Source organism: Oncorhynchus mykiss, chromosome 28, assembly GCF_057628025.1.
Source record: "Oncorhynchus mykiss isolate SJ-2025 chromosome 28, ASM5762802v1, whole genome shotgun sequence".
Classification (NCBI taxonomy): Eukaryota; Metazoa; Chordata; class Actinopteri; order Salmoniformes; family Salmonidae; genus Oncorhynchus; species Oncorhynchus mykiss.
This window is the reverse complement of record NC_143049.1, coordinates 7,868,445-7,922,830: the sequence shown is the minus strand read 5'-3', so window position 1 is coordinate 7,922,830 and position 54,386 is coordinate 7,868,445. Positions and strand designations below refer to the sequence as shown.

Here is a 54,386-nt window from a genome sequence, read left to right as displayed (position 1 = left end):
AAAAGAAATGGTTTCGCTATGATTACCAGAGACAGTGAGGGTTAAAGGTAGCGTCTCACGCTGAATCCTGGGGAGAGGACTACCATCCAAGGCGAACAAGGCCGTGGGCTCCCTTAACTGTCTGAGAGGAATGTCATGTTCCCGAGCCCAGGTCTCGTCCATAAAACAGCCCTCCGCCCCAGAGTCTATCAAGGCACTGCAGGAAGCTGACGAACCGGTCCAGCGTAGATGGACCGACAAGGTAGTGCAGGATCTTGAAGGAGAGACAGGAGTAGTAGCGCTCACCAGTAGCCCTCCGCTTACTGATGAGCTCTGGCTTTTACTGGACATGAAGTGGCAAAATGACCAGCGGAACCGCAATAGAGACAGAGGCGGTTGGTGATTCTCCGTTCCCTCTCTTTAGTCGAGATGCGGATACCTCCCAGCTGCATAGGCTCAGCACCCGAGCCGGCAGAGGAAGATGGTAGTGATGCGGAGAGGGGGGCAACGGAGAACGCGAGCTCCTTTCCACGAGCTCGGTGACGAAGATCAACCCGTCGCTCAATGCGAATAGCGAGTTCAATCAAGGAATCCACGCTGGAAGGAACCTCCCGGGAGAGAATCTCATCCTTTACCTCTGCGCGGAGACCCTCCAGAAAACGAGCGAGCAAAGCCGGCTCGTTCCAGCCACTGGAGGCAGCAAGAGTGCGAAACTCAATAGAGTAGTCTGTTATGGATCGATTACCTTGACATAGGGAAGACAGGACCCTGGAAGCCTCCTCCCCAAAAACAGATCGATCAAAAACCCGTATCATCTCCTCCTTAAAGTCCTGATACTGGTTAGTACACTCAGCCCTTGCCTCCCAGATTGCCGTGCCCCACTCACGAGCCCGTCCAGTAAGGAGAGATATGACGTAGGCGATACGAGCAGTGCTCCTGGAGTAAGTGTTGGGCTGGAGAGAAAACACAATATCACACTGGGTGAGGAACGAGCGGCATTCAGTGGGCTCCCCAGAGTAACACGGCGGGTTATTGATTCTGGGCTCCGGAGATTCGAAAGCCCTGGAAGTGGCCGGTGGATCGAGGCGGAGATGGTGAACCTGTTCTGTGAGGTTGGAGACTTGGGTGGCCAGGGTCTCAACGGCATGTCGAGCAGCAGACAATTCCTGCTCGTGTCTGCCTAGCATCGCTCCCTGGATCTCGACGGCTGAGTGGAGAGGATCCGAAGTCGCTGGGTCCATTCTTGGTCGGATTCTTCTGTCAGGTGCGTGAATGAGGACCCAAAAGCGAATTAACAAAACAGAGTTTCTTTAATGACGAAACACACGTAGGCTCAGATGGACAGGCAGATTCCGACAGGACAGGACAAGGTTAGCTGAACAGGCAGATTCCGACAGGACAGGACAAGGTTGCAGCAAACACGACGATAGTCTGGTTCAGGCATGAGTAACACAAACGAGAATCCGACAAAGACAGAAGCAGAAACAGAGAGAGATATAGGGACCTAATCAGAGGGAAAAAGGGAACAGGTGGGAAAAGGGGTGAACGAGGTAGTTAGAGAAGACAAGGAACAGCTGGGGGAAAGAGGGGAAGAAAAGGTAACCTAATACGACCAGCAGAGGGAGACAGGGTGAAGAGAAAGAACAGGAACAGGACACAACATGACAATACATGACAGTAAGTGATTGCAAAAACTGTAATCAGTTACATTACCAACAAAAATATTATAATCAGATTAGATACTTTTGAAAAATGTGATTATTACTTCAAGGATTACTTTTAAATTCAGAAAGGATGCTTGTGAAAAAAACATCTTTGACACTTCTCTGTTTTCTCAATGACATTCAAACAGCTTTGAAAAATAGAGCAAGTTTAAATTTGTTCAACATGAGCGAGTCTGACAATAAGTCAGAGACCACAATGATGACATACCAAATGTGTTTGATGGATCTAGGGAAAAGTGCAGGAATAGTCTTTTGTAGGCTACGGTCCAAACTATGTCTTCCAATGGTGTGACTGCTGGTGGCATCCAAAGATTATCCAACTTGAATAAACGCTTGGAGGTAAGGATGACAGCAGTGGTGTGGTCAATGGCGATCATTATTGAAATCTACTTAGCGCATTGATAGGAAAAGGGTTAGGCTTAGCTAAAATGAATAGAAGGTTAGGATAAATAACTTGGCAGGTTAGAAGAATTAAAGATAATTAATTTAAGATTAGGAAAGGGGTTGGGTTTAGGTTTAGGTAGAATGGGCAGCAGGTTAGGAGAATGAGGCTAGGAAAAGTGTTGGGGTTAGGTTTAACTAAAAGCAAAACTGTCTTGAGTGGCAACAAATCTGCCCAATTAGCTAATTCCCTTTCTTTACACCTACTTATGTTGATCCTCCCACTTCTGTTGACACACCCACTTTCAGACACACCCAATCATGTATGCAGTTACCCATGACTCGTCAGAATCACTTCTGCCTGTCTGTTCCCTTGACAACGCAAAATGTGTGATTCGAAAAAAGTGACGTAACCGCGTTTTTCCCATGTTCCTTTGCGAATCCCGGTCAAGCATTTGTTGGTGAAAACATTCATCTCTTTCTGGGCTGGAGAATAAAGAATATGTATTTTTTCTCCACATAAATCTCGCCAGACAAACAATAATCTCCGATTCAGTGCATAACTGAGAGTCTTTCACGCTGCACGGTAGGTCCATTTGAAAAATGTTTGTGTGAGAAACAAGTTCGAACGTTTGGAGATTGATAGGTTGCTAACGTTAGCGCGGTACTAACGTTACTGGTCAGCGAAAGGAACAGTTGTGATTTATGACTAGCATTGCTTTATCGTGGTAATTGTAGTTAGCTTTCTACAATCAGTGGCTTTAGTGTCGTCGAATAATTGTATTTTTGGACGGTGTTTGAAAGTGGCTTTCATATTGGCTCAACTATAATATGGCGAGCTAGTTCCGGCATTCTTGAACTAGAGATCTAACATTAGTTTTCTGCCAATTAAAATTGTAACAGACCATCGGGCTTAGTTTAGAGAGAACAACATCAGTAAACTATGCCAACAGTTTTCTGATTATGCACGACAGAAGCAGTTGCATCTAGCTCTATGATGAAACTGGCTCGTGAGGACCACCACAGGAAAGGAATACCTAAAGTTACCCCTGCTGCAGAGGATAAGTTAATTACAGCCAGCGAGATTAGTGCGCCAGCTATTCAAGTCTCCACACAAAACAACCCGAATAGCTAGGTACAATTTACAGAAAACAAAACAGTGCTTTGGAACTAAAGTATTGAATTAATCTACATCATTGAGGCAAAGCCCAGTATCACATAGGAGATGCATAATATGCAGCTGACAAGTACACTATATATACAAAAGTATGTGGACACTCCTTCAAATTTGAGTATTTGGCTATTTCTGCCTCACCTGTTGCTGACAGGTGTATACAGTGCCTTGCGAAAGTATTCGGCCCCGTTTAACTTTGCGACCTTTTGCCACATTTCAGGCTTCAAACATAAAGATATAAAACTGTATTTTTTTGTGAAGAATCAACAAGTGGGACACAATCATGAAGTGGAACGACATTTATTGGATATTTCAAACTTTTTTAACAAATCAAAAACTGAAAAATTGGGCGTGCAAAATTATTCAGCCCCCTTAAGTTAATACTTTGTAGCGCCACCTTTTGCTGCGATTACAGCTGTAAGTCGCTTGGGTATGTCTCTATCAGTTTTGCACATCGAGAGACTGAATTTTTTTCCCATTCCTCCTTGCAAAACAGCTCGAGCTCAGTGAGGTTGGATGGAGAGCATTTGTGAACAGCAGTTTTCAGTTCTTTCCACAGATTCTCGATTGGATTCAGGTCTGGACTTTGACTTGGCCATTCTAACACCTGGATGTGTTTATTTTTTAACCATTCGATTGTAGATTTTGCTTTATGTTTTGGATCATTGTCTTGTTGGAAGACAAATCTCCGTCCCAGTCTCAGGTCTTTTGCAGACTCCATCAGGTTTTCTTCCAGAATGGTCCTGTATTTGGCTCCATCCATCTTCCCATCAATTTTAACCATCTTCCCTGTCCCTGCTGAAGAAAAGCAGGCCCAAACCATGATGCTGCCACCACCATGTTTGACAGTGGGGATGGTGTGTTCAAGGTGATGAGCTGTGTTGCTTTTACGCCAAACATAACATCTTGCATTGTTGCCAAAAAGTTCAATTTTGGTTTCATCTGACCAGAGCACCTTCTTCCACATGTTTGGTGTGTCTCCCAGGTGGCTTGTGGCAAACCTTAAACAACACTTTTTATGGATATCTCTAAGAAATGGCTTTCTTCTTGCCACTCTTCCATAACGGCCAGATGTGTGCAATATACGACTGATTGTTGTCCTATGGACAGAGTCTCCCACCTCAGCTGTAGATCTCTGCAGTTCATCCAGAGTGATCATGGGCCTCTTGGCTGCATCTCTGATCAGTCTTCTCCTTGTATGAGCTGAAAGTTTAGAGGGACGGCCAGGTCTTGGTAGATTTGCAGTGGTCTGATACTCCTTCCATTTCAATATTATCGCTTGCACAGTGCTCCTTGGGATGTTTAAAGCTTGGGAAATCTTTTTGTATCCAAATCCGACTTTAAACTTCTTCACAACAGTATCTCGGACCTGCCTGGTGTGTTCCTTGTTCTTCATGATGCTCTCTGCGCTTTTAACAGACCTCTGAGACTATCACAGTGCAGGTGCATTTATACGGAGACTTGATTACACACAGGTGGATTGTATTTATCATCATTAGTAATTTAGGTCAACATTGGATCATTCAGAGATCCTCACTGAACTTCTGGAGAGAGTTTGCTGCACTGAAAGTAAAGGGGCTGAATAATTTTGCACGCCCAATTTTTCAGTTTTTGATTTGTTAAAAAAGTTTGAAATATCCAATAAATGTTGTTCCACTTCATGATTGTGTCCCACTTGTTGTTGATTCTTCACAAAAAAATACAGTTTTATATCTTTATGTTTGAAGCCTGAAATGTGGCAAAAGGTTGCAAAGTTCAAGGGGGCCGAATACTTTCGCAAGGCACTGTACAATCGAGCACACTGTCATGCAATCTCCATGGACGAACATTGGCAGAAGAATGGTCTTACTGAAGATATTTGTGACTTTCAACATGGCACCTTTCCAACAAGTCAGTTTGTCAAATTTCTGCCCTGCTAGAGCTGCTCCGGTCAACTGTACGTGCTGTTGTGAAGTGGAAAGGTCTAGGAGCAACAACGGACAGCCGTGAAGTGGTAGGACACACAAGCTCACAGAACAGGACTGCCCAGGGCTGTAGCGTTTAAAAAATCGTCTGTCCTCGGTTTCAACACTCACTACCGAGTTCCAAAACTGCCTCTGGAAGAAGAACTGTTTGTCGGGAGCTTCATGATGTGGGTTTCCATGGTAGAACATCTGCACACTAGCCATAAGATCACCATGCGCAATGCAAAGTGTCGGCTGGAGTGGGGATGTATGGCCCTATGAAATCCATTTAATTTTTTTCCAAATTCCATTTTTTCTCCGTACATTTTTCAAAATTCTGTGTTCTACGGTTTACTCTAATTTCATCATCAGAAAGAGTCTATTAATGTGAATGAATAAAAGGTCAACAATTTAACAAGATATACATTTGTAATGCAACACATCGTACAATTTTTTTTAAATCAAGGCAAGTGCTTCAAAACTGAGTTCTACTAAGAGTTTCATTATAAATGGAAAAAAGTAATGTAAGAATCTAGGCAACAATGCATCAACCTTCTCCTGTTTCCAGCTGGAGGATGTTTGTGACTGCCTGGGATGATGACTTTTGTGCCAACAAAAACTCTGTACAGGTGAACATGCTCTGCATGGTACTTCACTGCCTCAAACCAGCTATTCCATCTGGAGCTCTCTGCTTCAGGAGCCTTGGCCAGCACAAACTCCTTCATAATGAGGAAGCTCACCCTTCTTCTCTTTCTGGCAGGCTTCTTGAAGAAGACAGCTCTCATCCATGTCACAAGTGATGCAACTTCAGAGAACTATTTGTAGTGCTGCCAGGTCTCACCCACCAGATTGATGACATGGCAGAGACAGGTAACATGGACACTGTTGGGCATCACTCCTTTCAGAACCTCCTTGTATGCCTTCGGGCAGTAGGAGGCATTATCTGTGACCACTGCCCAGGCATCGTTCAGATCGTTGCTGTGGAGGGAGGCTAGTATAGCTTGGGAAAATGTTGAGTAGTTGCATCTTTCCATGAAAATGACATCCACCAGAACGTACTGGTTTTCAACACCTGGAATGAAGGATAAGGAAAAACTAGAATTATGTTTGAACCTAAAATAATAATGTGACAACTTTTCTCTCAACGTGATCAAGACAAAAGAGAGGATTGTGGACCACAGGAAAAGGAGGACCGAGCACGCCCCCCTTATCATCGACAGGGCTGTAGTGGAGCAGGTTGAGAGCTTCACGTTTCTTGGCGCCCACATCAACAACAAACTAACATGGTCCAAGCACACCAAGACAGTCGTGAAGAGGGCGCGACAAAACCTTATTCCCCCTCAGGAGACTAAAAAGATTTGGCATTGGTTCCTCAGATCCTCAAAAGGTTTTACAGCTGCACCATCGAGAGCATCCTGGTTGCAGGGGGTACCGGTTGTAGTGGTTGCATCACTGCCTGGTATGGCAACTGCTCGGCCTACGACCGCATGTCACTACAGAGTTTAAGCTTCCTGCCATCCATGACCTCTATACCAGGTGGTGTCAGCAGAAGGCCCTCAATTGTCAGACTCCAGCCACCCTTGGTGTGGAATGTCCTCTCTGCTACTGTACGGCAAGCGGTACCGGAGTTTCAAGTCTAGGTCCCAGAGGCTTCTTAACAGCTTTTACCCCCAAGCCATAAGACTCCTGAACAGCTAGTCAAATTGCTACCCAGACAATTTGCATTGTTCCCCCCACCCTCTTCTAAGATGCTGCTACTCTGTTATTATCTATGCATAGCCACTTTAATTACTGTACCTACATGAACACATTACCTCGACACTGGTGCCCACGCACATTGACTCTGTACCGGTACCCCCTGTGTATATCGCCCCGCTATTGTTATTTACTGCTGCTCTTTAATTATTTATTATTCTTATTTCTCAATTTTTTAAATATATATAGGTATTTTCTTAGCTGCATTGTTGGTTAAGGGCTTGTAGTAAGTAAGCATTTCACCTGTTGTGTTCGGCGCGTCTGACAAAGAGAATTTGATTTGATTTTAAGCTCTTAGCTGTTGGACTCTGGAGTGATGCATCGTGCGTCGGACTGCCAGATGGTGAAGCGCGAGTCTGGATTTGGCGGATGCCTGGAGAACGCTACCTGCCTCAATGCATAGTGCCAATTGTTAAGTTTGGCGGAGGAGGAATACTTGTCTGGGGCTGTTTTTCATGGTTCGGGCTAGGCCCCTTAGTTCCAGTGAAGGGAAATCTTAACGATACAGTATACAATGAAATTCTAGACTATTTTCTGCTTCCAACTTTGTGGCCCTTTCCTGTTTCAGCAAGACAATGGCCCCATGCACAAATCGAGGTCCATACAGAAATGGTGTGGAAGAACTTGACAGGCCTGCACAGAACCCTGACCTCAACCCCATCAAACACCTTTGGGATGAATTGGAATGCTCTTGTGGCTGATTGGAAGCAAGTACCTGCAGCAATGTTCCAATATCTAGTGGCAACCCTTCCCAGAAGAGTGGTAGCTGTTATGACAGCAAAGGGGTGACCAACTCCATATTAATGCCCATGATTTTGGAATGAGGTGTTCAAGCAGGTGTCCACATACTTTTGGTCAGTAGTGTAGCTATGATATTTTTGAATGTAAATCAATGCTATATCATTTCTTATTCCTTTACAGCTATGGACCAGGACTATGAGTGTCGGCTGCTCAGGCAGATCAACATTCAGAACGAGAATGCCAGCCCTATTGTAAGTGGATTGACTTTTTAAAAGGTATTGTCTGTACTGTTTTATTATTCTGTATTGGCTTGTGTTGTCCAATATCATGTATTGAGATGGTATGATGTTCCCTTGTTTACTTCTTGCAAATATCTTAGAATTCAAACCTCAAGATGGTGTCTAAATGTATTCATGTATGAATTGCTTGGCACACACTTAGCTGACCACAGAATGTTCAGGGATTTGGAGAGTGAGTTTTAGTTCAATTGATGGGACATGGGGTGAAGGTAATCTATCCAGAGATACTGGTGATGTTAACGCTTCAGTGTACAGGTTAATTTGCATAATTTGGTGGAATTAAATTGGCGCGTGTGTGTATTTTCGTTAGTTGTCATGTATCTCATTTATCACACAGCCTAGTTTGTGGAGCGGAATAGCCTATCACCTGTCAAACAGAGCGAGAGCAGCTCATCAGAAATGTGCTACTGGAGTGAAACGTGCTTTTGTAAGCCCAGTCATTGCGCCACCAATAATTCTAAATGCAAATATTTCTAAATCGCGCCTCCTATTCGAGTGCATAGGCTTTACCAACGGTAGACAGGCTATCAGCGCGTAACTAGAGAGTATAACTGCATCCAAAATAACACCGTCGACTGCAGTTAATGCACTTTTACTGCAGTTTCAAAACTATCTTTTTTTTGTAAGGGTAGCCAAAATCCAACGATAGAAATGTGGAGGAAATGATTTTATAAAGGCCGTTAAACAGAATTTTTCTCCTTCTGTTTTATTGGTTTTCATAAACTTTATTTAGTTGTCCAGAAGCCGAAGGTACAATCCTAGTCATATTAGCAACCCATGCTAGTTTTTGCTGTTAGATTCGCCCTCTTCTCTAAGTTTCTAACACAGATTTTCATGGAACTGCTCGCCATCAGTTGCGCTGTTTAGAACTGTGTTTTCCAACTAATTGCATTTTGGAAAATGTTAAATGGTGTTTTAATTGGCTGCGTCATTTACAGGAGTTGCTTGTTCAATAATAGGTTATACAGTGGGGCAAAAAAGTATTTAGTCAGCCACCAATTGTGCAAGTTCTCCCACTTAAAAAGATGAGAGGCCTGTAATTTTCATCATAGGTACACTTCAACTATGACAGACAAAATGAGAAAAACAAATCCAGAAAATCACATTGTATGATTTGTAATAAATTTATTTGCAAATTATGGTGGAAAATAAGTATTTTGTCAATAACAAAAGTTTATCTCAATACTTTGTTATATACCCTTTGTTGGCAATTACAGAGGTCAAATGTTTTCTGTAAGCCTTCAGAAGGTTTTCACACACTGTTGCTGGTATTTTGGCCCATTCCTCCATGCAGATCTCCTCTAGAGCAGTGATGTTTTGGGGCTGTTGCTGGGCAACACAGACTTTCAACTCCCTCCAAAGATTTTCTATGGGGTTGAGATCTGGAGACTGGCTAGGCCACTCCAGGACCTTGAAATGCTTCTTACGAAGCCACTCCTTCGTTGCCTGGGCGGTGTGTTTTGGGATCATTGTCATGCTGAAAGACCCAGCCACGTTTCACATTCAATGCCCTTGCTGATGGAAGGAGGTTTTCACTCAAAATCTCACGATACATGGCCCCATTCATTCTTTCCTTTACACGGATCAGTCGTCCTGGTCCCTTTTGCAGAAAAACAGCCCCAAAGCATGATGTTTCCACCTCCATGCTTCACAGTAAGTATTGTGTTCTTTGGATGCAACTCAGCATTCTTTGTCCTCCAAACACGACGAGTTGAGTTTTTACCAAAAAGTTATATTTTGGTTTCATCTGACGATATGACTTTCTCCCAATCTTCTTCTGGATCATCCAAATGCTCTCTAGCAAACTTCAGACGGGCCTGGACATGTACTGGCTTAAGCAGGGGGACACGTCTGGCACTGCAGGATTTGAGTCGCCGGCGGGGTAGTGTGTTACTAATGGTAGGCTTTGTTACTTTGGTCCTAGCTCTCTGCAGGTCATTCACTAGGTCCCGCCGTGTGGTTCTGGGATTTTTGCTCACTGTTCTTGTGATAATTTTGACCCCACGGGGTGAGATCTTGCGTGGAGCCCCAGATCGAGGGAGATTATCAGTGGTCTTGTATGTCTTCCATTTCCTAATAATTGCTCCCACAGTTGATTTCTTCAAACCAAGCTGCTTACCTATTGCAGATTCAGTCTTCCCAGCCTGGTGCAGGTCTACAATTTTGTTTCTGGTATCCTTTGACAGCTCTTTGGTCTTGGCCATAGTGGAGTTTGGAGTGTGACTGTTTGAGGTTGTGGACAGGTGTCTTTTATACTGATAACAATATCAAACAGGTGCCATTAATACAGGTAACGAGTGGAGGACAGAGGAGCCTCTTAAAGAAGGTCTGTGAGAGCCAGCAATCTTGCTTGTTTGTAGGTGACCAAATACATATTTTCCACCATAATTTGCAAATAAATTCATTACAAATCCTACAATGTGATTTTCTGGATTTTTTTCCCTAATTTTGTCTGTCATAGTTGAAGTGTACCTATGATGAAAATTACAGGCCTCTCATCTTTTTAAGTGGGAGAACATGCACAATTGGTGGCTGACTAAATACTTTTTTGCCCCACTGTATATATTAGAGGTCGACCGATTAATCGGAATGGCCGATTTCAAGTTTATTTTTGGACACTATTTTTTTATTACACCTTTATTTAACTAAGCAAGTCAGTTAAGAACACATTCTTATTTTCAATGACGGCCTAGGAACAGTGTCTTAACTGCCTTGTTTTGGGGCAGAACGACAGATCTTTACCCTGTCAGCTCCGGGATTCAATCTTGCAACCATAGTTAACTAACGTTAGTCCAACGCTCTAACCACCTGCCTCTCATTGCACTCCACGAGGAGCCTACCTGTTACGCGAATGCAGTAAGAAGCCAAGGTAAGTTTGCTAGCTAGCATTAAACTTATCTTATAAAAAACAATCAATCAATCATAATCACTAGTTAACTACACATGGTTGATGATATTACTAGTTTATCTAGCATGTCCTGCGTTGCATATAATTGATGCGGTACGCATTCACGGAAAAAGGACTGTCGTTGCTCCAACGTGTACCTAACCATAAACATCAATGCCTTTCTTAAAATCAATACACAGAAGTATATATTTTTAAACCTGCATATTTAGCTAAATGAAATCCAGGTTAGCAGGCAATATTAACCAGGTGAAATTGTGTCACTTCTCTTGCGTTCATTGCACGCAGAGTCAGGGTATATGCGATAATAATAAATGTTTTGTTTTCTAAATGATAGTTTCCGGATTCGACCATATTAATGACCTACGGCTTGTATTTCTGTGTGTTATTATAGTTAAGTCTATGATTTGATAGAGCAGTCTGACTGAGCGGTGGTAGGCAGCAGCAGGCTCGTAAGCATTCATTCAAACAGCACTTTCGTGCGTTTTGCCAGCAGCTCTTCACTCTGCTTCAAGCATTGCGCTGTTTATGACTTCAAGCCTATCAACTCCCGAGATTAGGCTGGTGTAACCGATGTGAAATGGCTAGCTAGTTAGCGGGGTGCGCGCTAATAGCGTTTCAAACGTCACTCGCTCCGAGACTTGGAGTAGTTGTTCCACTTGATCTGCAAGGGTAACGCTGCTTCGAGGGTGGCTGTTGTCGATGTGTTCCTGGTTCGAGCCCAGGTAGGAGCGAGGAGAGGGACGGAAGCTATACTGTTACACTGGCAATACTAAGCCCCTATAAGAATGGAATTCAAATGGTATAGAGAGAAATAGTCCTATAAATACTATTTTAACTACAACCTAAAACCTCTTAACTTGGAATATTAAAGTCTCGTGTTAAAAGGAACCACCAGCTTTCATATGTTCTCATGTTCTGGGCAAGGAACTTAAACGTTGGCTTTTTTACATGACACATATTGCACTTTTACTTTCTTCTCCAACACTTTGTTTTTGCATTATTTAAACCAAATTGAACATGTTTTATTATTTATTTGAGGCTAAATTGATTTTTATTGATGTATTAAGTTGAGAAGTGTTCATTCAGTATTGTTGTAATTGTCATTATTACAAAAAAACCAAAAAAATTGTCCGATTAATCGGTATTGGCTTTATTTAGTCCTCCAATAATCGGTATCGGCGTTAAAAAATCATAATCGGTCGACCTCTAATATATATAGTATTTCTACTTTAAGATAATAGGTTTGCTATTGTTGCATCTTTCCATTAAGCTGTTAATGAAAAATGTATGTTCCTTGTATGCATGCAATGTGGTTTCTGTTGGCCATGTCATTTTTGTGTTTTGAAAAAATTGTAACCTGGTTAACAAGGGTATGTTAGTTGGCAGAAAAATGTACCGACATTTGCGTCACCCGAGATCCAAATCCCCTGATAGTAGGTCAGGAGTACGAGTATGCTTTACTTGCCCGACATGTACGAGAACTTGTTTGCGTATTTATTTTTGCAGAACTGCATATGGAACATAATGTTAGGCTAAGCATAACACACTGTCAGTGTTTTGAAGTTCAAAGCTACTGAACAAAGGCTGGATTTCCTCAGATCACTGACAATAGTCTGATACTGGCTCCTCCCTAACCGGTATAATAACAAAACTGCTTTGTGAAGACTAAAGGGAGTGTCTGTGTGAAACTAGGGCTTTGCTATTTATCACAGTGTGTGAAGTCTAAAATATAAGGTTTTATTAAAATAGTCTATTTTATTCAGGTCCCCTAGTGTTTTCTCTGAATTAAAATCACCTATGATTGACCTCTTCTGTTGACTTAATAATACGTTTTTACCCCTCCCCTCTTCCTGTGGAAACCCATTAGAAAATGGGCCTTAGGCTACATGTGTTTCTTTCAATCGTATTTCTATTGAACATTTCATCTGCAGGAATTTTTCTGCCATTGAATTCCTTATGCAGGCCACCTAAGCTATGTTTTGGGCCACCGACAGTACCAGTCAAAAGCTTAGCGATACCTACTCATTCAAGGATCTTTCTTTATTTTCACTATTTTCTACATTGTAGAATAATAGTTTAGACATCAGAACTATGAAATAACACATGAAATCATGTTCTAACCAAAAAAGTGTATTCTTCAAAGTAGCCACCCTTTGCCTTGATGTTAGCTTAGCACATTCTTGGAATTCTCTCAACCAGCTTCAGCTGGAATGCTTTTCCAACAGTCTTGAAGGAGTTCCCACATATGCTGAGCACTTGTTGGCTGCTTTTCCTTCACCCAGTGGTCCAACTCATCCCAAACCATCTCAGTTGGGTTGAGGTCGGGGGATTGTGGAGGCCAGGTCATCTGATGCAGCACTCCATCACTCTCCTCCTTGGTCAAATAGCCCTTACACAGCCTGGAGGTCTGTTGGGTCATTGTCCTGTTGAAAAACAAATGATAGTCCCACTAAGCACAAACCAGATGGGATGGCGTATCGCTGCACAATCCTGTGGTAGTCATGCTGGTTAAGTGTGCCTTGAATTCTAAATAAATCACAGATGGGGTCACCTGCAAAGCACCCCCACACCACCTCCATGCTTCACGGTGGGAACCACAAATGCAGCGATTGTCTGTTAACCTACTCTGCATCGCACAAAGACATGGCGGTTTGAACCAAACATCTCAAATTTGGACTCATCAGACCAAAGGACAGCTGTCCACCGGGCTAATTAACTTTTAACAAGGCACACCTGTTAATTGAAATGCATTCCAGGTGACTATCTCATGAATCTGGTTGAGAGACTTCCAAGAGTGTGCAAATCTGTCAAGGCAAAAGGTGGCTACTTTGAAGAATCTAAAATATATTTAGATGTTTTTTTCTTTTTCTGACATGATTCCATATGTGTTATTTCATGGTTTTGATGTCTTCACTATTGTTCTACAATTAGAAATCAGTAACAATTAAGGAAAAACCCATTAATGAGTAGGTGTGACAAATTATGACTGGTACTATGTATAAGGTCCCACGGTTGACCATGCATCAGAGCAAAAACTAAGCCATGATGTCAAAGGAATTGTCCGTAGTGCTCCTAGACAGGATTGTGTCGGCACAGATCTAGGGAAGGTTCCCAAAAAATGTCTGCAGCATTGAAGGTCCCCAAGAACACAGTGGCCTCCATTCTTAAATGGAAGAAGTTTGGAATCACCAAGACTCTTCCGAGAGCTGGCCGCCCGGCCAAACTGAACAATCTGGGGAGAAGGGCCTTGGTCAGGGAGGTGACCAAGAACCCGATGGTCACTCTGACAGAGCTCTAGAGTTCCTCTGTGGAGATGGGAGAACCTTCAAGAAGGACAACCATCTCTGCAGCACTCCACTAATCAGGCCTTTATGGTAGAGTGACCAGACAGAAGCCAAGACAAGATTCTCTAGTCTGATGAAACCAAGATTGAACTCTGGCCTGAATACCAAGTGTCACTTCTAAAGGCAATCTGGCACCATCTCTATAGTGAAGCATGGTGGTGGCAGCATCATGCTGTGGGGATGTTTTTCAGATGCAGGTACAGGGACACTTGTCAGGATCGCTGGAAAGATGAACGGAGCAAAGTACAGAGATCCTTGATGAAAACCTGATCCAGAGTGCTCAGGACCTCAGACCTCAACGGTTCACCTTCCAACAGGACAACGTCCCTAAGCACACAGCCAAGACAACTTAGGAGTGGCTTCGGGAAAAGTCTCTGAATGTCCTTCAGTGACCCAGAGCCTGGACTTGAATCCGATCGATGGTCTCTGGGGAGACCTTAAAATAGCTGTGTCAACAACGCTCCACATCCAACCTGACAGAGATTGTGAGAATCTGCAGGGAAGAATAAGAGAAACTCCCCAAATACAGGTGTGCCAAGCTTGTAGTGTCATACCCAAGAATATGTGATGCTGTAATTGCTGCAAAAGGTGCTTCAACAAAGTACTGAGTAAAGGTCTGAATACTTATGTAAATGAGATTTCAGTTTATTTTTAATAAATTAGCAAAAAAGTCTACGTTTTTTTGTCATTATGGGGTAATGTGTGTAGATTGAGGGGATAAAAAAAAATCTATTTTAGATTAAGGCCTAACAATGTGGGAAAATGTCAAGGGCTATGAATACTTTCCGAAGGCACTGTGTGTTTGTGTGTGCTCAGCAGAAAAAGAAACGTCCCTTTTTCAGCACCCTGTCTTTCAAACTTCACAGATCTTCATTGTAAAGGGTTTAGACTGTTTCCCATCCTTGTTCAATGAACCATGAACAATTAATGAACATGCACCTGTGGAATGGTCGTTAAGACACTAACAGCTTACTTAGGACACTTATGTACAGCTTAAACTTAGGACACTAAAGAGGCCTTTCTACTGACTCTGAAAAACACCACAAGAAAGATGCCCAGGGTCCCTGCTCATCTGCGTGAACGTGCCTTAGGCATGCTGCAAGGAGGCATGAGAACTAGATGTGGCTAGGGTAATAAATTGCAGCGTCCGTACTGCGAGACGCCTAAGACAGCGCTACAGGGAGACAGGATGGACAGCTGACCGTCCTCGCAGTGGCAGACCACGTGTAACAACACCTGCATAGGATCGGTACATCTGAACATCACACCTGCGGGACGGGTACAAGATGGCAGCAACAACTGCCCGAGTTACACCAGGAATGCACAATCCCTCCATCAGTGCTCAGACTGTCTGCGAGAGGCTGTCCATCTCTGTGTGTTGTGTAAACCCCCACCGAAATGGGTTTCACTGACTTACACAGTATCTGCTGATATTTTTATTATAGCTGGACCAAAAAAATATGAAATGATAGTGCTGTTTTAAGCACAAACAAAGATACTCAAAGCTGATTTCTTAAATTTGAGGAAAGAACATTAATGTAAGCACCTCGTAAAATTTAGGAGCACCAGAAGACATATTTTTTTAAATAGAAAAACTTTTACTCTATTGAAAGGATAAACTGCACAGATTCCAGCAAATAATTATCTGAAGACTGAGCTGCCTCATACTAGCCAGCTGGAAAACAATGACATGGGACACATTTTCAGTGTATTGATACTTAGCTATATTGTCGTAAATTGTAGGGCTGTAGCCACTGAATTCTGGTAGTAATCACTAGAAAGGAAAAACAACAATCACAACATTTGAAGCTGGCTTAGCGCTGCCGCTCGCCCAAGGCGTTGCCTCAGTGCGGGATCTTTGGGACGTCCCTACCCAATTTGAAGTTTAACTTTTTAAAATGGTAAGGTTTATGATTAGGTTAGGGTTTAGCCTATGCTAAACATCCCAAGGATTCCTGTTAACACTACCCTCAGTGAACGGTGTCCACTATTCTCACACTGCTGGCAAGATGGGGGTGACGAAACGTGAATTTGGACCAGTCCCTGACAAATGACAACCCATACATCAAAAAGAGGCGCTATTTTGTAACCTGCTATTTTTTTGTGTGTAGGTCTATATAAACATTTGAATGACCGAGCTTGAGGAATAACCTTTGCAAAGAGCAAATATAAAACACCAGATTTTGCCGGCTTCACTAAAGGGGTGCAATGTTAACATCACCACAGACTTCTATCTACGCAGCACTCAACGTAGAAGCCGTAACAGTTAGTTCACAGTAATTCACTGTCCTCCCAGACAAGTGTAGTTGCGTTGGGTGATCGCGCGCCAAGGCAAGATGGGCTTATAGCCATGTAAAGAGTACCCTATTCATTATTTGTCCTGAAGTCTGTTTTCTCCTAATCTTATACCGGTCTTTTTTTTGGTGGATTAAATGGCAATACAAATACAGTAATAAATGCACTTGCATAACTTGGATAACTACACCCAAAATTCTAAGTTTCTTTAGATTTTTTCCTAACGTGTTTGAAAGGGATTTTGGCTACCTATTTCCCTAGAGGCAGATGAGGTCGTGAATTTGTATGTCTGTCCAGTAGGAAGGAAGTTGGTAGTTTTTGGGAGCCGCTAGCATTAGCGCCATGACTGGAAGTCTGTGGTATCTACTCAAAATAAAACATGTGTATAGTGCCCTAGCTTTAAAACTGCAAACATTTTAGCTCAGCTCCATTGGAGAAATGTGTAGAATTGCAGGAAATTGGCTTAAAAAATGGTGTCCTCTGATGACGATTTCCCTGTCTTACACTATCCTTCGCTCTTCCCCCCTGTAAAGAAGGCCATAGATGCAGTGCGAGCGCTGACACCCACCAACTCCCCTCTGTCGTCACCAAGCAAACATGGCGACCGCTTCATTCCCTCCCGCGCCGGCGCCAACTGGAGCGTCAACTTCCACCGCATCAACGTGAGTCCCCTGCAATGCACCCTGGGATTTTGTCTTCTGCCCAAAGTTTTACATCTGTGTTGATTGTAATCACTTTCTGGGTTTTAGCACATGTAATCACTGTGTTGATGTTGTGTAGGAGAATGAGAAGTCCCACAATCAGAACAGGAAGACAAAGGATGGCACAACAGACACTAGCAAAGGTAACCCTCTTGACTCCTTTAAAAGTCTCCTACGCACTTAATCTGTGCTGCTCATGCATGTCTGCTCACCCCCTCTGTACTCCACTATTTCTCCTTTAGCAGACGGCCTGGCGTACTCTGCCCTGCTAAAGAACGAGCTGCTGGGGGCAGGCATAGAGAAGGTCCAGGACCCCCAGTCAGAGGATCGCCGCCTCCAGCCCTCAACCCCTGCCAAGAGGAGCCTCTTTAGTGTCCGTAGTAGGCCCTTATACATTCTGGGGCAATAGCGTCTTTTTCAAAACTACCAGGACTAGAGAGGTTATGCTGGAGTTAGCCACTTTTAATATTTGTTAGTCGTACTACAACATGTTAACTTTTGATTCTCAATATGCCACTTGTGTGGGTTTACAGTATTCTGTCTGTGCCAAACGGTCTCTCCCTGAGGATGGCAACACAGTCTCTCCATACTCCCTGTCTCCTGTTAGCAGCAACAGGTAACCACCACCTTCACTTTCTCATACATTTTATATTATATGGCCAACAGTGATATTTTATTTCTCCTCTCCCTCTCATTCCATTCTAATAGAGTCTTCTGTTTCACATTGAATGAGCAATCCAGCCCTCCTTGTCTCCCTCCTAGTCAGAAGCTGTTACGGTCGCCTAGGAAACCCACACGTAAGATCTCTAAGATCCCCTTCAAGGTGCTGGATGCTCCGGAGCTGCAGGATGACTTCTACCTCAACCTGGTGGACTGGTCCTCCCTCAACGTCCTCAGTGTCGGCCTGGGAACCTGTGTCTACCTGTGGAGTGCCTGCACCAGCCAGGTGGGGGGGGGTGTGTGTGTGTGTGTGTGATTGTGATTGTGTGTTTAAAGGGTAACTCTCAACCCAAATTTCAGCCTTTGCCCAACCCCTTCAAAAAAAAAATATGCATTCAGGTGAGAAGATGTGGGTGTGGGGAATTGCTCATGAATATTAATCTGATGAAATGAATGCGCATCGCAAGTAAATAGGGCTTTGGACAGTTGGCTCACAGTGGTAAGGTGGCGAATTCCTGACATCTATGGGGTGCAAAAATAATCTTTGAGATGTAAACTCCCATTTATTGCATATTGTGCTGGGAAGAAGTGCGATCATCACCTTGAAAATGAACATGAGGGGCTCAATTCAATCCATCCCGTATTGCATTATTACGCAGTAGCTCTTTTTCCAATGGCCAAATTAACTCATATTGGTCTTGGGTACTGTACAAATCTACAATTGCTACCAGGGCGTCCCCCTCTTACAGGTATGCTTTTACTTTTCAGAATTAGAAGTGTCTGGGTATGAGATGATTATTGTAAATAGATTTTTATCTCCAAATGCTTTATCTGCCCCATGTGGAATTAGAACTCACAACCATTGTACTATGAGCCAACTGTCATAGTGGACTGAGCCACCAATCTGTCATAGCATTCAGGGGAAAAATACAACAAGTTGACATGACCACTAATGTCATCTATTTGTTCTTATGATGGATGTTAATTTAGTTTTTTAATATATATATTTACACAAACTGGGCCTTTACTTGTATTAGCAGACGGATCTATACATATGTAGCTTGGGCAAAACATTTTTTTCCCAGCATCTCTGCTTGGGCCAAAAAGTTAGTTGTATAATTAACAGTATCTTGCAGAATTCAATAGTTGGGATTGTAAGAGTTGTTTCCATGTCCCTTTCTCTACGATTCTTATTCTAATGGTATACAAAAAGAACAAACCCCCGACCTCAAACATTTACATCAAAAGGTGAAAAGTTGTGGCCAAAGACACACAACATCCACATCAAATTAAATATGTTTCTTGATCAAATAGCATGGAAAACAACTTTTTGAGTAGTATTAACTTATCATCCATAAAAAACTTAATGTACATTACTGTATTGTACATAGGCTGGTCATGTAGGTTTGTACCTGTAGACTTTCCATCACCATGAAGAAAAACAATGCACAACAGAATAATTGAGTACACAGAAATAAGTTGCGTTCGCAAAGTATTTCAAGAAACTGGAAAACATATCAAGCTAGTATTTTTATATTCCTCAAGTATGTATTCCTTCAGATTAACTTTTTTGTACAAATAATTATTAGACTCAAGTTACAATTGCTGGTAAACACTCAAATACATTTTAGTTAAACCTTTCCTATATTATCAAAAATCAAATTAAATTGTATTTGTCACATACACGTGTTTAGCAGATGTTAATGTGGGTGTAGTGAAATGCTTGTGTTTTTAGCTCTAACGGTGCAGTACTATCTAACAGTAATATCTAATAATACACACAAATCTAAAGGAATGGAATAAAGAATATATAAATGTTTGGACAAGCATTATCAGAGCGGCATAGACTAAGATACAGTATATACATATGAGATGAGTAATGAAAAATATGTAAACATTATTAAAGTGGGTGGTGTTCCATTTATTAAAGTGGCCATTGATTCCAAGTCTATGTATATAGGGCAGCAGCTTCTAATGTGCTAGTAATGGCTATTTAACAGTATTTCAAAGTCTGATGGCCATTAGATAGAAGCTGTTTACAGTTTCTCAGTCCCAGCTTTGATGCACCTGTACTGACCTCGCCTTCTGGATGATAGCAGGTTGAACAGGTAGTGGCTCGGGTGGTGGTTGTCCTTGATTATATTTTTTGCCGTCCTGTGATATCGAGTGCTGTAGGTGTCCTGGAGGGCAGGTAGTTTGCCCACAGTGATGCGTTGGGCAGACCGCACTCTCTGGAGAGCCCTGCACTTGCAGGCGGTGCAGTTTCCAGACCAGGCGGTGATGCAGCCCGACAGGATGCTCTCAATTGTGCATCTGTAAAAGATTTTTAGGATTTTCGGTGCCAAGTCAAATTTCTTCAGCCTCCTGAGGTTGAAGAGGCTCTGTTTTGCCTACACCACACTGTCTGTGTGGGTGGACCATTTCATTTTGTCAGTGATGTGTACACCGAGGAACTTGAAGCTTTCCACCTTCTCCACTGCGGTCCCGTCGATGTGGATAGGGGGGTGCTCCCTCTGTTATTTCCTGAAGTCCGCAATCAACTACTTTATGTTGACGTTGGGTGAGAGGTTATTTTCCTGGCGCCACACTCGCAGGGCCCTCACCTCCTCCCTGTAGGCTGTCTCGTCATCGTTGGTAATCAGGCCTACTACGGCTGTCGTCTGCAAACTTGATAATTTAAGTTGGAGGCGTGCATGGCAACGGAGTCATGGGTGAATAGGGGGTACAGTAGGGGGCTGAGCATGCATCCTTGTGGGGCTCCCTTGTGTTGAGTATCAGCATAGTGGTGTTTTTTCTTACCTTCGCCACCTGGGAGCAACCCGTCAGGAAGTCCAGGACCCAGTTGCACGGGGCGGGGTTCAGACCCAGCGCCTCAAGCTTAATGATGAGCTTGGAGGGTACTATGGCTTTGAATGTTGAGCTATAGTCAATTAACAGCATTCTTACATAGGTGTACCTCTTGTCCAGATGGCATAGGGCAGTGTGCGATTGCATCGTCTGTGGATCTAATGGGGTGGTAAGCAAATTGAAATGGGTCAAGGGTGTCAGGTAAGGTAGAGGTAATATGATTCTTGGCTAGTCTCTCAAAGCACATCATGATGACAGAAGTGAGTGCTACGGGGCAATAGTTATTTTAGTTCAGATTAGAGATGTACCCATATGAAAACATAATCAACCTATTTCTTTCACTTACTTGTAGGGATGCACGATATATCGGTGAGCATTTCGGAATCGGCCGATATTAGCTAAAAATCCCAACATCGGCCTGATGTCTAGTTTAACGCCGACGCCAAATCCAATGTCAAAGCTGACATGCATACCTATATAACGTAAGTAGATGATGTAATGACTCCACGAAAAATACAGCGCTACACAGAACAAAAGCAGAGAAATTCTCAACGGACACTTCCAACAACTAAACAAGTTTTTAAAGTCGAGCTGTCCTTTGAAAGTGTAAGAACATTTCAGCGAGACAACTCAAAGGCGAACTTCATTTAACGCCAAGATAATGGAATTCATTGCCCTTGACAATCAACCGTCCTCTGTTGTGGATGATGTTGGCTTTCTCTGACTGTTCGAGCCCTGGTACACACTATTTTTCAGATGTTTCCCTACCAGAGTTACACAGTATTGTTGAAATTCACATCCATGAGCATCACTGCTGTTAGCTTCACATCTGACATTTGGACCAGCGATGTCAGCCCCATGAGCATGGAGTCTGACAGCACAGTTGGTAAACGAGGATTTCATTCTGACCTTTTCTAGGGAGTTTTTCCTAGCCAACGTGCTTCAACACCTGCATTGCTTGATGTTTGGGGTTTTAGGCTGGGTTTCTGTACAGCACTTTGAGATATCAGCTGATGTACGAAGGGCTATATAAATACATTTGATTTGATTTGAAAGCCATATTTATTACATGCTCAAGAATGTTCTGGTTCTCATGCCATTTCAATGGCATTTGAGAACATGTTTGACACTTGGAAACATGAACACACTCCTAGCTCCATTTGAACAACGGACTAAAGAAATCAGCTCAATTGCGCCTGCAGCAGACGTGATACCCTCTGTCATGTCATTGAAACGCCTGCTCGACAAAACTGCCGACACAGACTGGGGTTAACTTACAAAAGTACTTGAGGCTGTGAACATGCGATTTGGTGGCATTCTCTTGAGTCTCTTTACTGTGTTGCCACCATGCTAGATGATAGGGACAAGGACCGCTACTTCGATGCAGACATAAAACAGGTTTTACGTGAAATGTTAGACACAGCTGGACAAGATGAAAACGGTCACAGTGACAGTGCGCACTGAGGAAGAGAGGCCACGGACAGACAGAGCTGAAACTTCACTGCTTGACATGTATGATGAAATCCTGGCTAGATTTACTATTAAAAGACCATAATGTTTCACTTTTGCAACAAACTGTCAAAATGAAGACCAGAATTGACATGTTTCACTATAACTAAGCCGGAACATCTGGTTTTCAGCAACAATAAAAACAATTAAAATCATGAAAGTTACTATTTGATACACTGAAATCAGTGACCACCTTCTCACTGCGAGAAACGTTCTACTATTTGATGTTTCCATTTATCTCAAAGGCCTTTTGTAAGCTCTTTCATGTGATATGAGTTGGTAATTGACAATATATCAATTATGTATTTTGGTCTCCAGGTGACGCGTCTGTGTGACCTGTCAGTGGAGGGGGACTCTGTCACGTCAGTGGGCTGGTCAGAGAGGGTGTGTCTGTCTACTTTGCCTCCGATATGTTCTCCCCTTATCAGAGCCATGTACTGTATTTATAGAGTTGGGACATTGAGACTTTGCATTATGATGCATTTTCAGTGCATTCAGAAAGTATTCAGACCTTTTTATTATGTTACAGCCATATTCTAAAATTGATTAAATAGTTTTTTTTCCCTCATCAATCTACACATAATACCCCATAATGACAAAGCAAAAACAGGTTTTTATACATGTTTGCAAATCAGTAAAAAAAAAAAAAAAATGTAAGTATCACATTTTGCATAAGTATTCACACCCTTTACTCAGCACTTTGTTGAAGTGCCTTTGGCAGCGATTAGAGACTCAATTCTTCTTTGGTATGACGCTACAAGCTTGGCACACCTGTATTTGGGGAGTTTCTCCCATTCTTCTCTGCAGATCCTCTCAAGCTCTGTCAGGTTGGATGAGGAGCGGCACAGCTATTTTCAGGTCTCTCTAGAGATGTTAGATTGGGTTCAAGTCTGGGCTGTGGCTGGGTCACTCAAGGAAATTCAGTCCCGAAGCCAGTCCTGCAGTGTCTTGGCTGTGTGCTTCGGGTCATTGTCCTGTTGGAAGGTGAACCTTCGCCCCAGGCTGAGGTCCTAAGCACCCTGGATCAGGTTTTCATCAAGGATCTCTCTGTACTTTGCTCTGTTCATCTTTGCCTTGATCCTGACTAGTCTCCCAGTCCCTGCCACTGAAAAATATCCCCACAGCATGATGCTGCAACCACGCTGCAACCACCCGTAGGCATGGTGCCAGGTTTCTTCCAGATGTGACACTTGCCATTCAGATAATCTTGTTTCTCATGGTCTGATAGTCTTTAGGTGCCTTTTGGCAACTCCAAGTGACCTGCCATGTGCCTTTTACTGAGGAGTGGCTTCCGTCTGGACACTACCATAAAGGCCTGCCTGATGGAGTGCTGCAAAGATGGTTGTCCTTCTGGAAGGTTCTCCCATCTCCACAGAGGAACTCTGGAGCTCTGTCCGAGTGGCCATTGGGTTTTTGGTCACCTCCCTGACCAAGTCTCTTCTCCCCCTGATTTGCTCAGTTTGACCGGGCGGCCAGCTCTAGGAAGAGTCTTGGTGTTCCAAACTTCTTCCATTTAAGAATGATGGCCACTGTGTTCGTGGGGGCCTTCAATACGGCATAAATTTGTTGTGTGTGCTGTCTCGGAGCTCTACGGACAGTTCCTTCAACCTCATGGCTAGGTTTTTGCTCTGACATGCACTGTCAACTGTGGGACTCCAGTCAAGTTGTAGAAACATCTCAAGGATAATTAATGCAAACAGGATGCACCTGAGATCAATTTCGGGTCTCATAGCAAAGGGTCTGAATACTTGTGTTGATAACGTATTTGTTTTATTTTTAATACATTTGTCTAAACCTGTTCATTTTTTCCTTATGGGATATTGTGTGTAGATTGAGAAAACATTTGTTGAATCCATTTTAGAATAAGGCTGTAACGTAACAGAAAAAGTAAAGGGATCTCAATACTTTCCGAATGCACTGTACAGGACACTACAACATTATATGGCAGCCATTGTTTGCACCCTATTACCATTACATGAGTAATATCTAAACAATGCTATATAACTAAATGAAATAAATTCTGAAAGTTGGTTAAATATATGGCTCTGCCCCTTAGTCGACCCTATATCCCGTTGTAGTCATGTGTTTCTAGAGATTTCAGGGGGTGTGGTGGATTTGCCCTGAAACCATGTCTGGTTATTGTGTGTGTGTGGTTTCAGGGGAACCTGGTAGCAGTGGGGACTCATAAGGGCTATGTACAGATCTGGGATGCGGCAGCAGGGAAGAAGCTGTCTGTACTGGAGGGACACACAGCCAGAGTGGGTGAGTGGGTGTAGACTGATGCTGCCCGTCTTACAGAGATCAGGACAGCTTCTCCTTAGAGAGAGGAGCAGTAGTGATGCACCATAGAAATAGATTGATACAGAATACAATATCTATTAATTATATTGCTATGGCTTCATGTAAATATTTAGCGTTTAGTCAAAACAACTATGAAAATTGAGTGCATTTCAACTGTTTTGTATGATTTGAATATCATTTATTTGCAAACTTTCTCTCTAGGTGCGTTGGCGTGGAATGCCGACCAGTTATCGTCGGGCAGTCGTGATAGGGTGATCCTACAGAGGGACATCCGAGCCCCACCCCTCCAGTCAGAACGCCGTCTCCAGGGACACAGACAGGAAGTCTGTGGCCTCAAATGGAGCACAGACCATCAGCTGTTGGCCTCGGGGGGAAACGACAACAAGGTACATGCACAGACAAGGCACCAGTCAATGTCATTTGAAATCAGGAAGTACATTGAAATTCGGATTCTCCAATGTTTTTCAATGAGGAAAATTTAGAATTTGGTTTATATTCTAAATTGACTATAATTTTAAATGGAATTGACCTCAGCCCTGCACAGCACAGACCACCAACTACTGGTATTGGTGTAATTACAAGACACACACAGAAACACAAACCTGCAGTCTGACCTATCCCATCTCACAATAGTTAAACCCTCTCTTGATTAACTACACGACTGCTTTTATCCTTATCCTATAGCATTATTTTCCTAAACTAACAATCCTTCCCCCTCCCCATAGCTACTGGTATGGAACCACTCCAGTGTTCTCCCGGTGCAGCAGTACACAGAGCACCTGGCTGCGGTTAAGGCCATTGCTTGGTCCCCCCATCAACACGGCCTGCTGGCATCTGGAGGGGGCACAGCCGACCGCTGTATCCGCTTCTGGAACACCTTGACGGGCCAACCCCTGCAGTGCACCGACACCGGATCCCAGGTGTGCAACCTTGCCTGGTCCAAACACACCAATGAACTGGTACGTAGCTAGTGGGTGCTTTTTGAGTTCATTCTTTGGGAAACCTGAACAACATTGACTATGAAATGGGGCCTCCCGGGTGGCTCAGTGGCCTAGGGCACTGCAGTGCTGGCTGTGCCACCAGAGACTCTGGGTTCGCGCCCAGGCTCTGTCGCAGCCAGCCATGACCGGGAAGTCTGTGGGGCGACGCACAATTGGCCTAGCGTCGTCCGGGTTAGGGAGGGTTTGGCCGGTAGGTATATCCTTGTCTCATCGCACAAAAGCGACTCCTGTGGCGGGCCGGGCGCAGTGCACAACTAAGGTCGCCAGGTGGACAGTGGTGCGGCTGGCTTCCGGGTTGGATGCGCGCTGTGTTAAGAAGCAGTGCGGCTTGGTTGGGTTGTGTTTCGGAGGACACATGACTTTCGACCTTCGTCTCTCCCGAGCCCGTATCTTCCTCCTCCTGTGCACTGAAACCACTGAAGTCATCTCCTTCGGTGTCGGAGTTGAATAGCCTCAGAATTGCTTCATCCGATGTTGGATCGTTTTCATTGTCGCTCTCGTCACTTTCATCCGGAGGCAAATACCCCGCTGAGCTCATGCTGCCCCTTCAACACGCAGCAGTCCAGCCTTTCGAAACCCGTTGATGATAGGGGATTTTTTGACAAGGACCCACTGGCAGACTTGACCATCCTCTTCGCCTTCGGCCCGTTTTAGTGAAAGATTTCTCCCCACTTGTCATCCAAGCCTCCCACTGAACAAGGAGCGCCACCTTAAATGCACGATTTACACTGATGTCGAGTGGTTGCAAATACTTTGGGCCATCTGCTTTTCTTCCCTCTGAAAGCTTTTGTTTTCTTTTTGCACTGAGTCAGTTCCTCACGCTGCTGTTTCCAACGTCTTATCATTGACTCATTAAGGCCAAGCTCCCATGCAGCAGCTCTATTTCCTTTTCCAACAGCCAGATCGATCGCCTTCAACTTGAAAGCTGCATCATATGCATTTCTCCGTGTCTTTGCCATGATGAGGGTGACAAAATTACTACCGTAATCAGAATGATGGGAAATTTGAGCGCGCTCGATTTACGTCACATTATGTGACGGTGCTCAGTTTTTTGGCGGCATGAATCTTGTGAAAGCGGGAAAAATCCACAAATTAGCCGCGTCATTGTATAAACCGCAAGGTTCAAAGTGTGGGAATAAAGTAGCGGCTTATAGTCCGGAAATTACGGTATATTGAGGGGGACACACGTTTTTATTAATTTTAGAATAAGGCTGTAACCCATATACAGTGCCTTGGGAAAGTATTCCGATCCGTTGACTTTTTCCACATTTTGTGGAAGTATTTTAGTACCTAAACTACTTCCATAGGTATTAAATGTGTCAAACAGTTTCCTGATCTTTGTTATATATCTTAGATATCAGGCAGACACTTTTTTATTTTTGGGTTTGTTATTCAATGCTAATAGCAGTAAGGCCAAGTTCAATACTTCGTCAAATATTTTTTTAAGCATTTTTGGGGATTCTTAACCTTTCTGATCTCCCCATCCCGGATCCGGGTTCGTGAATACAGACTCAAGCTCATTACCATAACGCAACGTTAACTATTCATGAAAATCGCAAATGAAATGAAATAAATATGCTAGCTCTCAAGCTTAGCCTTTTGTTAACAACACTGTCATCTCAGATTTTCAAAATATGCTTCTCAACCATTGCAAAACAAGCATTTGTGTAACAGTATTGATGGCTAACGTAGCATTTAGCATTAGCATTCAGCTGGCAACATTTACACAAAAAAACAGAAAAGCATTCAAAAAAATCATTTACCTTTGAAGAACTTCAGATGTTTTCAATGAGGAGACTCTCAGATAGCAAATGTTCAGTTTTTCCTGAAAGATTATTTGTTTAGGACAAATCGCTCCGTTTTCTGCGTCACGTTTAGCTATGAAAAAAACCCTGTATCCAGGATTGTGTAAATCTATCAGCAAGCTCATTAGCATAACACAACGTTAACTATTTATGAAAATCGCAAATGAAATGAAATAAATATGCCATCTCTCAAGCTTAGCCTTTTGTAAACAACACTGTCATCTCAGATTTTCAAAATATGCTTCTCAACCATAGGAAAACAATAATTTGTGTAAAAGTAGCTAGCTAGAGTTAGCATTTCGCGTTAGCATTTAGCGTTAGCATTAGCGTTAGCATCCAGCACGCAACATTAACAAAAACATAAAAGCCTTCAAATAAAATAATTTACCTTTGAAGAACTTCTGATGTTTTCAATGAGGATACTCTCAGTTAGATAGCAGATGCTCAGTTTTTCCAAAAAGATTCCTTGTGTATTAGAAATAGCTCCGTTTTATACATCACATTTGGCTACCAAAAAAAATCCATAAATTCAGTCCTCAAAACGCAAACTTTTTTCCAAATTAACTCCATAATATCGACTGAAAACATGGCAAACGTTGTTTAGAATCAATCATCAAGGTGTTTTTCACATATCTCTTCATTGATACATCGTTCTTGGACACATGCTTTCTCCCCTGAATCAAATGGTAAAGTAGAAGCAGCTGGCAATTGCGCACCGAATTCGACGCAGGACACCAGGCGGACACTTGGAAAATGTAGTCTCTTATGGTCAATCTTCCAATGATATGCCTACAAATACGTCACAATGCTGCTAAGACCTTGGGCGAACGACAGAAAGTGTAGGCTCATTCGTTGCGCAATCACAGCCATATAAGGAGAGAATGGAAAACAGAGCTTCAGAAATTCTGCTAATTCCTGGGTGATGCATCATCTTGGTTTCGCCTGTAGAATGAGTTCTGGGGCACTTACAGACAAAATCTTTGCAGATTCTGAAACTTCAGAGTCTTTTCTTTCCAAAACTGTCAAGAATATGCATAGTCGAGCATCTTTTCGTGACAAAATATCGCGCTTAAAACGGGAACGTTTTTTATCCAAAAATGAAATAGCGCCCCTAGAGCTCTAACAGGTTAAAGACTGTTAAAATTCTAAATCAAATTGCTAGATTATCCTAGGTATGACCATCTTAAAGGATCTGAGCCCCCCCCCCCCCCCAATTTTCTCCTAAAATGACATACCCAACTCAAACTGCCTGTAGTTCAGGACCTGAAGCAAGGATATGCATATTCTTGATACAATTTCAATTGACACACTTTGACATTTGTGGAAATGTGAAATTAATGTAGGAGGTATAACACATTAGATCTGGTAAAAGATAATACAAACAAAAAACATGCTTTTTCATCAACTTTGAAATGCTAGACCAAGGCCATACTTTCAGATTGGAGTCGGTGTAATTTGGATCCTGTGAAGATCTACATTACTGCACAATATTTAGTGTCAAATCTGCCAGGAGTTTGCCCAAATGTGCCGAATTTATACATTTTCATGTACATAACTATAGAGAACATACAAAAATGCTATGGCATTAAAAAACAAAAAAAAATTAACATAGTCCCAAGAATGTCATACATGATGGATCATTAGCTTATATACTTTTACACATCTAGATGGCTGGGCGGGGTGGGTGTGGAGCCAGAGACAGCAGTGGGGTCAAACTGTAGACCCCAGTTCCTACATTTGAACATAATAATGGATTTTATCAAACACAACTATGCTATATTTTTTTCTCTGGGACCCTCAGGATGACAAATCAGAGCAAGATTACTGAATGGAAGTCATTCTAGTCACATTAGCGCATGTTAGCAACAACCGTCCTGGTTTAGGGAGACCGATCCCGTAGAGGTTAAAACAATTCCATATGTTAGCTTAGTACCCCCTCCCCCCAATACACCACAATCCACTAATGCCTATGATTAAGTGTTAAATAACACAATTTTATTAAACAAGGTTAGTTTCAACATGAAATTCATTGCAGCTGAAGTCGTGTATAAAACCCACAATGCAATCTTAATTTGAAATTTCTTAACTGCCTTTTATTTCCATAACCTCAAAGTTATTGGAAATGTTATTAATTTTTTTCCTATGTTTATTCCCCCCCAAAAAGTTAAATGGGATACTTGAAAATAATGTTCTAGGATTTCTTCTTGGAAATGTACTTAACTTTAGGACAGCTAAATGCGTGTCTTGTGACGAATGGATACTGGAACCGTTAATTAACATTTTCTTGCGTCACAGACACAGTTGGCTACCGGACATTTACATTCAGCAAGAAAGATGAAGCGCGTTTAATTTATCTAGCTAGCTAGTAATTAACAATATATTACCATATTCTAGAAGTGTTAAAAATCTAGCGTTAGCTCGTCAAATGGCAAAGAAGAACTTGGCTAACTTAGCTAACGTTAGCTATGTTGCCTATAATGTCGTTATGCGTTAGCTAACGTAAACTCACTAACTTTTGCACATCGCCTTGGTCCGTACAATTTACCTTTATTTTAGCGCACCAAAACGTAATACTTCCAGATCAACACCATTGTAAAGCACACTTTTTCCCCTTTCCAACAAAATAAATGACATGACCTAAACGCTGCCCGTTTCTGCATAATTCAAGCAGGCAATGAGCCCCGTCGAGTCTTTTTTTTTTTTAAATGGCGGGTGAGGAAACGAAACTAATGCATGATAGTAAGAAGGAAAATTGCTTTTTTTCACTCGATTTGTCCACCTTATCGCCTCTAAAATGTAAATAAAACACTAAAGCGTTTATATAATGTGTGATTGCATACCTATTTGAAGGTTTGTGTCGAATTTGAATCGGGTTTTTAGGACGGAGCTAAAGTGATCTTCATAAGTAAACTGTTTTTTTGAGTCGTGATCGCTTGCAGTGACGACGCAAAATATACCCCCGTCTGTCCATTTCTTGTTTTTAAACGATGAGAGAAGTGCTAAACCTGGTGGAGAGAGATTGTAAGACAGAAATAGTAGCTTTATGACACGTCATAATGTAACGGAGGGTCCATTTTTTTCAACTTTTCTCCAATACTATAGAGCCATTACCTTGTCAATCAACCCTTGAATAGAAACATAGTTCACACCCCAGATTTTGAAGTCAACACAGTCGCTATACAGTCCCATTAGTTTTCTTTGTAGCCTCGTTTGAATGTCGCAGTTGCGCACATTTGTACGGAATGGGGTGAGTTCACATTAGCTAACTTACCGGTAGTGCAGTCCCTCTACCACCATCCTTCTTATCATGGACAACACCTTCTCCTCCAGCTGGTCCCAATGAATGGTCTCTCAGCTCCATTCTTAGCAGCCGACTTGATGTCGGACCACTTTTTTTTACGGTGGTGTCACTAGCCATACCCCCGACGGCAGAGACCGACTCGCCCACTCTCACCCATCCTATCTTTTTGGTCTCTGCAGTGACCCCACAGTTTGTCTCCCCAACAGCAACCTTTTCCTGGCTGCTATTTCCTCCACCATCACTTCAAACTCTTGTTTGCTGAACATTTTATTGCGCTTTCCTTAGTTATCCGTTTATTGATATAGCTAGTCTGATGGCTATAATGTGTGAAAAAAAATTTTGTTTTTGTGCATCAAGGGTTCGCGAGCCAACAAAAAAAGAATCATTTCGAGACCCAAAGCAAAAAACAAATGGAATAAAATGGAAATATCAACATTTTATTATAGTGGGCCAAATCCTATCATCCCGGTCACAGGCTTGTTTATTGGGTTCAAGCACGTCACTAATGTCAATGCCACATAAGGTATTTACGAAGTTCCTAAGAATGAACTATCTTAGGAACTTATATTTTTCCTTAAACTTCTTACTTTTTTTTTCTTAATGTTTTGTGAATCCAGCCCCAGGTAATTATGAAATGTGATGGGCCATAACCCGATCTCCAGTAACGAGAACCATGTAGCTATGACACATTCCTACATGATTTCTTTATTTCAGACCGACCACTTAGAAGTTAAATCGGGGGGGGGGGGGGGGGAAATGTTTTACTGAACATAGTCTTTCACAAAATTGGGTGGATTATCCCCTTTAAGCATTTGTCACTATTATTTTTACTTCCAGGTGAGCACACACGGTTACTCCCAGAACCAGATCTTGGTGTGGAAGTACCCCTCCCTCACACAGGTGGCGAAACTCACAGGCCACTCCTACAGAGTGCTCTACCTGGCCATGTCCCCTGACGGAGAGGCCATCGTGACAGGCGCCGGAGACGAGACCCTGCGCTTCTGGAACGTCTTCAGCAAGATGAGGTCCACCAAGGTAACCCCACACCTCATTGACTGGCGACATTGATTTTGTGCTGCCTGTGCCCCACTTAAAGTCTACCTGTTTTTAAATTATTTTGTTACCAATACCAACCCAATAAGCAAAACCAGTGTCTCATTTGGGAAACACTGGTATAGAGGATTCTAGTGTGTTAGAGAACTGACCCCTGCTCTCTTCCTCTGCAGGAGTCCGTATCTGTTCTGAACCTGTTTACCAGGATCCGGTAGCCAGAGGGAAGCTTGTGTCCAACCAGGGGGTGAACCAGCACACTGGATTTCATTCAAAAAAAAACAACTCCCCTTTCTCTGCCCCCTTATGTCCTCCTCGGCCTCTGGTAGCCTATGGTCCTTTCAAATACCCAAGGCCAGGTCGTCAAGCCGATAGATGGGAGTCAATATTCCAGTGGAATAAATCCTATCCTCACAACACCCATCACAACCAGTGTGACATTACAAGGCCACACCACCATATATAGTGATTTTCCCTGGAAGAGGAGGATTCTGGGCTGTAATCTTCCCCAAGTGATTCTGTTTTGTTTACAGACAGACTGTGCATACCTGCCAAATATGAAGTTTGTCCTTTTTTTTAAAAATGTTTTATTTATTGTTTATCACGTAACGTTGCCAGTGTGCAACAGCAGACTTTGTTTTGTTTCCTGTGTGAGTGAATGTTGAGTGTCGGACTCTTCAGCGAAGAGCCTGAAAGTTTTGTTTGTGCCTGCCTTAAAGGGATAGTTTACATCTTAAAATGAAAGTATGTAAAATATTTTTTTTGCCTCACGAGGTATGAAAATGTGTGACATGCTTTGAATTCAGGGTGAGCTGTCCTGTACCTATTTGTAAACTTTTTTTTTTACATGTTGTAGACCATTCTAATTTATTCACACGGTAAAAAAATAAGTTTTAAGTTAATTGTGTGATGCGTGTCAATGGTGGAAATCTTACATTTTTTAATTAGAAAACAAATCTGCAGTTGTCATTTTGAAATTTGAGCTGTGGCCAAATACTAACTACATAGAATCACTTACAGTTTTTCTCTGTAAATTGTGTTGTTTTGCCAGTTAATTGTCTTTTTTAAATGTTTAACCAAAGTATCAGTACTCAGTAATCACTTGCATGGATATATGTAGGTTAACCTACATTTACAGAGACAAATTACCATTTTTGGTGTCTTGAGTTCTAAGAAAATGTCATTGCATTCAGTCTGATAACGAGCAAGTAGTATTTGGGAACATAGGTAAAAAACTAGGCATAAACTTTGGAATTTATACTTATACAGGATAAAACCTGAAAAATATTAAAATTGTAATTTTTTTCCTGGGTGTAGCAGTAACTGAAATGCGCTTTAAAGAAAAGGGAAAAACATTCATGGTCTCTTAAAGGCCTTGATGGTTGCATTGTGCTATGTGTGTCTGTCTGCGGTATAAAGATATTTAATCCAGGGTACTTATTTTTTTTCTCAGCATTTCTTTGTTTGATTCTTGTAGTGGTACCTTTTTTCATTTTCTCAGTTTGGATGTGGGTTTTGAGTGACCTTGTGTGCCGTCTTTGAATGAGTGCTATTTATTTGAGCTGTGTAAAAGTGTCCAGTTTACACACAGCATGTGTGTATTATTCTGAGAGTTGATTATTATCTGATAGTTGAAAGATGGAATGCTGACCTGTACAGTGTATATACTAGCTCCAGTCCTAGCTAAGCGTTTGTACTTATTATTTTATGCCACAGAAACAAAACAAAGAACGCTACCAAATTGAAATGCATAAAGAATGTTATGAAGGTCAAAAAATATTTCTGTACTGAGAAAAAAAATTAAGTGATCACATCACTATTTTCGAGTGTATGCTATTATCTGTTTGCATTATAAAGTGTGTGTGTGTGTAGGAGAGGGAATGCAGAGCATGTATGATTGGCGTAGTGTTGTATAGCCCCCTGAGAGAGACATCATTCTTGCTAAAGAGCTTTAACTGCTGTATGTGTTGATGACTATCATACCGTTAATCTCCCGTGGGCAGATTCTGCATGTAGACCGAGAGATTCTGCCAGGACTGAAAGGGATGTGTGAAATGGAGCAGCAGTAGTTCAGTTTTTTTTGGTGGGTTTCATCACATGTTGTTATTGTACCAGAAACTGAAGTCCAGTGTGAGATGGCTCTTGTAAAGCTGTCCTAATACAAGGGAAGCACCAGAGGGCACCAGTCTTCTCTTCTACAGCAGCAGCAGCCTTTCATCCACACCTCTGTTCCATTTCCGCACCAAGATCAGGCCAGTGGTGGACAACTCCAGTTCTGGAAGGCATGTGCAAACTTTTGATCCAGCCCAGTGCTATTTGATTGAACTAATGGTTGCATAAAAAAAGTAAGTGGATTCGTTGAATGGGTTGAATGTGCCTGCACACACACTGACCGTTCAGAGCCCTCTTGAGCTAGTGCCCTAGCTCCCACCCCTTCAGTGTTCACCTGTGTGAAAGGACTGAGGAATTGTGAGAAATATGGAGCTTCTGCTTAAACTAGTCCTTCAAACGGTTAAGATTTTCAACAATATTGTTTTTAGAGACAAAACCAAAGGTTCAGGAACTGGTAATGTTCCATATGGGCCCACATCACAGCTGCTTCTTAATAGTATTGAATTGCTACCTTTTCTTCATGACCACAAGTGAAAGGAGAGGCCAATAAGGTGTCTCTTTACCCTTCACTGGTCATGGTGAGAGAGGGGATAGAAGCCCATTCTAAAAACAACTTACCAAGCCCCCTCCCCCCTGTCTAACCTGGTTGCTTGTTTGCAAATCTGTTGTTTTCACCTATCCAGTCCCTTCAGTTCTGCAAACAGAGGTTAGCAGATATGAGTTTGTTTTTCAACCAGATAGACAAGTGGAAACTACTGAAGACTATTGGACCACAAAACAATGAAGGATCAAAGCGGTGTGCTCACCTAACAGCTAATGGATTGTGTCTTCCATCTTCTTGTAGAAACCTTTCCTCCAGACCGATCATAATCCCATGCAAATTACACAGATATTCTATTGTGATGTAGGGATACACCAGGACACGCACAGCATTACATCTCTACAGCAGCTCCAGCTTAGAACCTGTATCATTAAGCCTTGAGAGAAGGTTGGAGAATAGAGATAGATGTCTTCATCTGGATAATCCTGCCTCCCGATGAGTCTATCAGGAGACAGCCCAGAGAGAGAGGTCTGTCTGATCCATATTAAACCCAGTTGTAGTGCTAGTCACCACCAGGCTTCTTGGCTATCAAAGGAGTGGAGCTGAGTGTTGGCTACCCAGGCCCATCCTACTGACATTTCCTGAACAGAATGGAGCTGTAGTGGGTCATAGAGCTCTTTTGCAAATGGATTCTCATCCTGCCTGTCCCCCCAACCACCTTTTGGCTCAAAATGGAAGGATTTCTTCAGACCCGAAAGACAGGATAGACCTATATCTTGGGTTGGTTTGCAATACAACATAGTAAGGCAATATGATTTGATGCCAAATCCTATTAATAGGATATAATACCATGCATAGCCTATTTACTGGTAAACATTAGGTTGTGCACTCAATAATAATAATAATAATACATTATTTTAAAAAGTGCTTCAAAAGCAAAAAAAGCAAAGAAGCAATACATCATGAGTAGCCCATATAGTTAGCTAGGTCAACCTAGTAAGTATTTGAGTGCATGATGCATCCTCCAAAGATGTAGAGAGACAGTTTATGGCTTGATCAAAGAAAGGTGGTCAGGGAGATGGTTGATGAAGTCTGGCGACAATATTGTAGAAGGCTACTCTGGGAACCATTGTGAGTCATGTAGCCACTGTACACTTCTCCTTCATTATGTATAGCACACACTTGGATGATGCCTCAGCAGCTCTGGGTGCCAGAAAGCCCACCACACATAGTTCTCAGTAGTAGCCAGTCTTCCTTGCTACAAGCCCTCTACTGCATCTCATATTCCTCTCAAGCTTCAGGTGACTCTTCAGTTTATGTTTTCAAAATATCAGGAACCAGCAGCCAGGTGAAAAAATAAATAAATAAATGGTACAGTGTCTAGGAAAAAATTATAATAAAAACAATTAGCTAGCTGGACAAGCAAAAAAATAGTTGACCTGCCAGTCTATCTGCAAATCTGTGGGTCAAAACCACCGGAAATATGCAATAAAACTCAATGTTATCAAAAAAACAAACACATTTTGGTGATTTCTGGTATATCATCAAAATGTATCAATAACAGCACATTTTTGGACTCATTCACCAGTTTTTACCTGATTAAGTACAATACATTGGAAATTAATGTTGAAAGTTACATATTCCTTAAACTTAAGTTGAAAATGATGCTGTCGCTGCTTCCTGTTGACAAGACATGCAGTAATTCTTTTTTTTAAGTTGCCAAATCAATAACCAACATGCAGGGGTATAAAGTACTTTAGTAAAAATAATTAAAAGTACTCCCTTAGTAATTTTTTATGGAAGTTTTTTAAGGTATCTATACTTTACTATTTGACAACTTTTACTTTTACTTCACTACATTCCTAAAGAAAATAATGTACTTTTTACTCCATACAACTAAACCTAAAATGTATTATCTACACGTACAATGCCTTCAGAAAGTATTCATACCTTTTATTCCACATTTGTTGTGATACGGCCTGAATTCAAAATAGATTAAATATAAAAAAAATTCTACACACAATATCCCATTATGATCAAATGAAAACGTTTTTGCTAATTTATTGAAAATTAAATACAGAAATATCTAATTTACATGAGTATTCACACCCCTGAGTCAATACTTTGTACAAGCACCTTGGGCAGTGATTACAGCTGTGAATCTTTCTGGATAAGTCTCAGAGCTTTCCATACCTGGATTGTGCAACATTTGCCCCTTATTACTTTCAAAATTCTTCAAGCTCTGTCAAATTAGTTGTTGATCATTATGAGAGAACCGTTTTCAGGTCTTGCCATAGTATTTCAAGTAGATTTGAGTCAAACTGTAGCTCTGCCAGTCACAGGAAGATGCACTGCCTTAGTGGTAAGCAACTCCAGTGTAGATTTGGCCTTGTGTTTAAGGTTATTGTTCTGCTGAAAGGTGAATAAATCTCCCAGTGTTTGGTGGAAAGCAGACTGAACCAGATTTTTCCTGTGCTTAGCTTCATTCTATTTATTTTTTTATCCTGAAAAAAATCCCCATTCCTTTATGACTACAAGCATACCTATAACATGATGCAGCCACCACTATGCTTGAAAATATTGAGAGTGGTACTCAATAATGTGTACAGTACTCACTTTGTATTCAGGACAAAAAATGAATTGCTTTGCCAAATTTTTGGCAGTATTATTTTAGCAACTTGTTGAAAACAGGATGCATGTTTTGGAATATTTTATTCTGTACAGGCTTCCTTCTTTTCACTCTGTTCATTAGGTTAGTATTGTGGATTAACTACGATGTTGTTGATCCATCCTCAGTTTTCTCCTATCACAGCCATTAAACTCTGTAGCTGTTTTAAAGTCAACATTGGCCTCATGTTGAAATCCCTTCCTCTCCGGCAACTGAGTTAGGAAGTACACCTGTATCTTTGTAGTGACTGGGTGTATTGATACACCATCCAAAGTGTAATTAATAACTTAAGCATGCTCAAGGGGAAATATAATATCTGCTTTTTACCCATCTACTCATTTTATTTTTACCCATTTCAGCCTATACTGCCCTTCAGTGCTGTGACCTTTTGGCCCAGACAGAGACATAGATCTCCCCAGAGAACACGGCTACTCCAGCTGCTCTCTCTTCCTTTGACACCATTTACTCTCAGAGTCATAGCTACTCCTAACTGGAGAGTTTCTCTTTTCTCCCACTCTAACCTGTCCATTTACTCATTTGAATTCCATGCTGACACTGTCAGTTGTTCACTCAAATATTGTTGTTATCAAACGCCCACCAGGGGCTCTTGGAGAATTCCACAATGAGCTTGACACTTTGATAAGCTAATTTCCTGAAGATGGCTCACCGCTCTTCGTACTTGGCAACTTCAACCTCCCGACGTCTGCCTTCGATTAATTTCTTTCCAACTCTCTCTTTCCCCTACTCGTCTCTTTTGACCTCACCCTTTCCCAATCCTCTCCAACTCAGGTAGGTAGGCAAAACTCTTTACCTCATCTTTACTAGAGAATGTTCGCCGACTAATCTCACTGCAACCCCCCCCCCACCCCCCCCAGGTGTCCGATTCCTACATTGTGTCCTTTTCTGTCTCCCTTTCCTTCAACCCTAGCCACTCAGTCCCTACCCAGATGGCAATGCGCTGTCGTAATCTTCGATTTCTCTCCCCCACTACTCTCCTCTTCTATCCTATCATCTCTCCTTTTTGCTAAATTCTTCACCCTCCTGTCCCCTAATTCTCCTCTCTTTCCGCATCATATGACTCGCACTGTCCCCTATCCTCCTGGCACCCCTCCGACACTGTGGCTGAGTGACTCATCGTGAGCTTAAAGAACAGGGCTGCAGGCAGTTGAGCGAAAAGGGATTAAAATTAACTTCCGGAGGACCTATCATCCTTTCACTCCCTCCGTTCTACCTTCTCTTCCTCTGTATCTGCTGCTAAAGCCACTTTCTATCACTCTAAATTTCAAGCTTCTGCCTCTAACTCTAGGAAACTCTTTTCCACCTTCTCTCCCTCCTTAATCCTTTACCCCCTCCCTCCTCCTTCTCTGCGGACTAATTTGTCAACCACTTTGAAAAGAAGGTTGTTGACATCCACTCCTCATTTACTCAGCCTATTGAGTCCACTGGTCCCACTCACACAGAACTACATTACGCCTTGACCACATCCTCCCCTCTCTCCAGATTAAATCTTGTGACTAGTGTGGCCTGGCCGCCTGACAACCTGCCGGCTCGACCCCATCCTCTCCTCCCTTCTTCAGACCATCTCTGGAGACCTTGGCCCATTCTTCACTTCCCTCATCAACTCATCCCTGACCACCTGCTGCGTCGCATTTGACTTCAAAATGTCCCGAGTCGCTCCCCTCCTCAAGAAACCAACACCCTGACATCAAAAACTACAGACCTGTGTCCCTTCTTTCTTCTTTCCAAAACACTTGAGCATGCTGTCTCTGATCAACTCTCTCATTATCTCTCTCAGAACGATCTTCTTGACCCTAACCAGTCAGGCTTCAAGACCAGTCACTCAATCGAGACTGCTCTTCTCTGTGTCACGGAGGCTCTCCGCACTGCTAAAGCTGACTCTCTCTCCTCTGTTCTCATCCTCCTAGATTCATGATGATGACTGCTAGCTTGCTAGCTAAGATTTTTGAAAGTATGACGTTGACAGTCCAATCAAAGCTATGGTAGATAAATCGTGATTTGACATTATTTTATCTGTGGACAATGACCTTGAGGGCATTTCTAATGTGGCAGCATCCAAGGGGCTTGAATTTTCTATCTCTACTCATAGATGTTGCGGTGACAAGGTGTCCCCATGAGTGACAGAATACTGAGCCAATCACAGCTCCACTGAGAAATTGCCAACCCCTACGCTCCGTATTTTCCACTGGCTGCCCCACCACCACAGAAAGCATTGAGCTAGGCTGAAACACCTGCATTTAGGAGCTGCCTTAATCAAGAAAACTAAAAAGAGACCAGCTTTATTAAGTCAATGAGTTTTCACACTGATATGTGACACATATTAATGCCAAAATAACCACTGGGCTCACCTCACAGAAAGAGAGACGCAACACTGTTTTGGCAATCACTCCTATCGATAAATAAGTTTAAATCAATTGCGCAAAAGGAGTTTGCCCGTCCTGTTAAAACGAACACAGAAAAACCACCACCTAGACTAGTGTCCTCATGGTCTGTGCAGCAAGCTAAATGTTTGACATCCCTACTAATAGGTTGTGTCCGTATAGGATTGTAGCGTCGCCCCACAGCATCCTCAGTCATTGCAGACTTGCGGCCATCTATTTGAGTTTGCATGGCTCAGGGCTCTCTTTAGGCGCGAGTGGGACTTCACAATTATGAGCGACCTTTACAGACAATGCTCCTGCGTAATTGTATTCATTCATTTATCCACTGGCTATGAAACGTCTTTACAAATGTTTAGTGAATAGGTATTGTGCGGTATCAGGGGTGAGGTATGGACCATGTCAAAATTAGGGTTGAATTGCAAAGTAGCACCACTTGGATTTTCCAAGTAGGTTTTTCTTTTACAAATATGTTTATGTGGAAGAGGGGTGAGATGAGCACTTTCACCAATATTAAGGCACATATAAGTAGGCCTTAGGTGGTTATTGAAGGTTTGACAATTTATTTGAAGAGTTGAAATCCTTTGCATATTATTTCCTATTTCAATTATTTGTTCAGGTAATTGCAACTGGCTAGGAAAAGACAGGATCCACACATGAATATGATCAATCATCTTGTGGTTTCCAGGCTTACACCTGTGTGTAAAGTGACCATACTCTGTAAAGAATAATTGCCCAATGCATTTCACCTTTTCTCATGATAGTAGATTTAATCCAATTGCAAACAGCCTTGTATATGATCATCATGAATAAATGTTATACATTATAGCATGTGCTTGTAGGCCTATTTGCGTTCATCATTAATGTGTAACTCCATTGGCTTTTATTTGTAATTTCATGTCACAATTTGTTAGGGCCGCACCCTTGATTTTCTACTACAGCACTAGAAAAAAATAATCGAATCTCAATTGGTCTCTTCCTGTAGTCGTCATCTGCATTGATCCAACCTCCTTTCTGGTGTTTGGACAGTATATAAACAGACAGAATCTCTCTCTCTCTGAGCTACCTAGTAACATCATAATAACCAATACGTGGACCTCAAATGGGGGGGGCTTACAGCTGAGATTGACGTGTGTTTCAATGGCAGCCGGAGAGAGAGATGTGCTGCCATAAGGAGACCCCTGTTGATCCGTATAGGCTACGCTACATGATGGTAAGTCAGACTTTCTCAATTTCACATGTTAGACAGGGAAATCTATTTAAAACGGGTTGTTAAGAACATTTCGTCGACGTGGTCATTGTAGAGATATATTTTGATGTTCACACAATTATGGTTTAATGGTACAGGACGTGTCCCAAAGAAGAAAACGGTCAGTGTGAGAAAACAGTAAATCGTGATCTATCATTGACAAATTAAGAGTAGACTCCATCTTTACAGGAGTGATTCTGAAATATATTGTAATTCTCTCGCTCGTCTGCCGCGATATAACTCGAGCCTCGAGAAAAAATATTCCCTCACCGGTTGCTGTTTTTTTTTTTTTTTTAAAGAACAAATCGCAAAATGTTTTGAGCAGCCGTTAACTTTCAGTAGCCTATTTACGTAGTTTATCTTCATTTACGTTTAATATCATAAAAAATAAAATCAGCTTTAGATGGGAAACTTTCGAGCAACAGGTGGCAGGTTTTTTTCCGGGCCGGAGTAGGGAAAGGCGAGTCTGATGCTGAGGATGGGAGAGAGATGAAGTAGGGCGTCATTCAGCCCGAGACACCGGACAGCTCCTACGTTCACAATGTCTATTCGCCTATTTATGTGGGTCAATCAATACGAAGGTTGTTTCTTTTAAATTCGCCACCAGATTTTAAATGTGTTTGTTGGTCTTGTTAGCAACTACATCACACCATGTAAATTATATAACTAGTAGGCTTTTGCCTCAGAATATATACACAATATCCTTAATTCATCTGGACATAAAAAAAAAATGTAATCACCATTTACTTTCAAGTGTAAAGGTTCATGAAATTCATGTCAAAAAGAGCCATTGATATGTTTATGTTTCATTTTACTTTTCAATGTAATTTTCACTCTAAAATTTTATTGCCCACAGAAAATCAAGTCAAGGCAGGTCTTGGCAAATATAACCTTGCAAAAGAGGAATTTACTTTTCCACACAAGATGACAAATCTCCTCTAGTCATTCTGTTCTCCTAAGAGAGGGCTTTCTCTGCTCGTGATCAGCCAACCTCTCTACCAACCATGGTTGCCAACAACGACTGTCAAGGCCCCTTCCCCCCATCCTTCCCTTCTCTTCCTTTGCTAAACTGTCACCCCCACCCCATCCCCCTCTCCCAGTTGCTCCCAGTCCTGTTGCATAGCTACCAGCTCTGCCCGTGAAACACTGGAGATGGAAGACAAAGATTATAGCTGTGTGTGTGCATGCTAGCATGGCATATGTTGAAAAATAAAAATATAAGATGTTAAAGAAAATTAAGTCAAAAGCCAACAATAATCTGATTTATCTGCTGTGGAAGTGCAGTGAAGTTTATTTTTTACTGTCATTAGTGGAGGAGACTGTAGTGTCTAGATAATGTAAGATAATATTTACATTATGAAATCATAGAACCATTTTAATAAATACCTATGTAGATCGGGCATACTAATGAAGGCCATCTCCATTTCTTTAATATTAGAATTTCACTAGAAAAGAAGGCCTCCATGCAGTAGCAGTGCTTTAGCAAATAAGGTTTATTATGAGTGCTATGTTCCCCTCCCCCTATTCTCCTCCACCTCCCCTCATCCTGCTCTCCTCTCCTCTGCCTCTTTGAGAAGAGCTGAAAGGTTGGCATTAGAACAACAAAGGCAGGACGGAATGTCAACAGGCTTCAGAGAGAAATAGGCAGAGAGAACGGAGAGAGATGGGGGGAGAGAAAGAGAGAGGGAGAAAGAGAGAGAGAGAGAGAGAGAGAGGAAACACAGGAATGAGTAAAGGACAGTGCGAAATCAACCTCTAGCCCCTACATCCCTTTTCACTTTTTATATCTTCCACTAGAGTTCCACTACAGCTCCCAAATGCAGTGTGAGTATGCATAGGAGAGTGTGGTATTTACATGTTGAGTGCATACTGTATAAATGTGGATGTGCGGAGCGGGAATACAAATGTTAGGTGGGTACATACGTGAAATGTCAAGTGGAATGTGAGTTTTTACCCTCAGAATCTGTGTCAAGGCTCTGTGCTATCACATTTTTTTTAATCATTATTCTCTTTCAGCTGAAGCAAGGGATGAAAAACACCAGACAGATGGATGGATGGAGGATGGAAAGAGAGACATGGTCCTAGTGCAGTGTGGAAGACTAGTGATTTTGTTGTGATGCTGAGCAATGAGAATAACAACAAGTCCCAGTCTGCCTCTCAGCACAGGGCACTTCCCTACAGTCTGCTGCATACTAGTGTGTGTGTGTGTGTGTGTGTGTGTGTGTGTGGTTGTGTGTGTGTGTGTGTGGTTTCGAGGTGGAATTGCAACGTAAACATGCATGACTATAAATGCAAAAAAAACATAATGATGTGTAAACTGAAATAACATAGATATTTAATTCAAGACTGGAACATTGATAAAATACAAAACACGTACAAATGGTCACATTCATACAATCAGAAAATGCATTTGAAATTTGGAACCTCATCGCAAACATGCTTTGAACAGTTTCCCAGGCAAGCTGTTAAAAGGGAGAAGCAGCCATTTTCCCCTAGTAATCGCATGTGACTTGCATTTAAAACTGGTACAGTTGAACTAGGGCAGGAGACCAACGGTATATGACTCTATGACTACACTTTGTAGATAAAACCTCTATAATTGCTTTATCTGACATCAACAGACTTCATCAACAGACTTCATCAACATTTGCAGAAAGCCTAGACCAACTAACACATTACAGATTTTAACCTACAGACAATGTACAGGCAGCATTTATATGACTACGGAGACAAAGGGCATTGGTAATGGATTTGTACAAAAGAAGCCATTTTGAAGTGCTCTGTTACCAAGATGGAATACTTCTATTCAATTTAGCATTCCCCTCTGTGTTCCATTTGACCCAATGAGTCATGAGAACACATAGCCTACCCAGACTTGTGTCTGTTCTATTAATTGTATTCATATGACTGCACTCAGTTAGCGTTGCTGTCGAGCGTGTCATCACACACACAACACTTCAGAGGTCTTCACGTTACAGTCCTACTTCAACCTTCCGCTTAGCACCATAGTTTATTGTGCACCTTATTCTCTAGACACAGAATATTGCATGTTAATTAAAGGAATGGGTTATAAGAACCGGTGGCTAGAACTCAAATCCTTTGATGTCCCCACATGTAGCACTTGAAGGGGGCTTAAGGAGGGCCTGTGAAATCATTAAAGCAGATCTCAATTGCACACTAGTGACCACACATAATGAGATATAGCCACTATGGTCACTCTACGCCCTGATATGCTTTCCATTTAACCACCCACCTCCTCCCTCCAGATTAGTCTGATTGGTCACAACGGGTGCTGCACCTTGGGTAGTGGATAAGGAGCATTCACCACCATTACAATGGAAATTTTGAAGACATGAGAGCGCCTCATATAGATACAACATCCAACCATAGGTGGAAACGCCTCATATAGATACAACATGGAGTTGGGCTTCCTGTGTGGTCACAGTAGTAGGTGAGCTCATTCCATACAACTATGAGGGTTCCCTTTTTAAGTAGGTGAAGCATGTGGCCTGGGAGTTCCAGGTGTCTGAAAGTCGCTGTCTCTGGATCATATGTGCTGTGAACGTCTGCGAGCATGGGTTTGAATCTGACCCACTGCTCTAGCACCCTCTCTCCTCTATATTTCTATCCTATCCTAAAAAAGTTCCCCCTGACCCTTACCCTGCCCCACTCTGTGTAGTAGGGGCTTCATTCACTAGGGGTTTGAGGCTCCTTCAGTATGTGTAGGAGTTCTCAATGACAATGCTTCTGAAGAAGAGGAACCTGTCTCTGCACAGGCAGGCGAGGTAAATGTAGACAGGGCAGAATGACTTCTTCTGGTGGGTGATGAGGTGGAGGGCAGCATCGCAGGCTGGGTAGACCATCATGTTGATGTGGCCTCTGCAGGCGGGATATTACATGGAAAATTAAAGATAGGCTGCAGGGTAAGACATTAAGGGTACTGTAATGCATGCTACATGCAGGATGTGTTTAAATGTTTTGATCAGGTTTCATCTCAATTGAACTTCCTGGTTTAATAATGGTTAAATAATAGAATAAGGACACCTTGATAAGACCTACATGATACCTACTGTAATGTTTTCTACTTCATTCTACTTTATCTAAGGCCTACTATAAATGTAGCAGGTATTGTACCTTCATAAATATCCAACTACTGCTACACAAGCAGTCAATACAACTCATGCATGTAAAGTTATGGTGACAGTTGAAAATGTTTATTTTACATGGCCAGTCATTCAACATCACCAGCACAACCACGCACACTACCCAGTCATAATGCCATTTATTCAGTAGGAAAAGACAAAAGCTCTAGAACACATAAACAGAAATGTATTGTTGAAAAAATAACTGTAAATGGATTGTGTGTCTATCAGGCCCTGCATACTAGTGTGTCTGGTCAGAGATACATTGCTGTGCTAGATGGCTAGCTCATGCTGTATGGTGCCAAAGAAAACATTCACTACAAGAAACCGTTGGCCGCGTAGGGCTCCACGGAGTAGTCATCTTACCTGTAGGGGAGAGAAGGAGAGACCGGGTGAAAAGAAAGTTGGTGAGTTCACACAGTATTGACAGTGCTTGTCTGAGTACTTCTGACAGAAGGACAGATCTTGGTTCTATTCCCCTCTAAAAATACAGTAGGAGTACTAGTGTAGTGTGCATCTGTATAAGACTGTATATGTATAAGACCGTGTGTTGTGTACTCACCCAACAGAGAGGATACTACGATCACAGACCCCTATACTCCAACACTGACAAAGCTGCAGAAGCAATGTTCACGTAGCTGAGGAAAATCACCTTTGGAAAACAGCAACACATTAAAAATTACTATAGCATAGCCTTGTCTCACTTGGCTAGGTGCAAGGCTAAGTATAGCCTAATATAAAGAAAAAAAACGAAGCGTATCTGCATTAGTTCCCTGACGTGCTCCCTGTCTCCGTTCCATATGGCGAATGGGGAGGATCCAATGTGATTCAAAACTAGGATGTCAAAGACATTCTGCAGAACAAAAAGACAGTTTGAAAATGTAAACTAATTATGAATCTTATGAATCTTTTAACAATGACTGAAGTTAATCTAAGTGATCCGATCTTACCCAGCCATCCTCACCACTCCCTCTGGATCTGAGGCTTGGCACACATCTCCTGTCACATACAGAGCCTTCTGGGCCCCCAGGCTTGTGCTGTTCTCTGCCACCTACAGGACAGAGGGAGCAATGACACACTGGTAAAGAGGCTGTCACCATCTGGTCATAATAGAAAGGACAGATGTACATACACTGCTCAAAAAAATAAAGGGAACACTAAAATAACACATCCTAGATCTGAATGAATTAAGTATTCTTATTAAATACTTTTTTCTTTACATAGTTGAATGTGCTGACAACAAAATCACACAAAAATTATCAATAGAAATCAAATTTATCAACCCATGGAGGTCTGGATTTGGAGTCACACTCAAAATTAAAGTGGAAAACCACACTACAGGCTGATCCAACTTTGATGTAATGTCCTTAAAACAAGTCAAAATGAGGCTCAGTAGTGTGTGTGGCCTCCACGTGCCTGTACGACCTCCCTACAACGCCTGGGCATGCTCCTGATAAGGTGGCGGATGGTCTCCTGAGGGATCTCCTCCCAGACCTGGACTAAAGCATCCACCAACTCCTGGACAGTCTGTGGTGCATCATGTCTCGCTCCATCCATCAACGCCACATTGGTGGATGGAGCGAGACATGATGTCCCAGATGTGCTCAATTGGATTCAGGTCTGGGGAACGGGCTGGCCAGTCCATAGCATCAATGCCTTCCTCTTGCAGGAACTGCTGACACACTCCAGCCACATGAGGTCTAGCATTGTCTTGCATTAGGAGGAACCCAGGGCCAACCGCACCAGCATATGGTCTCACAAGGGGTCTGAGGATCTCATCTCGGTACCTAATGGTAGTCAGGCTACCTCTGGCGAGCACATGGAGGGCTGTGCGGCCCCACAAAGAAATGCCACCCCACACCATGACTGACCCACCGCCAAACCGGTCATGTTGGAGGATGTTGCAGGCAGCAGAACGTTCTCCACGGCGTCTCCAGACTCTGTCACGTCTGTCACGTGCTCAGTGTGAACCTGCTTTCATCTGTGAAGAGCACAGGGCGCCATTGGCGAATTTGCCAATCTTGGTGTTCTCTGGCAAATGCCAAACGTCCTGCACGGTGTTGGGCTGTAAGCACAACCCCCACCTGTGGACGTCGGGCCTTCATACCACCCTCATGGAGTCTGTTTCTGACCGTTTGAGCAGACACATGCACATTTGTGGCCTGCTGGAGGTCATTTTGCAGGGCTCTGGCAGTGCTCCTCCTTGCACAAAGGCGGAGGTAGTGGTCCTTCTGCTGGGTTGTTGCCCTCCTACGGCCTCCTCCACGTCTCCTGATGTACTGGCCTGTCTCCTCGCCTCCATGCTCTGTACACTACGCTGACAGACACAGCAAACCTTCTTGCCACAGCTCGCATTGATATGCCATCCTGGATGAGCTGCACTACCTGAGCCACTTGTGTGGGTTGTAGACTTCGTCTCATGCTACCACTAGAGTGAAAGCACCGCCAGCATTCAAAAGTGACCAAAACATCAGCCAGGAAGCATAGGAACTGAGAAGTGGTCTGTGGTCACCACCTGCAGAACCACTCCTTTATTGGGGGTGTCTTGCTAATTGCCTATAATTTCCACCTGTTGTCTATTCCATTTGCACTTATTGTCAATCAGTGTTGCTTCCTAAGTAGACAGTTTGATTTCACAGAAGTGTGATTGACTTGGAGTTACATTGTGTTGTTTAAGTGTTCCCTTAATTTTTTTGAGCAGTGTAGTTAGTCAGACAGACAGATCCACAAACCTTCTGCAAGGCGAGCTCCTTCCTGGCCGTGATGACGATCTGGCCACCCATCTTTGAGTAGTGGTATTCCACCTGCTCTCGTATGCCCGTGCTGGCACCAGTCACCAGCACCATGGCACCACGAACAGACCGAGGGGAGAGACAGACAAACATCAGTCAGTCAGGCTGCTTGGGGTGAGGAAGACAACTGACGAGGGAGGAAGATCATTTTACATTTCAGTCATTTAGCAGACGCTCTTATCCACAGCGACTTACAGGAGCAATTAGGGTGTCACGTGTGCTCCGTCTACGGCCTCTAGGTCACCAGGCTGCTCGTTAGGGTACACACCTGTCAGCAGCGTTACGCGCATAATGACACTCACCTGGACTCCATCACCTTCTTGACTACCTGCCCTTTATATATCACTCCCTTTGGTTCCTTCCCCAGTCATCATTGTTGCTGTTTCATGTCGGTGCGCTGTTTGTGTTTCTTGTTTTGTTAGTTTATTTATTAAATGTATTCACTCCCTGAACTTGCTTCCCGACTCTCAGCGTACATGGTTACACAGGGTTAATTGCTTTGCACAAGGGCGCATCGACAGATTTTTCACCTAGTCGGTTCGGGAATTAGAAAATCATCTCATCACAATGGATATGATACAATATTGGTGTTTTGAAGTTGAGCATGAATTTGTGATGAAATGATCATCACCATCATCATTACCATAAATACCCTCACATCAAATTTCCTACATTTTTGAAGCCAACATACACGTCAGAAAGAGCTCCATTATATTGTCAAATAATCACAATAGTCAAATCAGTGCATTAAATCTCAATGTATGTGAAATAGAAAAAGGTAAAAATGAATATAAGAATGGAAAATGAAAATGACAACAATTGCCTTAAAAATAAAGAATATACATAAAAGTAGCTCAAAAGGTGTATTCAAAACATTTTGCCTGCCCTTTGCCTTGCTACTCAACTGACATGGATAGCTACTGTTGGAGAACTGGATCAAATGTGTCCTTCCAGAGGACTGCCATCAGCCAAATGCTGAACATGAAAAAACGTGGTCTTCATCCTGCCCTTCGTAATCATGTTGAATTAATTTCAATGCTACAGGTGATGCTTCGGTAACACACCTTATTTGTTTAAAAAAAAATCCCGCCTGTGTCAATATCCTAGTTGATCTAAAATCAAAACTGTCAAAAAGTATATTCTAAAAACTCCACCAAGTTCTGTACAGGATGGTAGCCTATGTAGGTACTCTGCTGCAAGCCGCAGGAAGAGAGTTTCTCGCCATCCAATGGGATGACATCCACTTCTTCAAATGTATATTAGGTATAGCCTACTGCTTGTCTTCCCGGAAAGGGGGATACCTAGTCAGTTGTACAACTGAATGCCTTCAACTGAAATGTGTCTTCCGCATTTAACCCAACCCCTCTGAAGGGCATGGAAGTTAAACTAAGGGCTCTATTCAATCTTTATCACTGAAGTTTTACAGATTCCACAAGATAAATTTTAAGGTAATTTCCGATTGAGCCGACATACACAGAGTGTATAAAACATTATGAACACCTTCCTAATATTGAGCTGCACCCCCTTATGCCTTCAGAACAGACTCAATTTGTCGGGCTATGGACTCTACAAGGTGTCGAAAGCATTCCACAGGGATGCTGGACCATGTTGACAACAAGGCTTCCCACAGTTGTGTCAAGTTGGCTGGATGTCTGTTGGGTGGTGGACCATTCTTGAGACATACTGTTGAGCGTGAAAAATCCAGCAGCGTTGCAGTTCTTGATACACTCAAACCGGTGCGCTACTACCATGCCCCGTTCAAAGGTACTTAAATCTTTTGTCTTGCCCATTCACCCTCTGAATGGCACACATAGAAAATCCATGTCTCAATTGTCTCAAGGCTTAAAAATCCTTCTTTACCCTGTCTCCTCTCCTTCATCTACACTGATTGAAGTGGATTTAACAAGTGGCATCAATAAGGGATCATAGCTTTCACCTGGTCAGTCTATGTCATAGAAAGAGCAGGTATTCTTAATGTTTTGTATACTCAGTGTACGCAGCTTCACTGTGAATGCAGTCTCCATTGACGCGGAAATATTGCCATTAAATTTAAATCACGCTGTAAAACTGAAATTTACAGATTGAATAGAGCCTTACTACTATAGCCTTATCTAGCCCAGATGCCAAGGTTTATGTTTTGATTGTAAAGTTGGCACATAGATGGAGACTCAAAAGACTCAAAGACTCCAGCCACCCATGAAACATGTTCAATTTGGTTTAAATAATGCAAAAACAAAGTGTCGGAGAAGAAAGTAAAAGTGCAATATGTGCCATGTAAGAAAGCTAACGTTTAAGTTCCTTGCTCAGAACATGAGAACATATGGAAGCTGGTGATTCCTTTTAACATGAGTTCAATATTCCCAGGTAAGAAGTTTTAGGTTGTAGTTATTATAGGAATTATAGGACTATTTCTCTCTATACCATTTGTATTTCATATACCTTTGACTTTTGGATGTTCTTATAGTGTAACAGTATAGTATAGTGTTGCCAGTGTAACAGTATAGCTTCCGTACCTCGCCTCGCTCCTACCTGGGCTCGAACCAGGAACACATCGACAACAGCCACCCTCGAAGCAGCGTTACCCATGCAGAGCAAGGGTAACAACTACTCCAAGTCTCAGAGCGAGTGACGTTTGAAACGCTATTAGCGCGCACCCCGCTAACTAGCTAGCCATTTCACATCACATCGTTACACCAGCCTAATCTCGGGAGTTGATAGGTTTGAAGTCATAAACAGCAGAGCTGCTGGCAAATGCACAAAAGTGCTGTTTGAATGAATGCTTACAAGCCTGATGGTGCCGACCATCGCTCAGTCAGACTGCTCTACCAAATCATAGACTTAATTATAACATAATAACACACAGAAATACGAGCCTTAGGTCATTAATATGGTCGAATCCGGAAACTATCATCTCGAAAACAAGACGGTTATTCTTTCAGTGAAATACGGAACCGTTCCGTATTTTATCTAAAGGGTGGCATCCATCAGTCTAAATATTCCTGTTACATTGCACAACCTTCAATGTATTGTCATAATTACGTAAAATTCTAGCAAATTAGTTCGCAATGAGCCAGGCGGCCCAAACTGTTGTATATACCCTGACTCTGCGTGCAATGAACGCAAGAGAAGTGACACAATTTCACCTGGTTAATATTGCCTGCTAACCTGGATTTCTTTTAGCTAAATATGCAGGTTTAAAAATATATACTTCTGTGTATTGATTTTAAGAAAGGCATTGGTGTTTATGGTTAGGTACACTTTGGAGCAATGACAGTCCTTTTTCGCGAATGCGCACTGCATCGATTATATGTAATGCAGGACACGCTAGATAAACTAGTAATATCATCAACCATGTGTAGTTATAACTAGCAATTATGATTGATTAAGTTTAATGCTAGCTAGCAACTTACCTTGGCTTCTTACTGTATTCGCGTAACAGGCGGGCTCCTCGTGAGGCAGGTGGTTAGAGTGTTGGACTAGTTAACTGTAAGGTTGCAAGATTGAATCCCTAAACTGACAAGGTACAAATCTGCCGTTCTGCACCTGAACAAGGCAGTTAACCCACCATTCCTAGGCCGTCATTGAAAGTAAGAATGTGTTCTTAACTGAAGATTAAATAAAGGTGTAAAATCGGCAAAATCGGCATCCAAAATTACAGATTTTCGATTGTTATGAAAACTTGAAATCCGCCCTAATTAATCGGCCATTCTGATTAATCGGTCGATCTCTACTACATACAGTATATGTACATATCTACCTCAATTACCTTGTACCCCTGCACATCGACTCGGTACTGGTACCCAGTGAAAATAGCCAACTTATTGTTACTTCCTTGTGTTTTTCTTCTATTATTTTTCTCTTTGCATTGACGGGAAGGGCAAGTAAGCATTTCACTGTTAGTCTACACCTGTTATTTACGAAGCATATGAAATAAAATTGGATTTAATATACTGTACCAGTCAAACGTTTGGACACACCTACTCAATCCAGGGTTTTTCTTTATTTTTTGCTCTTTTCTACATTGTAGAATAATAGTGAAGACATCAAAACTATGAAATAACACATGGAATCATGTCGTAATCAAAAAAGTGTTCAAGAAATCAAAATATATTTCATATTTGAGATTCTTCAAAGTAGCCTTGATGACAGCTGTGCACACTCTTGGCATTCTCTCAACCAGCTTCACCTGGAATTATTTTCCAACAGTCATGAAGGAGATCCCAAATATGCTACTTGTTGGCTGCTTTTCCTTCACTCTGCAGTCCAACTCATTCCAAACCATCTCAATTGGATTGAGGTTGGGTGATTGTGAAGGCCAGGTCATCTGAAATCACCTGGAATGCATTTCAATTAACAGGTGTGCCTTGTTAAAAGTGTATTTGCGTTTGAGCCAATCAGTTGAGTTGTGACAAGGTAGAGCCAGTTGAGTTGTGACAAGAGATAGCCCTATTTGGTAAAATACCAAGTCCATATTATAGCAATAACAGCTCAACTAAGCAAAGAGAAACGACAGTCCATCATTACTTTAAGACATGAAGGTCAGTCAATCTGCAAAATTTCAAGAATTGTAAAAGTTTTTTCAAAAACCATCAAGCGCTATGATGAAACTGGCTCAATTGAGGACCGCCACAGAAAAGGAAGACCCAGAGTTACCCCGGGATGCAAACTAGTCACCTTTCTGGGAAATAACATTCACATTAACAGCAGAATGCAGCACACGGCTGAAGAGAGAAGAGACAACCAATTTGCTAGTGACAGCATCAGCGCCTGCTCTGGAAAGACAGCAGAGAGTAGAAAGGCAGTTTGCCACTTACAGCAGTGTGTCCCCTAAACGATAACGAAGAGGTAGGTGAAAGCCTGACTACGGAGACGGGGTGAGAAGGTGATGAAGCATACTTCATGAGCTGTAACCAAAAAACAACTGGCATTTGGAAAGTTTAAGGTGAGGGAGAAAGTGTGGTGAAACAAGTACTATTATTGTTAGCATTGTTAAGTAACGTTATCTTGCTAGCTGGAACTAATTCTCCATAAGCTAGCCAGAGAAATGTTGAGCAACATTAGCCAATTTAACTGATAATTTAGTTTATGGTGGGAAAATTAGCTGGCTAATAAAGTCAGTCAGCTAACGTTAGCTAGCTAACGTTACACCATCAGATGAACTAACATCAGATGAGCTAACCAATTCGCTATAGTATTAACTTAACTGGTATAATGTTATGACTCCTTGCCATTCTTGAAGTTATAACGCGTTAGTTGCTTACGGGACCCTGGCAATCTATGTGAAATGTTGACTAGTTAGCTAGCTAATGAACTAACTACTATTTGTGAACTAATGTTTTCCCTCTACAATATGTGGTTAATGTTCAGAATGAGAGAATTAGGTAAAAATGAGGCGTTGCTTGTTAAACAAGTGGATTGGGGCTCCTGAGTGGCACAGCGGTCTAAGGCACTGCATTTCAGTGCTAGAGGCGTCACTACTGACACCCTGGTTTGAATCCAGGCTGTATCACATCCAGCCGTGATTGGGAGTCCCATAGGGTGGTGCACAATTGGCCCAGCGTTGTCTGGGATTGGCCGGTGTAGGTGTCATTGTAAATAAAAAATATTTTCTTAACTGACTTGCCTAGTTAAATAAAGGTTTAAAAAAAAAGTGTAGCCAGTCCTGGCTTAAGCTGGATGCCACTATAGAGGTGAAAGGAACACCATACACCACACACTTCCTCTCTTTCTCACTTTTCCAATAAAGTGGACAAAAAGGGGTATGCCAGCTGCACTCTGCCTGAAAGAGATCAATTATGTCAACAAAGGGTCTCATGCTCTGCGGCTGGCACATTGTAGAACAGATGTCTACAGGCAGAAAGTGTACAATGTAATAACCTGCAGTGTAGCCCAAAGATATTGATTTTGTGTTGAACTTCACAGTACAACTTGTGTGTGAGTGAGGGGGGGGGTAATTAAATGTTTTACTCGGTGAACGTTATTTTTGCACACGTGTAGCCTTGTGCACTTGATCAATGTCTACCATAGTGGCCACTATAATAGAGCAACAATAGAATGCCTGTGTGTTTCTGTCACGTCCTGACCTTAGTTCCTTTTTTATGTCTCTGTTTTAGTTTGGTCAGGGCGTGAGTTGGGGTGGGCATTCTATGTTGTGTATTCTATTGTATTTCTGTGTTTGGCCTGGTATGGTTCCCAATCAGAGGCAGCTGTTGATCGTTGTCTCTGATTGAAAACTTACTTAGGCAGCCTGTTTTCCCACTATGGGTTGTGGGTAGTTGTTTTCTGTGTCTGTGTTTTACCATACAGAACTGTTTTCATTTCTTTTGTATTCAGTGTTCGTTTATATTTCATTAAAATATGGACACTTACCACGCTGCGCATTGGTCCCATCTTTCCTACTCCTCCGCAGAAGAGGAGGAAAACCATTACAGTTTCATTCTATTTGTACTTTAAGATGTTTTTTTCCCAAGTGCAGGGATTTTTTGCATGCTTCGGTGGAAATTAAAAAAGTGTCACCTTTTTAGCCCTCACCAGTTTGCGTCCCAGGTTACCTCTGCTGTAGAGGATAAGTTCATTAGAGTTAACTGCACCTCAGATTGCAGGACAAATTAATGCGTCACAGAGTTCGTAAGAGACACATCTCAACATCAACTGTTCAGAGGAAACTGCATGAATCAGGCCTTCATTGTTGAATTGCTGCAAAGAAACCACTGCTAAAGGACACCAATAATAAGAAGAGACTTTTTTGGGCCAAGAAATATGAGCAAA

General features: G+C 42.2%; 1 protein-coding gene across 5 annotated transcripts; it reads left to right on the top strand.

Annotated features, from left to right (window-relative positions):
* Positions 1 to 2,467: 2,467 nt before the first annotated feature.
* LOC110508409 (fizzy-related protein homolog) lies at positions 2,468 to 33,154 on the top strand. Of its 5 annotated transcripts, none has more exons than XM_021588924.3 (14): positions 2,502 to 2,670; positions 5,962 to 6,071; positions 7,878 to 7,948; positions 17,077 to 17,205; positions 17,324 to 17,387; positions 17,487 to 17,617; positions 17,778 to 17,860; positions 18,007 to 18,190; positions 22,579 to 22,644; positions 24,420 to 24,522; positions 24,763 to 24,947; positions 25,287 to 25,520; positions 31,506 to 31,703; positions 31,895 to 33,154. In XM_021588924.3, the coding sequence occupies exons 2-14, from the start codon at positions 6,059 to 6,061 to the stop codon at positions 31,934 to 31,936; spliced, it is 1,503 nt and encodes a 500-aa protein (XP_021444599.1). In that variant the 5' UTR covers positions 2,502 to 2,670; positions 5,962 to 6,058; the 3' UTR covers positions 31,937 to 33,154. The 5 variants fall into 5 exon arrangements, with proteins under 5 accessions (XP_021444600.1, XP_090081818.1, XP_021444599.1 ...); XM_090225691.1 differs by having other exon boundaries at positions 2,513 to 2,670; positions 5,178 to 6,071; XM_021588925.3 differs by lacking the exon at positions 5,962 to 6,071 and having other exon boundaries at positions 2,468 to 2,670.
* Positions 33,155 to 54,386: the final 21,232 nt, after the last annotated feature.

Coding starts and splice junctions, on each gene's coding strand:
- LOC110508409 (XM_021588924.3), top strand. Junction 17,861..18,006: donor TCTCCTGTTAGCAGCAACAG/GTAACCACCACC, acceptor TCTCCCTCCTAG/TCAGAAGCTGTTACGGTCGC. Junction 24,523..24,762: donor GGGACACACAGCCAGAGTGG/GTGAGTGGGTGT, acceptor CTTTCTCTCTAG/GTGCGTTGGCGTGGAATGCC.